This window comes from Sinohyriopsis cumingii, chromosome 6 (assembly GCF_028554795.1).
Source record: "Sinohyriopsis cumingii isolate HCF-2022 chromosome 6, ASM2855479v2, whole genome shotgun sequence".
In the NCBI taxonomy this organism is placed as follows: Eukaryota; Metazoa; Mollusca; class Bivalvia; order Unionida; family Unionidae; genus Sinohyriopsis; species Sinohyriopsis cumingii.
This window is the reverse complement of record NC_142966.1, coordinates 132248966-132321054: the sequence shown is the minus strand read 5'-3', so window position 1 is coordinate 132321054 and position 72089 is coordinate 132248966. Positions and strand designations below refer to the sequence as shown.

Below are 72089 nucleotides of genomic sequence, written 5' to 3'. Positions count from 1 at the left end.
GGCTGTTCCATTTAAACATACATAGTACCCAGGGAAGGCAGTTTAAAACAAAATATATGTACATTGATTTCACAGATTTCATATTAAAATGATAAGAAAATTCTACACTGCATCAATGGGTGAGTATCCCACTTTGAAAGTGCCTTCCTGGGTCCCATGTATGTTTTAATGGAATAGCAATTAATCTGGCTGCCATCATTTAAGTTTAGTCAGCAATCAGAAGCAATCTGTAATATGCTTTTTACATTTCCCTTACTTTTTTTACCAAGCTGAAATAATAAGCAACATTAACCATTAATCAATAACACAATCGTGTAAAATACAATTGGAGCAGATGCCTTTGCTAAACAAGAAAGGTAAACAATAATGAAAAATGGGGCTCTATTAATTGCTCTTGCAACAGAGCAACATTATAAATGAGTAAACCAATACAGCTTTGTTAAGAGTGAAATTATGGGAACAACAGAAAGTGTGGTCAGAAATGTACATCCTTTTGTATATTGAATTAGCAATACAAATAACATGTTTACTAATAATTGGTGATTCTTGAAAATTTGTGCTGTTGAAGACTGATAAATTCTGCCTTTGCTCTGACAGACATAGCAGAGGTCGCATTCTCTGTGTAAATCTGCAATCTGTAGCAGGTACATGGATTTCATTGGAGCATAACCTTGTTCCTCTCAATAATGAGAATGACATTCAGTACTGGATCTGAAAGATAAACCTGCAATATTTAATGACAAATAATGCACTTAGCAGCTAGGAGGAATCATTAATCCATAAGCAACTTTACTGTATCACTTGCAATATTTCCAAGACAGAAGAATATATTTTCAAAGAATCCGTGAACTTGAAAGTTTTAGCACATGTTTATCCGCTAGGGTCCATATTTGGAGGGTCTTTTATACATAGGGGTAATTTTACAATTAATACTAAGGACAGCATAAGTATATCACAAACAGTTTCACCTCCTACAAAGAAAAGGAGAGTTAAATACGATAGTAACACAGATCTCTAATTACCCATGAATAATCTAAAGCAAGATGTTACTCTTCCTTACAGCTTGTACTAAGTATAACTACAGTAGAGCTGAGTAGCCAGTATCATTTCATTATTTACAATATAACTTTTCAAAATTGAAACTGATGAAAATGAAAGTTTTTTGTAATAAATATTAATTATTTATTGTCAATTTTATATAACATCCATATATTAAATGTGATAATACCTGATTACTATGTGACGTTTTATGTTGTTATTTTTCTTTGCTCACGCGTATAGCCTGTGTACTTCGGATGCAATGGTTACACCATAGCCCTCATTAACATACTTGTATTAATGAGCCACATGTAAACATTTGCACATGAACTATATTTCACTAGTGAAGAGTTCTTTTTACTTTAAAGGAAAATATTGGGTGAGAAAAATAATCTACGTTGGGGTTTGGACCGAGACAAGGAAATCCCAGTCGCGGGGTTACATTATATGTCTCCCCAATGTAACCCCTTGACTGGGATTTACTTGTCTCGGTTAAAACTATAACATAGATTTGATATGTATTCCCCAGAAATGAGGAATGGACGGGTCAAAATAATGTGAACGAAGTAAGAATGATTTTATTTAGCAAACAGAAAATCAATTTCTTTTTTTCTGAATTTTTATGAAGGAATGAATCAATTTAAAAGATTTTTTTCTTCAAATCATTCCAGAACAGATGAAATGTTACTATTAGGAATTGTTATGTTAATAGATTTTAGTGTGGATCTCATCAAGAAAAGGAAAAACATTTTTTCTGCAGTATAATTGCAGCAACTTTTTTTCTTCAATTTTGGAAACATTTTGTTGACATTTGTAACAGTTATAGAGCTTAGTGAACTGCATCAACGTGTGTTGAAAAATCAATTTTATGCTGCCAAATAATAATATAAAGATCATGAAATAAATATATCACTCTTTAAATGACTAGCACACAATTCATACAGTGACAATAGTATTAATATTTGTATGTAAGAGCATGGAAGCATGGCAGTTTCACTTACATTTAGCTATGCAACTCGATCAACAGTTTGTTATTCATAGTTATATCTACCGTATTTACCGTATTTTGAGACACCATAAATCAATTCTGAATGTACATTTTTGTACACTGTATATTCTGGGACACATAGTTTCTTTTCCAGTCTTAAGTTGTAGTCTTAAGTTGTGGGCACATTTTAAATCATTTGAAAATTATATGTCGGAAAATGCACTCCAACTTAAATTTTTATTTTAAAAAATATAAAACTGTGTACTTTTGTTTAATCCATTGCAGCATCATCTCATCAACCCAACCCTTCTCCTGCACACATATGATCCATTCTTTCAGTGCATGTATATCTTTATAGCATTGTCATACAGTGAAAATGTATTGTTGGAGGCAACATATCTCCTTAAGTGGAAACTGCATGGACCAAAGTCATTTTATTTAAGATCTGCACCAGTCATGCCAATTCTCACACTTTCAACCACCATCTTATTGACAGTCCATCCAGGAATGAGATCAAAGCACACTGGAATTTCATCCATGTTAATGATCATATTGTCTGCAAAATCATCTTCTCTTCTGGCCTTCACAAATTCATCAAATGGTTTTATTTTCTCCAAATCATCTAGGTGACCCTGGATTGTCGATGTCCATGCATGAAGTACTATATTATGTCACTTTAATATATATATATATATATATATATATATATATATATATATATATATATATATATATATATATATATATATAATCAGCACACTTAAATGTTCCAAAGTCGGCTTGCTTTGAAAAAATAACCTTTTTATTGATATCCTTTAAAAAATAATCGGCTTAAAAGTATCCAAAGTCGGCTTCCAAGGTCAGCTTGCTTTGTAATAAAAAATAACCTTTGTCTTTAATATCCTGCTGGCAAAATGACAAATAATGATTTTTATTTGCAAGATACTGTCATATAATTGAACTGGATATAATACAATATTGGTTATTTTGCACATAACACTGCGTCATGTGTGAATGGCACAGACCTTCAAGCAATCATTCTACTTTTTAACTCTCGTTTGTGATTTTGTTGGATCCAGTTTTCAATCAGATAACACATTCAAACCTCTGAGTACAACCAAACACGATTTGTTTCTCTATGTTCATGTCAGTAAACATTGTTTCTTGTATAATCTGATGTAAGTGAAACATGCTATAGTAATAGATGTCTATGCTGCATATATAGAGTTTGTGGATACATTTTCTTTAATGCTCATGATGGAAAAAAAAGAGGAATAAGTGATAACAATACAATGTTAATTTCTTTCATTTTATTATCAAATAAGCATTTTGTTTATCAATTTTAATGCACCTTGGGGGTACAAATTAAACACAAATTTATTTCATTTTTTAAGTCTTGGAACATATGACCTAGGTGTCAAAAAGTTTTACCATAAGTTCTAGTACAGGAAAAAATAGTTATTTTATTGTGTCCAATACATACAGTTATTATTAAAAGTCAGGTAGCACTAATCTATAGTAATATTGATAGACAATGAAGCCTCTGCAATAACAATAATGTATATGTTCAAAATAGATCATCCATTTATTAGAACCACCAAAATTTTATCTCTAAAATGCTGCGAAATGTAGTAGATTGTTCATATGTTAGTTTAATTTTTTGATTATATAATACAGAGACAAAAAGTATCTCATAAATATATACCTTGTAATGAAGCAACATTGAACACTGATAAACTGAACTAATTTTATTCAGCAGGTTAAACTATAAAAATTAATGTTAAAAAAGTAAACTAAAATCAAAGTGCTGTCAACAATGCTCATTACATTGCTATTGAGACAAATGATGCCTCTAACTTGCATAATCTAAATTCAGACCAAAACTTGCTTTAACTGGATTCGTATACATGAAATTGGAGTGTTATCCATACAACTGAATCTGAATGATTGCAGTCAGAGTGTGCAGTATCCAGTGTGTTCAAGAAACAAAAATCGTAACAGCCAAATCAACATTCGTCATTCTGATTAACTTACCCAAAAATCTAATGTAATCTGGTAACGCAGCATTTCCCTTTACCTTTAATGATGTATTCCTTCTGGAATTGCCCACTGCCGTTATTGGATCACTGAACAAATGAAAGAAAAAGAAACATTTTGCATTAGATGTCTAAACACCTTGCATACCATTGGTGGAAAGAAAAAGGAATCAAAACATACCCATCTTACATAATTTATTTTACCAACATAAAGCAGAGGTCATATTTAATTGCATAAAGAGGTACCAAGTCTATTTGTAACTATCAGAAAATCTAGGTGATTAATATTTACATCTGACTTAACATTACGTCAGTACTCAGAATTTAGTCCCTACCTTTCTTAACACATGCCCCCCCCCCCCCCCCCTCCTGCTGGCTCAACAGTGTAATCATATTGTTTGTTTATTGACTGGAAGGTATTTTAGTTACTCTTGTAACAGTGTCGCTTTGGTACATTTGTCTGTAAGTTAGAAGCTGTGCACAGTCAGTGATAAAGCATCTTTTTGAATCAAAACTGTGTTGCTACATGAAGTTTTATCACAATACTTTGTGCTTTGATTTCATCTGGGACTTATTACAATATTGTCTATTTCTAAACTTTCTGGACATAGGACGCAAGAGTTCTTTGTCTCTGTTAGAATTAACACATGATATATTTTCGTGACTGGCAGTTGTAAGATTCTTTGCTAGACGGTAATCTTTTGGGGTACATCATACTAAGTTGTTTTTCAGTTTGGCCAGTGCCTGTGAACTCTCTCTCTCTCTCTCTGTACTTATTAACCTACAATGTAAAATTGCTTCCACTCCGAACTTTAGGCAAAAGTTTGCTGTACTTGTGATACAGAGGCTATCAATATACTAGAACAGCAGTAGTTAAAAGCAACAGCGGTTTATAAACATTCAAACTCATCTGCATACCCGGCATGTAAAGCTGATTATTAAATGATACTAAATCATCACTACGAATACCTCCCCCCACAAATAAAGATTAAAATTAATACTGCACATAATAATACAATACGTGTGCAATAACTGATATTTACATGCGAACAATTCAAAGTGAAATATCTAAGATATAATGGAATTAATGTGTTTAATCCAGAAATGCAGCATGTGATGCCTTTAGTGTTTGTAGGAAAAATTAATCACTGTTGCTCATAGAAGGCTAAACCATTTAGTGTACTGGAGTAATCACAAAAATATTGCAAATTTTTCATGTTAATGTTAAAAATAATACATAATTCAAAATGCTGATCCATAGATTAAGGAAAGGAAAATGTACCATTTTTTTATGACAAATTAAAATGTTCCCACTCTATTACAAAATATATAATATTTCCCTTATACACATTAATGTATAGCATATATGTTATGAGATGTGTCAGACAACTTCAGATAGCTTTTGCTGTCTCATGCAGAATATGGGATAGTCAGTCACACCCATACTTCTAGTATGGATGCTGATATGAGTCATCTATGATATATCAAATGGAAAATATACCTTTGCAGCATCACATTTTTCAGCTTGTCCTTAGCCGCTGACTCATCTACACACCTTTATCAGAGGAATGGTCATGTTAACATCTTTTCGACTATCAGGTGCCAAGGCCCATTTGTAAAAGTCCATATAATTACCAAAATCAGCCGAAATCTACACTAATCTGCAAACAAAGTTAACAAAAAGAAGATAATAGTTATAATGTAGAATGATGTTTCATGCACAAATGAACTATAATGACATGATTGTCAGCTGTTAAAACATTTCATCGATCCAATAACTTTACACTAGAACAATTATGCTGGTAATAATAATATTCTGATAATGATGTTAGGGGTTGTCCATAAAGCAGAGATGCAAACAATTGGTGATTTTTCCCCCCTTTCCCATTAATCATTGCAAAGCATACATTTTTGTATCCGACCCTTGTGTATGTACATTGCTGAGTCACCACCCCCTTTCCAAGAATAGCTGGGACAATTGATTTTAAAAGATGAAGTTATTAGTCAGTCATTAAAAATAAGCAGAGGTTTAAATTAATACCATGTAAAACAAACTTTGAAAATGAAAGTAGGAAAGTATTAACATCAACTATAATAGTGATACATAGGTTGAATTTTACAGAAATCGTAACCAATGCTTTTCTAAGGCAAATGTAAATATTTATCTCTAATAATATTTTTAAACAAGTGACAGCAGCCAATATTTAGCAGACCTTAACTTTAATAGTCAAATATCAGCCAGTGACAAAAATTTTGATATGAACTGTGGAAAATTGGAATATTATCAGCCTTATCATCATTTGGAATGACTGGACCTGAAATTTTTATCATCAGCTTCGATATCATCAAAATCATGAACCATAACAGTTCTTTTCTCTGGTGACAATTTTTGTAAGGTGTGTGCGATCATGTGACATTTCATGTTGGCTTAGGATAAATAATAAATTTAAGACAGGCTTCTGAATCTCACTCTTATAAAAGTAAAGGACAATAGGTGTCAAAAAGGCAATCCATGTGTCTATCCAAATACAATACTGTCCCAGTCTGACAAGGTATGGCTTCACAAATTCGCATGAGAGACCAGGGTCTGGAATGCATAATCTGTCGGAATCATGAGATAAAATAACTGGTCATGTCAGAAAATGAAGAGGAAAATATGTCTTCTGCAAAGTGCACCATGGGCAATAAAACTACAACATATCACACTTCATAATTTTAAGCAGGTATTGGCTCTGCCTGACATGGCATACCAGCCACTTTGCATCTAACTCATCTGCTAGTTATGTTTCTGACTTGACTACTCTTTATAAACATCACAGTTATCAAGGAGTATTGACCCCTACCGCTGCAGAACATACTTAGCAGATACCCTGCCACATACACAGGCTAATGCTTTTGGAATTTTTTTTCAACACCTCCCACCTCCACCCAATGAATACATACTTTATGCACGACCTATTAGAGTCACAGAAAAAATAAAGCGACAAAATGAACTAATCATGTCATTATCACAAAATTTACCAGTACATACATTATTATATAATATACAGGTGACCGCTCTGGTGGCCTAGTGGTTAGAGCGTCTGCCTCGGATGTGGAAGGTCGTGGATTCAAACCCCGAATGAGTCATACCAAAGACTTCAAAAAATTCTACTAACAGCTGCCTCGCTTGGCGCTCAGTATCAAGAGGTTAGTATTAGGAATGGTCGGCCTGGTGTCAGGATAATGTGACTGGGTGGAAGATGATGCTACATGTTTGGGGAATGATGCACCAGTGCTAGACATCACTATAAACTGCCACCGGAGACATCATAGCAATATGACTTAAAAATTGTTAAAGCTATGTTAAAAATCTAAAACACATACTATAATATACAGGCAAATGTACATTTATATGGACAGGTTATTCGTAAAACTTGAACAGTACTGATTGTTACTGTCATCAGATATGGATGAGCACTGACAAAGTTATCATTCAACTTAATGCATCCGCTGAACATACTTCTGATGTTAATGATCAGCTGACTGTAAAATATGAATACGATTACCATCAAGTTGTAAAATGTTTGTTTTAGGAGATTTATGGATGGATTTTGGTACATATAGGATATAGAAAGATTTGGACCAGAACATAGACCCAGCAAAGTCTTTACAACTACTACGGTAAGACGCAATTGAGTGATGTAGCTGTATAATGTATATTTATCATTTAAGCAGACCAAAAAGGGTCTTAAAACTTGTGTAGTTATGTCACAGAATTTATGAGAATCAGTCAATTCAGTTTTTGATTTAAAATGATTCAAAATTCGAATTATTTCTTTCCTTTTGTTTTGATTTTCTGTTCTCTACTATACATGAGTGATATGATATTTCAGGTCATAAAGTCTGCAATCAGCAAATAAGTTAATAAAAACAATGACCCTCAAGATATAATTTAAGTCTGTTTGTTGTCGTTTGTATTAAAATGAATTTATTTTCCACTATAAATCAGATGGCTGTGGGAAACAAACAATAAACAGACGTTATGTACAGTCCTAGTTATGAAACACTGTCATTAATTTAACACATTTACATGATTCCTAACATGATCCGATCATGTTATTACCTATTTTTGCCGGGATACAAATAGTCTTTATCGTGAAACGATTCTCTGAGCCATGGACGTTATTTAAGTATAACCTTTTGAGCCAATCATATTTCAGCGTTGACGTGTGTGCCACATAGTTTACCTATTTTGAAAATAGAGTCGCATGTATACAATGTATGTGCAGTGAAGAAAACAATGTCTAATTGTTGCATGGAACAGGATTCCTAAAATTGAATCGAGTTAATGGTAAGTAAAAACTTACTTTTGCATCTACCACTGTTCTGTAATTCAAGAAGGGATGCACCATAGAGTTGAAAAGACGGTACATGTACGTCTTTTCACTGGTTTTCATATGTGCACGCACTTATCCACAAACAAAAAATTCGTGAAAGTCGCACGTTTCGGAGCCCGTAACATCAGTTTGGTGCAAAGCAGAAAAGTCAATGATGGCTTGATGGATAGAAAAATATTTCAGGAGTAAAACAAGCCATATATTATGGTCCTGTGCCTTTAAAGACGGAAATAGCAGAAGGAAATCGAGGGTCATAGGTGGAACGAAGCATTTGGAAGTTCCTTACCTTCTCTCTTATATATTATGATAGAGAGGGTCCTATGTCAGAACGGGCCATGGGGGTAATCTAAGGTATTTTTGTCACTCTGGATGATTTTTTCCTTTAGATTATTGTTTTTTTTTTTTTTTTTTTTTTTTTCTCAACATCAAACTCGCGTCGAGCACCTGTGTACTCATCAAACATCAGACAATACACTCAATATAATTCATAATCAATGCCAATGCTGGTATAGCAAGTTCGACTGGAGTTTTGTATATGATGATAAACGTAAATGAATGCACTTTACAAAAATGTGTCATTCTTTTTCATTGTAAACTTATAAAAAAATGTAGACATTTTAGAGGATATCGTGCTGTACGATATTTGCGTCCTTACTGGCTACAGCTTTACATATGTAAACAACTGCTAGACGGCGCGTGTCCAAAATTAATCGGGAAATCCCGTTTGCCGCGATAATATAGAGCTCGCGATAATACAGCGTTGGAGTATACTGCCGTGCAGATAAAATAATGCGATCTTATTACTAAACCACGAAAACTGATAACGGTCATAAATGGGTATGAGGCCTATCGTTTAATTTCAATTCTAGTTTAAAAACGTATCTATTAAAAATATAAACGTACAAAGAATTCATAGATAAGGTTATTATTATAATAATAATAATAATAATAATAATAATAATAATAATAATAATAATAAATAAACAAACTAAAACTACTAGCGAAATAACCTTGCAATTCAACCAATCCACGAAAATTGATAACGCCACCAATGGCGGTCTAATTTCAGATAGTACTTTAACAATTGTAATAGTAAACAAAATAAAATGTAATTACCAGCGCTGAAATGAAACGTACAATGAATTATTAGTAACGGTTAAAGTATATACACTACCGGTCTGATAACATAATACTAAATTTCTAGTAGCACATGTCTCAATGTCAATGTTATTTTTTAAAAACCACGATGTCCAATGAAAACCATCGTTTCAACCAAAGTTATTTGCATATTTGCATAAATGAATATTTAATGACTGGCAGGATTTCTCCATTATCCCAAGTGCTATAGAGAAAATGATCGACGCACAATGGATTTTCGACTCGTCTGTACCACAGTAATCGCTATGCATTGTAATTTGCGTATATTTTATAGATGGATCAGAATTAGTTTAATTTCATGTATTTGCCTGGCAAACATTTGGTAATTGCTTTGTTCGTCAGAAACGACATATATTGTGCTTAAACGTTTGTAAAAGTGTTCTTTCCCATTTGATATTGATTGTTGGCTCACTTGCAAGACGTTCATGAACATCGACCGTTTTTCATCAGCAGATAAGGAAGCGCCTGCCCGAAAAGAAATAGTTAAAGTCAAAAGGATCGGCAACTTTACCATTTACAGATGCTCTCACACCCTTATACGAAACGATAATAATGCAAATTTTTTATTTGGTTCAGCAAAGTGCTCATAACCTATTTTAAATGATAATTCACAAATATCAAGTGTTTTGTAGTGTTTTCATTCCCGTTTAAAAGAATTAATATTATATGGCTGTCTAAATTATTTTATGGTGCCCTCCCACCCGATCCCTATACGAGATGGCAGTAATTACAATTATAACGTATTATCATGAACAAACTTCTGCTAATGGCCAAGTTAAGAAATTTTCTTTGCGAATTCATCTCATTGGGTCTAATACTGTCTCATGAACATAACGTCACTATGTGCGAATTCCTGTTTCATGTTAGTTGATAATCAGAGTACAAATATAAAATGGTGTAAACGCCACAATACAGCAGTTTAGATGTATTTTCTTATGGAACGTAACCAAGAAATGTTTAAATATAAATGAAGTATCTTTTGAATTAGATCAAACGTGATATGAAAATACAGGATGACAAGGGTCTTACAATGCCTGCGAGGAAAGTATTCGGTTGTGCGATTAGATTTTTAAAGACACATCTGCTGGACACCTTTAAAGCTCGAGGGACGTGTGTCAGTGATGAAGATATTCACTGGGTCTTGACGGCACCCGGCATTGGTAGTGACACTGCCAAACAGTTTTTACAAAAAGCTGCTGTGAAATATGTAATTACGCTCCTAGCGTCTAGGCGATGGAGAGTGAAAACCGGGCATTGTGTACAGTAATTGTTTCTGCTGCGGAACATGAAAGAGTGGTGTTGTGTGTGTGTGTGTGTGTGTGTGTGTGTGTGTGTGTAGAAGAGCAGGAAATAGTATATTTTAGATTTATATTACTATTTTATCAATTAAATGATGACTGGGAGTGTTTAACGATATTTTTTAGAGTAAACGTCAGAGGGAGGGAGTGATACCGGCACCATCCACCTAGCCACCATAAAGAAAGAAAAACAACTTAATAAATCCCATCGCCCACATCTAAGTAATTTTAAAAGATAGTGAAAAATACTCTCGCTCCCTATATGAGAGCTCACGCAATCATATGTTTGTAACTGATAAACTGATAAGCTTTTAAAAGCAACAAGGTTTTAAAACCATTTGTTCGTATACTACATATTTACAGCAAATGTGAACGTTATTTAAAGTCCGAATGGCATTTGTAACTACAGACAATTTCATATACAAAATGATATGACAGAGACTTAATTTGTTGTACAGGCAACGTATTTTCACCGTAGATATTAACTCCGAAGAAAATGAATGGCTGATTAATTGAGCATATTTTTTAATTCTGCAATGCTATTTATCTACATAATTGTATTGACTGTTAATATAACCATTAGGCAGGACAACACTTTTATTCAAAACCTTGGTTGTGCATCGTTGTTGTATCTCTCGCTAGTTATTTTCCTAAAGGACTATACTGTCTTTACTTCTTTTCAATGCATAAAATAAATTAGCGTGGTCAAACTCTGAAAACTGAGTATTTTTTTTCTGAATACATTATCATTCTAAATATGCATGTTACTTGAGCTCCTGTGTGAACCCACCAAAAAATAGTCATCACCGAATAAACCATTGAGTTTGCTTTGAGGCAAATATTCAGACCCATTTGTTTGTGTCTATCTTAGGTGTAAGTTTAGATCTGTTTCCGAGTATTTTATAGCAGAAGAACTACTTAGGGTCATATAGTAACATCTTGTACCTTCTGGCGAAGAAACCTGCAAAACACACCGACAATAATGCATACTAATGAAACGTATGCCTTACTTTCGTAAATAAAACCTGTTTTCCTCCATCTGTCTATGCGAATTCCGTATATGAAAAATAAATGTTGATGGAGCAAATTTAATCTTGTCTTCGTCTGCTCCCTGAGTTATCCAGGAATGTGCGTGTGTATAGGAAGACTGTTTCATGACTTTGTTCCAATACACTCAGTGACTTTTTTATTGACGGTGAGATGTTTTCTGGTTTGTAATACAAACGATGGATTCCGTTTTGGTTGCAATATTTGTCATCTTTAAATAAAGGATATTTGCTTGAAACGAGTGAATAACGGTTATATTTCATCGAATGGATGAAAAACTCAGTATTTTCACAAGTGGCGAAGCCACGAGTGAAAATACTAGAGTTTTTCACCAACGAGATGAAATGTATCCGTTATTCACTCGTTTCAAGCAAATATTCTTTTTATTTTATGCTCACATACGTTGGCTACCTAAAGTTTGTGACACAGTGAATTAGCAGATTTCTTACGGTAATATACCGTACATGTTATGCTGTGCTATGTGTATCTGCACACAAAATTAGTTCCACATCAGATTGATAAAAATTAACTGATATTTCCAGAATAACAAACTACAAGTTTCAAGGATAACAGACAGGGATTATTAATAAGAAAACAATCACAAGTAATTCATCAATGTAGAATATTTTTTTTTAATAAAACACAAAATCAAAGGGAGGTAAGTATGTTCTGACCAAAAAAGTAGTTCCTCTAGTGAAAAAATATTGTTATTTTTTCACTACACTGAAATATCAATATTATTTTAATTAGAAAATCAAGCAATTCACTGCTTAGCATAAAATAAAACCTTGTATTCATAACCATTTGGGGCGATGTGGAGTCTAATGATAATCAAAATTACATTTGGGTAGGAATATCGCCCTATGGGAGTTTCAAAATTACTGGTGTGTCTATAGCCATCAATGAATTTTAACAGGATGGACAGAAAAACAGATATAAGTATAATAACAGACAAAAAAGCACCGAACTTCACTAACACCTTGTTATCTGTACAATAGAGGACTTTCCCGTTGTTATTTCCTCTAATTAATCTTCGTGCGAAAAGACGTTCAATCCAATTAAATCCAAAAGGGCGTTGTTCCGGTGATCATGCAGAGTTAAATAGTTATATGAAAATGAATAAATGATCAAAGTAATGAATATATATTTCATACGTAAGAAATGTTGTTTTACTTTAGCAAATACATTTCCAAAGAAATAGAGATAGGTGTAGGCAGTAGAAGATATAGTAAATTTTAACCTGCATCTGTGCGATCAAAATGATAGATATACATGAAATCCTACAAGATCAAGATATATGCTTTAACTAATTTTTAAAGAACTAACGTAAATATTTTATGTCATTTCAGTCTAAGAATAAGTTTAAAAGAATTGATCAATCCATCAGCTGATAAACGATATGATTTAACGTACAGAAAATTTGGAGCCAATGCTGCAATCCATATCTTCACTATTATTTCATGTAAATCATGTACATGTAAGGACTGTTTGACCTTGATACCTTCCAATCTTTCATAGAAACACTTTATAAGTCAAGTGAGAATAAACTTCATTTAAAATGCTACTATTTACAGAACACAATGAACTTTACAATAATCCTCCAGAAACAAAAGTAATATAAAAGCTAGAACGAATTTGTCAAAAGGTTGTATTGCCTACTAAATATTCTTGATTAACTCCACACAAATATAGTTTTCTTCACGGGAAAGCATTTTAATTATAGAACGAGTTTCTAGTCTAGAGAAGAGGTAAAATGTCAGGCCACACCATGACATACTTATCTCACTGACGAATTATAAGGCATGGTAGGCCAATATAGAATTGGATATTGGTCTAAGAGAGGCGACCGTTGCATCCATTTGATTATAACTTCACGCCTTAAGATTTTTTCTGACCTTTGGTTTCTTTTAAATAATTATTTTTAGACTGCCACTGAGAATCTAATTAATTAAAGTTGCTATTTCACCGGTCAGTTTTATTATTAAAGGGAACACACAAATAAACAGAACAACAAACACGGGTAGATGCTTTTAAGCAGAAAATTGAAAGAGTGTAAGAATAGTACCATACGAAAAGAAAATCTGTTCGAACAATTTCGAAATATATAACTTTACATATAGACGAGAATTAACACGCGAATAAATAGATGGTTATTACAGTTCGCAAAATGACACTTCATTTCGCAAATGGACACTTTGTATATAGTGGAACCTGGAACGGAAATCCAGTTGCAAGTTATAAATCACGAGAATGAACCGATATTACTTTTGACTTGGGGTTTCAATGAGTTTTTATTATACCGATCAATGAAATCTTATGCGTACGCAGTATTCAATTTCAATACAGCTGACAGGTTACATATCTCCCCTAACATGAACACTACAAAACAATAAAGCAAGTCTTTATTTTATTCATATTTCTGGTTTGTATTTTATCCTTGTGTGCTTCTTGGTTGACATAGACAAGAGTAAAGCAGCATATTTCAATCAAAGTCTTTAAAAATTCATGGGTGACAAAATTAATATACGTCTTGGCTAAGGATATCTTCAGTAAATTAAAACTTATATATCTAGAATACCTGACGATCCATATATGTAAGTATATTTTGTGTATGAGGCAAAAGCTATTAATATTTAGGACCTAAGTTTATGAAATTGCAGAGTGTCATTGCTCTTTAACAATTTGTCGATGACCGACAGAGTAACTGATACGCTTTCCCCTTCATGTAAAACCTCGCATGTTCTAGCATCACTTGCATGACGCTGAGTATGCGCATAACAACGCGAGTATCCTCTATGCTGCTTGTGAGGAATTCTACATCAGCACATTGACACATTTTGTCAAAGCAAGGTTTCAAGTTAAAATTCAATTATTTTCTGTTCTTCTAAATAAAATAATAATTTTATCCTTAGCTGAGTAAAGAAAGGAATGAAGGATCAGTAAATATCGCCCATGCATTATGTTTTAACCCAACTTTTCGAAGAAAGCAACACATTATGTCACAGTACCGCGACATTTTCTGTAATACAATGGAGAGAAAGGATACGATAAAAAAAAAAAAACATTTATACTTAACAATTCATTATTCGCACGTACTTATACGACAATTACTGTGTTGTATCAAGTCAATTAAATTAGTGTCTTTTTCATAAAATAATTATTTTATCCTTAGTTTATGCTTACAATTCAAGTTGACTTAATTGGGCAGATTCATGGTGAAGACGTGCCTCCACACTAAGCTAACACAGCGGGTTCTGACTGGCTGAAAGGCATGATTTATATTAACCTCATCACAAACGCCATTTGCATAGAACCAATAAGATTTCGTAGTAAACCTCCATATAAAGCTCAGTTAATTTATTTTGTGTACAAGGAAAATGTCATATCAAACTTAGACCGTCCATAGTAAAAACGGCATGTAAATTTCGTAAAATATTGTTTCAAAACAAATCAAATGAAATTTCCAATTAAATCTTTCTGTCACGAACACATTAGTTTTAAAACTGATTGGTAGCAACTAAAATATCGCTAGTGCATAGATAACCACACGCAGGCATTAACGTAGCACTTTATATAAGATAAAAATATTTTGTATTTACACTTCCGCCATTTGAATAGTCTTAATTGTGCAATGCATTCTGAACATTTGATGAATTATGGTTGAAAAATATTTAAGTCATGACGATTTGAATGTATATTATATATAGGTGTAGGTGATAATATAGGTGACATTAAACCTGAAAGTCAGCTAGTGCCCGTTTTAAATCACGTGATGTTCACATATTTGCCATTCATAGCATTAGTTGGTGACCCAGTGATATCGATAACAGTAAGGGTGTGATTAACATAGAGAGATATGCTAATTGAGCATGTTTAATTGCTTTTTACAGAATCAGCTGATCTACAGGCTCTAGTGTGGTTATTGGTGGCTGATTTCACTTATATAGACATCCATGATCAAATACAAACCGCTTTTTCATCAGAATAGTTGTCGAAACGATCATATCACTACTTTTAATACCACAATGTATTTACAACAAAATCTTCTCGGGCATAACCCGTACGTCTTTTTCTGAAATGACATACGCAATAAAGCATGAACATTTAAACTTTTATTGGGAATCAATAACAGACGGAAAACAAAATTTTACTCTAGATCTTAAAATTATAAGAATTATTATTCATTTCTTTTGGCAGAATGATTTAATGATTTAGATCGCACTGCACTTTCTTAAAAATGCAAGACCTGTACCCGGTACTTCTTAATACAGTTTTCTTACCAACTTCAGATGATAAACTGTTCAGCCTTCTAATTAGAATGTCTATGCATTCCTCTACCACCAAAGATTTTTAATAATGCGTCTGGTCTTACTTAGGAAGAAATGACATCGTGCCATCTGATCTATACTACGAAACTAATGAAGAACAAGTAGATAATACTATATAATGGTTATTACATTCTCTCAAACACTCAGCCCTGATAAACTTACTAAGAACAAGAACGTGCGTAAAATATTATATAATGATTATTATACGTAGCCAACACCCATACACATAAACGAACGTATAAAGGAAAAGGGATCGAGAAACACGAATGTTTTCAAACAAACACATAATGACACTCTCAAGGGGATTGAAAAGGAAATTGGTGCATATAGAAAAAGTTGAAGGGCAAGGAGAAATTTATTTTTTCTCACATACACACATTCAACTCAATAATAATTATAAACAAATTTATATGAGTGAGTGACAGGGAAGTATGTATATTTATTGATAAAACACATAATTAAACAATCATATTTACAAACAAATTGATAAGAGAGTAAAGTTCTTCTGATGACCATTACGAACATGCACTCTCACTTATAGACCAACATCGACATTTACTAACCAACGCCTAACGAGAGAGAACGTATGCTATGTTATGAAGGCAATTACTGGTTTTTCAATAAATACATATAGTCCACTCTTACAAGCCAATACTCGTTCTTTTAAACTTACAAGATGCACTGAACTGTATAACCGTCTTACCTGTGGTCTCCTTATATAGTGAGAGTACAATACATTTAAATTTTATACCATAGCGATCTACTATCCACAAACCAATTAAGCACTATGAACACAGATTTATCTACTATCCAACACTCATTTATAGCAGCAGAGGGGGCGAACAGACCTTTTGCTGAAACGTAACTTTGAAAACTAGAAACCCCACACGAAAAATAAGGTCACTGACGTTAAACCAAAGCCTATAACTTACCGAGAGTTTCTCTAATTGGGTTACATTATTTTTGTCAAAATTTGTACGTTTTTTTTGTTTACCCGCCTGACGTCTCATTGAGGTCGCGCCCCTCTGCTGCTATAATTAGATCATTATTTATATATCAATAATGGCACCTGGTGCTGAATCTGATACAGCTAGATTAGCTAGAGAAAGATTAGAAGCAATCAAAAAGTTTTTGCCTGCTCGTGATTTTCTTAAACACAAACGTCAAGAATGTCAAGAATCACACGTAGAATTTGCAGAAAGTACAGACAAATTATTCAAACCTATTACAAAAGTTACTGAATGAGTTGCAGAAGCTACTGAAGGTCTTCTTCCGACGTTAAAACTAGCTGTAAAGATACTATGAATTTTTTTTTCAAACACTTCCGGCCAATATAACTACCTCTCAGCCTCCTCCTACTAATGCAGGTGAAGAAATAATTGATGAATTGGCTGATATAAAAAATATATTTTCCCCTGAACTTGAAGTAAGAAAAGAAAATGTTGAATTAAGTAAAAAATTTAAAAAAGGTGTTATTAAAGAACTTAAGGAAGTTAAGGAGGAAGATTTTACACGTGTTGCACATGATAGTTATTTTCGAAAGTCAGAAATTTTAAGAAAGCATGCTGACATAAATAAGGATAGTTTTTTAAATGGTTATATCGTTTGTATTATGACAAGCCCGTGGTCAGAAGTAATGATAAAATATACGATGAGTATATCAAAGAAATAAATAGACTTGGGGAGTTTCGACTTCAACAACAAGAACCACAATCTCCTCAGCAAGAACCTTCCTATCAGCTTCCTCCACCGCAGCAACAAATAGAACGACAACAAAAGCAACCACAATCATTACGAATTACACGGTCACAAAAACAAAAACTACAACATCCTCAACAACAACTACCAGAACTAATTAATGTTAGGAATAAATTTACGTCTAACGGTATTAGTCTCATCACAAATTTGCCACGTGAAAAGGTAGTAGATATTACTGCACGTGGAAATCGTCAACTAGAAAAATATGTAAAAACTGAATATCTTTTTCACTGAAATAATGATGATGATTGGATTAAAGATGTATATTTCATACACAGCAAGAGACCTGCAAAAGATGATGACTCGCATTTTCGTGATGTAGAACTAAAACAGATACAAGAAAAAGAAGAATTTCGTGACTTATATAACCCAGGCGCTACTGGAAGTGTTTTTCTACTCAAGGAAGCTGTCCTGGTAATGTTCTTTCTGATGTAGATAGATTAGAAGTTCTGATCGGAGGAAAACGTGCAGGAAATAATTCGCCGGTAATTATTAATGAAATGCCTGATATTTGTCGAAGATTATTCACTGGCGGTATTATGGATCGCAACATTTATCGTTCCCTTATTGATGAAATTGCTGATGATTATCACAGCCACTAAACAATTAATTAATCAGTATATACAAAATGATTGTACACACGGCTCAACGTGGACCTGTAATGGTCAGGGTAGTAAATTCACGACTGCCAACTTACAAAGCAATTTACGGAGATGGACTTGGTGATACTGAATGGTTTTTTCAGAAGGATGGCTCCAAAAACAATACCGATTGCAAAACAATTAGGGATGAAGGCTATTGAGGTTATTCGTGATAAAATTCCTGGCGCTAGTGGTAATCTTGCCGGTAAAGCGTTCTTGACAGTCAAAGACAGACCAGCTTCATTAATACGAAGAAAACCACAGCAAGTAAAATTATCTAGCACTGAAGTTATGCCCGCAAATGTCAGCAAAATAATAAATCAAGTCGCAAAGTTGTTCCCACAAAGTTATCTAATGAAATTATACCGACAAATACAAGTTTTTTTTTCAGGAAGTGGTCTTCGTGTTAGACGATAACAATTATAATAAAATGTTCAAACCTGTATCCGATCCAGCGTTCGATTTAGACGCACCGGTTCTCAAAGATGAATCGATACGTGATTATCAATTTTATTCTTATGACTCAAGACAACTAAATCAGCGTGGTCGAATCGAATTACAAGTTCAAGATACAAGCAGATATTTCTTACCCGCCGAAGCATTTATTAAGATAGAAGGAGAGCTTGTAACAGATGTTCCTCTTAATATAGCATATGGAGCTGATGTCATAGTTGGTTTTGTTAACAATGGTATTATGGCGTTATTTGATAGCGCTACGTATATGATTGATGGAAGAAATATTGAAACAATTCAAAAAGACGTTGATGTTGCTACAAAAATAATAGGTTTAGCAAGATATTCAGATGATTAAACTAGATCAGCTGGACCGTCAATGATGTTCGCCAAAGATAAAGCTGATCATCCTGAAAGTAACCAGTATGATATAAGACGACCAAGAAATAATACAGGCGCTGCTGATATTGATGTTGAAAACATGATTATTAACACCAGACCAAATTATAACCTAGGATTTGCCACACGTAAATCAATGCTGAAAGATGGTCGTAGAAGAATTTCGTGCGCGATTCCATTATCTCATATCTTTGGATTTTGCAAAACTGTCAGAAAAGTTATCTTTGGAGCGAAACATACAGTTGTACTTGTAAGAATGGGTAACGATAATGATGCTATTTGGCGACCAGCTGCTGTTGCTGAAGGTAAAGTAATTTTATTTAAACTTTCATTATGGATGCCAGTAATGACTCCATCGCTTGCTGAAGAACAAAGATCACTTTCTTTTAAGGATTCAGGTGACAAATTATTGTTATCATAGTTGACTATGACCACAGATTGCATTCAGAGTAATAGTGCCGGGTTATTTACATGGTATATTGCATCACAGCATAGAGATTCTGCGCCAAGACGATTAAATAATCAAGACTGTAGTCATATGCTATTTGACAATTTTAATATTAGTGAGGTTTCTTTACGGATAAATGGGCATCAAGAACCATCTGAAGATATATCTTTAAATTTTGAAAATAGCTACATAGCACGTGCATATCATCGTTTAATGACATTTATGGGACGTGATCAAAATGTAGATACCGGTCTACAAATATCATAGTTAGATTTTTGAAATCTGTATCCGATCTATTACTTTTCATTGGAACATCTTGATTTATCTAGACAATCTATCGTTGATATACATTTTTGAGCTCGTGTAAATCCAGCTGGTGGTGTTAATTACAAAGCAATTGCAGTTATTCTTTCAGACAAATCAATGTTACTTGAAGGTGCTGGTGGAAGAATGCGAGTTATTGACGCTCCAGTAGAAAACATGTAATTAAATCACTTCTCATATTATAAAAATGTCATATAGTCAAGTTGGAGTTACTCTGACTTCCGGTCAGGTGAAAAAATTACAATCAAAACTCGCGAATAAATGCGGAACAAAAATATCACTAAAAAAAGATCAGATTTCTAACGGGAGTCCAAACAAATTATCATTAATTAACTTCACCTTTCTTCGAGCCCTATTAAAGATATGGTTAAAGTTGGTGGTATATTTCCACTCCTTGCAGCTATACCAGCATTAGTACCGCTGTTGTTCCAGCCGTAGTGAAAGCAGGCGCGTTAGGTGCGGGTGGCATTAAAGAAAGCAACAGGAAAGGGATATAAAAAAGGGAAGAGGTCTAAGATTACCAGGAACTCCTTATCGATGCGGAAAAGGTATGGGACTTCCTGAACACTTCGATAATCTTTCCAATGTCTAATTTTGATTTACTTGATGCCACCAAAAAATTACATATAAATTTTTTTAAAGGTGTTTTTATGCGTGACCACTTACCAAAACAACCATACAATTTTGAACAGGAATCATAAATCTTGATAATAATTCAAGACCTGGTACTCATTGGGTGGCATACGCAATTGATCCACGTGGAATTGTTTATTTTGATTCGTACGGGCTTCCTCCACCAGTTGAGTTTTTAAAATACATAAACACAATAAAAACTCCAGTCTGGTATATAACATTACCAACCCAAGTACTGACTGATCCACCGATATGTGGTCGTGAAGTAATTAATGTACTTGACGCTTTATCAAAGTCTTCCAATGCACCTCATAAAGTCGTGCATGATTACACACATTAATCACGTCGTTTTAAATAGATCTTAAAAGTATAATGTTTGATATTTACGGAAGATTTTCTTCTATCAAGGGTAAGAAAAAAGCATCATATTGATTTGTCAAATTACGCGACTAAAGATAAACTCGCTTATATTATGAATCTCTCTGGCGTTGATAAAGATGAAGTTGTTATTTATCAGGATAAATACCGTGTTTTAAAGAAAAGCAATATCAAATGGAATGATATAATTCTTAGAGTTATCGGTCCTACTACGGATAATATTCCAGTATTTACTGATGGCGGAAAAATCAAAGATTCAAATATGTCATTCGCATTTATTAGAAATGAAATTGCAAGAAGCGTTGCTAATCGTTTGCGGAACACCGGTGATACGATGACGGGCGAACTCAGTATGAACGGAAACAAAATAGTTGTTTTAAGAGATCCAACATCTGATGAAGAAATATGTAGACACAGTAGATACTAAATTATCCACGCTACGAGCTGAGTATGACACTGACGTAAGCGCGTTTACAAGACTTCGTAGAAACTTTCAAAAACTTGATGAAATCACAGATGATTTATTTGGCACCCCGTTGACTACCAACGTGAAACTCGTTGATATTAAAACAGCTATGTCAGATATTGAAACAATTAGAAAAAAATAGATGTCGTAAGTGGGATTCCTGATATCGTTAAAACAATTAAAATCCTTAACGGGCAGATTACCAACATAGTATACACAGTATCATCAGGATTCTCAACATGGTCACAGCAAAATAACACCATCAAACATACTGTAGAAGTTACTGGTGTGTACAGGCTGTCTGTGTTCAGCGCTGCAAAATTTAAGATATTTACTACATATGCCTGGTGGCATTCAACCGATATTTGTTTCTGGAGTTGTATATATTATATTAAATAAAGGAGATGAAGAAACAGTTTTACTGGAAGCAGCTGATAAAAAATTAACCAAAACATCTTACTGGTGGTGTCTGGAATTTGTGGCTGAAATACCTTAATTGGTTACTAAATAAAATATAATGAACACTTTAATCAACGTTCAAAAATTTAGGTATAATCATGCACGTGAATGGCAAACAAAATTAAAAGATACCGTCGAACAGTATACAGTAAAAATAAAGAAATATCGCAGACGTGTGGTTATTGTTGATATAATTGTTTATTCAGCGTCTGTTGTTATTGCTGGAACCGGCGTGTTATTATCAAGAATAACAATGATGGTACCAGTAGTTGTAACAATTTGTGTTTCAACTACAACAAAAATTGCCGGTGTTCTCAATATCATTGCCAAAAAATATGTACTTGCACAAATGCAAAATTGCATGATTAGATAATAAAATTGCACACATCAACGATAGCATACTCCAAATTATCCTCGTTATTATCAACGAGCTTAATGATGGAAAAATATCAGATTTTGAATTTACGGAGATGATTAAAATTTACAATGAAGCAATGACAGCGATTGATTTAAAAAATCAGGATTTAAATAACAATGACGTCACAAGAGCTACTACAACAATACGACTCCAACAAAAACAGCAATGATATCAGTAAATTCAAATAATCCAGAATTCAGTATTAACTTTCCAACTGCAGTTTCAGTGAAAGAAATCGTACTAGCACAATTACGAGTATATTACAGTTGGCCTAATATCAGATCAAAATCATTTGGTGGATTGCCAGCAAATAATGCACTTGTATTTGCAAATAGAAATAAAGATTATGGAACCCCCGATTGGTTAGTTGTTTCTGTTCCAACAGGAAGTTATCGGATCGAACAAATTAATGATGAATTTCAGCGGAGAATCAAATCAGTAATTGGAAGAGAGGCGAAAATAGCTATTTCAGTACACGAACCAACGTTATCATCCGCGATAGAGATCAATTCCCCAGATTATGTTGTAGATATTTATCAATCATTAATCAGATCTGTTTTAGGTTGGCCTGAAATCCCGCCAGAGTATCAAGGACTGCCGGAACCTCAAAGAGATGATTTCTCAATTAACGAAAAAATTTATAACGACTCTACAATATCGAGATGGATATCCGTGGCGTGATCATAATGCAGATGATCGTATTAAAACTTCTGACGGTAGATTATTTCCTAAAACAGTTTTCAATAATCTATTTTGATAGAAGTACTTCAGATCATATTGTCTATGAAAAGGATTTCAGATCTTTGGCTGATGAAGTTGAAGCCGAACATACAACTACATTCACGACATTAGTGCAATTATTTAAACATTATATTCTGGAATGCCCTAATAACGATCTAAAAAAGAAGATCATTGAAACGATACAACATTTAAATCAATTTGTATCAGATACTGAATTTACTAATCGAGTTATTATCGAAATAATAATGCTAGTACGTACGATATAGGAAGTAAAAAAATAATAAATAACAGACAATTATATATTAGTCACTATAAAATAGCTAAAGCAGATTTACTAAAATTTATACTTCCCGGATTTGAAACCGACGGACTAAAGAGATCACTTAACGATTTTATCAACGAAAACGTTTCCCAAATCGTCGATTCATGGAAAAAAATATCGCCACCAGCATCTCTTCTCAAATATAACAATAATCCGTATGGTGAAGGTCGTCATATTTCACCTGAATCGGTAATATAACATCAACCATTGCAGTCAATCTTGTATGTGACGTAATTGATGGCAGCTTTCAAATAGATCTTGAACAATCAATTCAGTCTCAGCAAGGATATAATTTATATACTTTTACTCCGCATGTACCTCCTGGATGTTTGATTGTACAAGAACCAATCAATCCTGCTTTTTTTGATATCATAATCCGTTATTATAAAGAATAAATTTCAAACTTACTGACCAGAGCGGACAATTAATTAACCTACGTGGAGAATTTCTGAATTTAAATCTGTATGTCAAATCTTATAATTAATCAAGAAGTATATCATATAATGTATCAGCATGTGAGGGTTTTCATACACGAAAGGGAGGTGTTTGAAAACGCCATCAGAACAATAATGACAGTCTCCAGTAAACATACAACAATTTAGTGTTGACATAGCTATTGATGAATACGGTAACGAATACTTTTTATTGACGCAGGAACAATTAGATTGGCTCCGGCGAGAAAATATTTCTATGATCACGTTTGATAGAGATCAGATTCTGAATTATGCACATTCCTGCATTAAACTCGATCAACTTAAAAAAAAAATGTCTAGTTCTGAGTTTTAAATAATAAAAAAAAATACTGTCTAGTTCTGAGTTAAAAAAAATATGCAAACAGAATACTTTTTTTTACTGATTCTCACTAATCACTCTCATTAGTGACGTTGTTACTAGAATCATTTTCATAAGCGGGAGTGTTTTTTCTTTCAATATCTAATAGAATTTTGTTCAGTTGTCTCACGCGTGTGTTTGTGATCTTTTTTGATTCGTATTCGTCAGATAATTTTGATCTAATATTATCAATTGCGATGGAAAGAGGGACGAATAACTCTACTTCTATATCCTTCACTGTTGATAAAGATTGTAACATTATTTCGTGTATATTCTTCATCGATCGATATTCAAATGATAGTGTATATCCACCCTGAAATTTACGATTTTGTAATGACTGAAAATCAGAAATGATCTTTTCAGGATCAAGTTGAATATTTATGCCGTCTTTTATAATTCTTTCATTGCAGAAATAATAGCATTAATATTTTCAAAATTCATTATATATATATATATATATATATATATATATATATATATATATATATATATATATATATATATATATATATATTGTATTTTTAACAAAAAATGAACCGTAGCATGAGGACCCTTTATTGGCCTTTGTGTCTTTCATAGGATCCTTTATGAGACCTTTCTTATAACCTTTTCGGCACCCCATGACCGTTTCTTTTGGCCGACATTCTTTCTGAATGTCCTTGTGGGGTGCCGTCAGTGTGATTTAGAGTTCACATCACGATACGGTTTATTTTTGAGGGCGTCACTAATTCGTTCACAAACATATCTCCAGCGAATTTTCTAAGCGAAACGAAATGTTAGAATATTTAGAAGGCTGTCTATGTCTTTCCATTTCATGTACAAACACACACACACACACCATATCAAACCCCGGTGAGAGTGCGAAAAGGTGTACATGCAACGCTTGCGGGCTGGCGTCTCCAGTGTTATATAGAACAAATTCTATAATCGGTACCGTCGACAGTATGCCGGTCACGTGATTCGAAACCTGACCCCCAAGATGAGAATCAGCCAACTCTACCTCTGCGCCATGGTTCCAATCTTACAAATATACGTTTCAGAAATTATTATAAAGTTACCTATACTAGGTTGCTACATACAGTACATAAAATTACAGTGTGGATTTATTTCTGTTTAGAAACTCGCTGTGTATATATATTTCTGCCGTGACAAAGTTAGATTTTAAAAAATATATATTTCTGCCTTGACAAAATCAGGTTTATTTCTGCGTAACATATCTGTTGTACTGTACATGTACCGCGTGTTCTTTCTGTCTTGATCAGTTAGAAACCATCAATATCCCTTTACTCATTTGAACTATTATAAAATTATGTTACTTCACTGATATTAATTATGATACAGATGGTTAATTACCATAACAAAATTAATTATGATCCATGCAGAAAGCATATACTACAAAATTGTCTCCCTTCCTTCACGTCATTGACCTTAAGAACTGTTGAATTACTCTTTGTCAAGGAGAGGGGAGTTATCTCCCTTGGGAGTAGTAGGAATGAAAGGCGGTTATGAGCGCATTTCCATACTTTTCATCTTTAAACCCTCCACGATGAATTTTTAGTGTCAAATTGACATAAATCAGTTTAAAATGATAAATTGACAGTTGTATCATTATTAATTAATTACTAAACAATGACACAAAAAAGAAATTAAAGAAATAGTTGGTAAATATAATCGAGGAAACTACCTAATTACTCTACCGGAGATAACTTAGCTTGACAGTTATCTCTAACAATAATGGAAAATGATTTTATGTTTATATTTCTTAGAGAGAGCAGATTTATATATTTTCTCTCTAGCAAATTGTACAGCACGCGCGTTAATATCAAAATTTCTCCCAGCTGAATTTATCGATTGAAATACTATTTCTTCGCCAGTCTCTGTATTTGTAAATTTAACCGCCTTCCTTGAGACTGTTTTTTCATAATTACCAGTCCCACCACATGCAGAATTCTGACTCTGCGTGATAGCTCTCAGATTGAATAAATTATTCTTAAGTTTATGGCCATCAATATGAAAGATCATAAAACCGTCTTCGATCAATCCACGGAAACATTCAAATACGAACCTATGACAAAGATATGTTTTATTTCCAGCAGTAAATATGAGATACACACGATTATTAACATAACCACCTGGTATTTTTCGTCGACAGTGCCTTATTACACCATAAGAGTTGCTTCATAATCCTTGATGATTGGATGCTTTACAAATTCTTGGTTCATTTTTACATAATATCATTTGTTTAAATAATAATTTGTCTCAATTATTACTTTGAGAGTCTAGTTAGATAATCTTCTACGATTTTTATAACCCTGTCACTGTCATTATTTTTTATCATAGTATCTTTTCAGTTCTCTATATTTTTTACCACCACATTGTACAGACAACAACGTGTTTCTTCTAACTCCAACACCGCATTTCAAAAGCGGTTTTGGTCCTAAACTTTCATTACGATCGCTTTGCAAATGATGTCCGCAGAATTGTTTACGAAGGCTTTGTTACAAGGAGTCAAGGAACCTATCATCAGCCACTTGCATTTGTCCTTTGCTTGAGTCATTATATATATATATATATATATATATATATATATATATATATATATATATATATATATATATATATATATATATATATATTTAAATGTTTGTCTTAATTACAATATGTACGAATTTGAGAGATTATCCAAGATCAAGCCTTCTGAAGATAAATTTAATCTTGACAGAATATTTCCTGACTTACCGATTAAAGTTCTGGTTGATCCGAACAATAAAAGTTTGATTAATGAAATTACGTCGCCAAGAAGGAATTTAGCAAAGATGGCGCATCTCACGTGTGCTCAACGCTCAAAATCACCGATGATGTCGATGCTACGATGAACGACAAACGAGCGGCAACTATCATTAATTATCTCGACAATCGAAAATATTTTTTTAAAGTAAAATTTATTGTACTAGCAGAAACGGACAACTGGATTATCTGTGACAAATATGATCCTGTCCTTCATAATGAAATAATTGCCATACTGAGTAAAAATTCCAAACCTGGAATGTTGACTGGTATTGACAATCCGTATTATGAAAGAGCGTATACTGTAACCGCGGTTATTTATGGAATTTATCCGATGAATGAAAATCCAGCGTTGATAATCTAAAGCCGATGAATTTTTCAAGACTGAATTGTGTAGCCGAACGAGTAACAGAACATTTTACCGTTTCGACTCGTGAAACGGTCTAACGGACAAAAGACGAAAAATAATAAACGAGTCGGGAGAAATAGTTAAAGACACAGGAGCGTCTATCAAAGATGTCGCGTAGCTAGAAAAAAAAACTAAAATTCCCAAAAAACGATAACCGGAGAGATTTTGTACGAATCGAAATATAAATCAAAAGGAACTTCTATCGAAATTATTGATCACAATGCGATGCGTGGACTAATGCAGTAACAATATTTCCACGAAATCGAACTGTTAAATTTTTCAAAGGAGATATGTTTGATTTTACTACCGAAGTAAGTAAAAAGATCCTGTATCGGTATGGTTATTTCAGAGTTCTGAAAACGACAATGAATTTATTAGTCCAGATGGAAGTATCTTCATGTAAGAAGAAAGTAAATTTGATCAGTTTGTAAGGCCTAATGGCGTTATTTATCGAACAGATTCCCTTCATGCAAAAATGATAAATCTTGCATTGCGATGTACTAATGATGCTGAGCAATTATTGAGTAATTGTTTTACTGTTCCTTCAGTCGCGGCTCATTTTGCTAGAGAGAAAGAGATTCGTGGAAACCAACTCGGTTTCATTTTCATGATGATATAATATCGAATTGTGTCGAATACGGACACAATTGATTGTGGAATAGTAAATACGATCACAGAGATGTTATCTCAGTTGATATGGTTGCATGTTATCTGGGAAGTTTTCTTGGAATGGGAGAATGTTCTGTACATTTTAATAGATTCGGCCATCCGACACACGAAATGACCAGAGTATCGATAAACCGACCATTACCAGATTTTGATTTGACTGGATTCGTTTGTATCGAGTCATTAGAGTTTGCTTAAGGACTTCATCCAATTTGTTATGTCTGGTTTGGGAAGCATTTTTCAGAAAAAATGTGGGCACCAATAGTATTATTACGATATATGCTCGATGTAAAAATACTGATATTTCTGACAGTAAGTGAAGCAATTAGATCATATCGAAAACATACCGAAGTTTGGTTACCACAACAAAAAATTATTCTGATGATGAAAATCCTGATACAACCGATTATATAAATACAATCCCAAAAGATCTCAGCAGAAAAATAAACGGTAAATTTACGCAGGGAGGATCATATGATCATAAACGACAATGTACAAGACTGATTATAGACGATGCTGAGCTAGATATTATAATTGCTGATACAACGAAGAAAAATACATTTCTAAGTCGAGAAATAGCTTTCTTGCCAAATGGAACTAAATTAGGTACAATTGTGAGCTATATGGACGGTGAGTTACCACAATTTACTCATTTAAGATCTTCAATGCTCGCGTACGTTTCAATAAATATATTATCGATGATAAACAGAGTTTTAATGTTTGCGGTTAGAGTCGCTACGAATTCGTTTTATATTGATATAAACATTTAGGATTGTTGAAAAAAATTAAATATTGATGCGTATGCATCCTGGGGCGAATGGAGAATAAAACAAGAAAATATACTCCATTATTCTGAATCCGCTGATGTTGAAATCAGAGATACTTATTGCAGAAAATATCAGACATTATAGCTATCATCTCCACCGTCAGTGTATGATCCCGTAGCAAGATATATAACTGTTTATCTTAATGAGAGAAAGAAATATTAAATCGTCCACTTATCATGGTTTTTTCGATGGAAAGGAGAAGCATGGACTCCTGATCGAATGGGAGAGAAATACATTCCAAAGATAATTGTTTGGGATGAAATATGTACAGTGTCGTTAGAAACATTAAAAAAAATTCCTTGATTGGTTATTGACAAAAAATACTACTGTAATAATGTGCGGCGATCACGGTCAACCACCGCCCTATGTTGAATTGTCTCCACACGAATATCTGAGGAATTTCGTGGATTATTATGAGGAAATAACCGATGATCATAGAGCACTTGATACAGAATCAAGAGAGTTTAAAAATTAATCAGGCTACAACCGAATAAAAGTCAATGTGAAATAATGCGTGATATAATTTCAGAAACTCATATGAGCAAATTTTGGAATTTATGGAGACCAAATTAGTTGATAGTTGCAAGTAGAAAAATAGTTCGTGATAAACTTCAACAACAATTATTTATGTTACATAAAGACAAATTTCCAGTATAAACAGTGCCGCTGTGTTATCGGCAGGCTAATACCTGAAGGCAGAATATCGACATTGATATACCAGGATCGTCAGAGAAACAAAATCTTGTACTAAATTATATTGTTTTAGTTGATGTCAATGTTGTTGAGAACGCGTTATCTACTGACAAATCACCGTGGACGCTAGGATACGCAATGACGATTCATTCATTTGAAGGGTTATCTATTTCTGATACGCGAATTTGGATTGTCGATGATCGTATCGAATGGTCAAATTTAGTTTATCTCGTAGTGTCTAGAGTTAGAAGAATATCTCAGTTGCGGAGGGTTATTATAGACGTTACAGAAACCACTGGCGCTGTTATTGACAATGATATAATACGAAAAAAATTAGTTAGCAATAAACAGTGTGACAAAAAAAAATACACGCGACTTTGACCTTGATGCTGAATTTATAATGACGCTGAAACAACAGCAAAATAATCATTGTGCGAGCTGTAACACAGTAATGTTGTGGCGATACTCAAGTAATGATCCAAGACAATTTACCGTAGACAGAATTAATAGCAAGTTTGGTCATACACGCGAAAATGTGATGCTGACCTGTCTTGAATGTAACCGACGTCGAGGTGCTAGTTAAGTGAACGCGGTGGTAATTGTGTGTCTTTGGAAATTACTTGTAATTGTTCACGTACAAATCCATGCTGAGGAGCAGTTGAATCTAGTCTGTTGATTGCGGGTCTACCAGTAGATCTTACCACGCTAGATATTGTATGCGTCGTTACACTCCAAATAGGATCAGTCGCTCTTATTTTACCGCCTTCAAGTTCACCGGATTCATATAAATACCTGACAGTAACATTACCTAATACTGGTTGTTTTGAAAAATCATTTCTTTTTATTTGTATATGTATTTTGTAATTGCATTAATAGGTTTCATGGAAGTTGTTTGAGTAATTTCATTATTTAATGCAGCTATCACACCTGGTAATCTAGTAACCAATTCGCGAGATCTCGTATCCTCAATTATTTCCTTCGCATACTGATATCCAAATAACCGTTCAGCCATTGTTCGATTAAATCTTTCAACAATTGCCTGATCACGATGAATTTCAGTATGTCCTCGTTTAATTTTGACATCATGATTTTTCATCAGAGATGATAATGCACCAAGAAATTCCTTGTCAGGATCAACTTGTAATAGTTGTGACCATCGTAAGGGTCCTCGTTGGTAAATTCGCTCTAAAGCAGATACAACTTCAACAGCTGTTTCAGCTGATAGTGGCTCTGCTTCTTTGTACCTACTTGCAACATCGACGACAGTCGACGCGTATTTGTACCTTACTTGATGTCTACCAATTTTGATAGTATCATACGGTAAAAACAAAATATCTGCTTGATGAACTTCATTAGGAGTGCTGACATCAAAGCGTTCATGCTGAATTTGTTTAGGCGGTGGTAGAAAATTTGCCATATTGCTTTGTGGTGCTAACCAATTTGCGGCGGCAGAAAGTTCGACAACTGCTGCATCAGCAAGTTTACTAATTGCTGCTCTACCTCTCCAGTATTCCCTTGGACTATAATAAATTGATTCCAATATTTTAATAATTGGTTGATTAATTACCGGCACCTAATGCTAGTTTACCTTTCATCGTAGATCTTAAAAACCAATTAGCTAATGATTCTCTGACAGATTTATTTTTTTATGGAATTTAACGAATGAATCAACTTCACATCTGCAATATGTCTATCTTGTAGGTTTTTGCTTTTATACGCTACATCATGAGCGTGACATGCTTGATTAATTGCGTTTATTGGATACTCTCCAGGCTTTGGTTGATCTTGGTTATAATAATAATAACAATAATGAGGACTTTGTATAGCGCCTAACCTTTAGAAGCTCTAAGCGCTTTACAACATTAGACAACACCTATAAGATAAAAAACATACAATACTATGATTACAAAACAAACACCATGAAATTAGAAAACATTAAAAAACATGCTGAGAATATTTCAGGTAGGAAACATTATTCAGTCTTTAAGTTTGTTCTTGCAGTCGAAATAGGTGAGTTTTGAGAGCCCTCTTGAATGTGATCACTGTGTCTTTGTGTCTAGGTTCAGTGGGCAATTCATTCCACGTTGCTGGGCCCTGGTATGTAAAAGAACGCTGTCCATATGACTTTGTTTTCATAGTGGGAATAATGAGTATACGATTGTCAGAAGAGAAGCGTAAGTATCTTGCTGGTGTGTACACATGGGTGAGGTCGGATAGGTATGTTGGACTAGAGTCCGACAGTGAAACGTAGCACAGAGAACAAATTTTGTGCTTGATTCTGAATCGAATGGATAGCCAGTGTAGGGTACAGGGCAGCGGGGAGGTGTGGTCTGATCGTGGTACTCTAAGTATGATCCGAGCAGCTGTGTTTTGAACTTTGAGAAGTTTCTTTAGTAGATATTGAGATGAACCAGACAGAATTGAGTTAGAATAGTCCAGTCTTGAAAGTACTAATGAACACACAAGTGTTTTAGTGACATCAACTGAAAGATATTTGCGAACTGAGCTGATGCGTCTCAGCTCAAGATATGCAGCCTTGCATATGTTCATGACATGTTGGTGTAATGTGAGAGTACTGTCCAGAGTAACACCTAGATTTCGTACTGACTGTGTGAATTAATGTTGGTGTTGCTGATATTTATTGTTTGAGGTAAAGGATGTGAATGAGAAAGTCTTTGTGTTGTGACCAGAATGGCCTCAGTTTTATCATCATTCATCTGCAGCTTGTTACATGTCATCCATGATTTCACATCAGAAATGCATCAACTTCAGTTGGGTGGCTAGATTTGTATACTTGGGTGTCATCAGCGTACAATTGGTGAGACACTGGATGATGATCTATGACACTTGAGAGTGAGTGGTGGAAGCCAAAGCCTCTCAGCTTTACGGCGGTCTCTTTTAGCAGTGCGAAGCTGGTCCCTAACACTGCTATACCGTGGAGAACACTTTTGAATTGATACTCTGCACTTGGTAGCTGGAGCATGTTTCTCAAGCAATGAACGCAGGCAGTTATCGAGTTGTTCTCAAGTGGAATATCAAGTCGGGTACCAGGACCACAATAATTATATCCTGTAAGATGTTATTTCTCCTGGGTATTTAGCCCATGGTATTCCTGGAAAATTTTGACATTAATGTAGCAATATCATCAACGTCTTTACGTTGAATTCTAGGTAAAAACGAAAACATTTTTCTGTTACATATTGCACATCTTCCACCGTATGCTATTTTTTTATTTTTTGTTGTAACCGTGACTAAATCAGTGGTTTGAGTTTTAACTCTACAACACAAACAATATAGATTCATGTATATTAATAATATGGATGTAATTGATTTCTCAGCGACACGAAAGCAAGAGCCAGTAAAACATATTTCAGCATTACCGCATTCCATCAGAATGATTATAATAGGCCCGTCTGGGTCTGGTAAAACGCAATTACTGTTTAATTTGATAATGAGATGGCTAAAGTGGGATACGTTATATTTAGTTGCATCATCAGTTGATGATCAAAGATGTTATGATGTACTTAAAGATTTTAATGAAAATGTGAAATTGTTAAATGAAGATTGCTATGATATTATTAATTTTATAACTATTATTGATGAAGCACCGTCCGTAGATGAACTAGATGGATTTATTAATAATTTAGTTGTATATGACGACGTAATGCTGGATAAACAATCAAATCCAGCTAGAATATTTTCACGAGGTAGGCATAAAAATACTGATATAATTTATGTCACTCAACGAAATACACAAATACCTAAAGTAATTAGAGACAACTGTAATATTTTAGTTGTATTTAACGGAGTTGATACACATACTATGAGAAATATTCATCAAACTTGGTGCAGCGGAGATATGGATATAATTAAATTTAAAAATTTCTTTTCAAAAGCACAAGCTACTCCACACGGATTTATAACAATAAATTTACACGACCCTTGAACAAGGTATCGTGTGGGTCTTGATAAAATGTTTAGTTAAAATTATAGCAGCAGAGGGGGCGCGACCTCAATTAGACGTCCGGTGGGTAAACAAATAAACATACAAATTTTGACCCCAAAAAAGTAACCCAATTAGAGAAAGTCTCGGTAAGTTAGAGGCTTTGGTTTAACGTCAGTGATCTTATTTTTCGTATTGGGTTTTTAGTTTTCAAAGTTACGTTTCAGCAAAAGGTCTGTTAGCCCCCTCTGCTGCTTTTATGTACTATTCACCAACCAGTTATCTACTATCTAGCACCCAGTGATTTACTATCCGGCAACTAGTTATACAGTATCAACACTCAATTATCCATTAAGCATTAATCAGTTATCCGCTCCCGTCACCCATTCATCTTCTATTGACTATTATCTACTATCATCATTTAGTAATATTCTATCCACTAACCAACCTATTTTAAGCTAACAGCACCCAGTGATCTTCTGTCCACTAACCAACCTATTATAAACTAACATCACCCAGTGATCTACTATCCACAGAACAGTTATCCAGCAACCAATTTTCAACTATCAACACAAGGTTATCTACTACCTGCCAACCAGTTATATACTGCCCTCACCGGTTATCTGATATCCACCAAGCAATTAGCCACTATCAACATCCAGTTATCTACTACTCACCAACCATGTATCTGCTACCAGCGACCAGTTTTCTGCTATCGATTTTTATTTCATATCCAGCACACAGTTCATCACTAAAAGGATTTCTGACTATCCTCATAAAAATATATATACAAAACTCATAGAGCATTCCTGATTCCATTGGCAGTTTCCAGAAACTAACTCATTTACCGACCCCATATTGTAGGATGTAAAATAATGGTTATAAAATGGAATTTAACCCCGTTTTAACTAGATTCTTCATCTCCCCTTACCACCCTATGACATCTCTTATGAAGTAATATCCTCTACACCCCATTTATAATGTTCATACTCTCCTCTACCTTCGTATTGTTTACATATATGTCATGTCAGGTACACATGGTAGAATCTAAAAGAAGAGGTGTCTGTCTTTCTTTCTGTCCATGTGTGTCTGAAACAGAGAGAGAGAGAGAGAGAAAAGAGAGTCTAAAAATGTTTGAAAACAAAATTCAATACTTTTTTTCAAAATCAACATCGCTTTAATAATCTCCGGTCACTTAAACAATAATAAATGAAGAGGGAGGTTAGGGCTTTCCCTTCTTTCTCATCTACAAATACCGAATATTAAACATGAACATATTTATAAGGTTGGCAACGTTGTAAAGTAAGACAAGATTACCAATTAGTGTATGTGGTTTAGGCATATGAATTTGTTACATGCAATTAAGTAAATTTACAAAACAAAACGTTCACCCTAAGTCAAGCCAGACTTGCTCATTTAGTAACAATGTTGATTCTATTTTGGCAGGAAATATGAAAGGCAGTTAATTTGCTCCACAGAACAACAAAGAACACGTCTTACACGGCTGCTGTTTAAAAAAGAAAAGAATGAGGCATAATTGGATCATTCACTATTACAAAATAAATTAAGCCAATAAAAAAAATAAAGAAATATTTTGCTTTAGGCTAAAACATCATTCAAGATATGCACCAGGTACTGCCATTTTTTAGAGATTCAACTTCTGACGGGTGTAGTTTGTTCAAGAGAGAGAGAGAGAGAGCTGGGGGTTACCATTTTTAGTTTCTTAAGACAAAGTGACTACAGATCATATATTATTATTATTATTATTATTGTAATCATTATTAATTGTTCATTATCCGTACGTGGTGTGCGGGTAATTTGACTCCCGATACAGGTGTCAGAGAAAGAGAGATATGGGGGATTATTGAGATATAGACGGTGAACAGATATATAAGTCACGCAGAAAATATGAGAGATTTTTAGGTTTGTAGATTCAAGATGAGGATCTCGTATTCCTACTTTGTCTAAAAGGCTGATAAACTTACATTTTATGGTATATTTTCTCCATCAAAGTTCGAGAACATATATCCCCAAGATTTACATCCCGATCAAAGTCCAGCTTTGGTGTAAAGTCCCACATTTCTGCTGCATGTTTTGATTCGAATTTCTTTAATTTCATTGCTGGAAAGGGAAGTTTATTTTCTTATTGCTATTTCCTCATTTTTTTTTCTTCAGTTTTTTTAGATGCTCTGTCGACCATTGTCTTTTTCATGACAATGATAATATGTATCTATCTAGGTATCTAATCTTTGTCTAATATCTAATCTTTATCTAATATTTATCTCACATTTCTCTTTTATAAGAGTTCCTTGTCTTTGACATCATTGACATCCTTGAGCGCAGTGTCCTTTCTCTTCACAAAATATAACAAATATCTCGACCTTTAGAGAGAGAGAGATGCGTACCACAAACAAAATCTTTAACATTGTATTATTGAACATACGGCGATACGTATCAGATATCGAAAAAATCTTGATCTGATTTATAGGCAAGTAAATACAATAAAAAAAGAAAATTTTATGCTAAGAACTTTAAATTCGTAACAAAATTACTCAAGAATTTCTGTAATTTCTTTACTCCCGTAAAGTAACTAACTAACGGTTCTGTGAAACAGTACCGTAATATGTACCACCAGAAAAAATACCTCGGGGGAAGAGGGTATCCTATAAAAATCAAGCGCGATTAATCTACAGTATAAAACGATTATACTATTCTGAGGAAAGACGAAGCCAAAAGACAACGAGGTTCTGTGTCGAGTCTTAACTTAAGAGAAGTAACAGCAGTTCGCTCTAGAGGTTTTAATGTTATGCACGAGTGATCCTGACTAATATCGGACTGTGAACTATGCCATATCTTTTTTTTTCTTTTCTCCGCAAATAAGGGGAAAGGGTGATCAACCGAATAATACCAATATTAGTTTTAAAACAAAATGGGTGATCTAAAAAAAAACTATCAATAATTTACCTAAAAAGTCATCTACGCTTCTCCATTGCTCTTCTCAAGTCAGACAAAGATTTTATAGTACACGATTACATTCATCGAATGTTATACGTTTGACTGGACAAGGGGTTAGGGATGGATTGAAAGACAGCTCAAAATCTGACTTTTTACTTCGGCAAAGAAAGCCAGCATTTCATAGGTGTTAAGATTCATTGGACTGCATTGTAGCCTATCGTATGCAAATAATAATAACCTCTGACCCGTCATTGGGTATTATAGCTAAATGGCATGTCGTCCTTCCGGGATATTACTAACTCTCGAGAAAGGTTGGCCATGGGGACCACAAACACTTTCCATATAGACGAAACACATTTTGGTTGTTAAGAATAAAACGATATATATATATATATATATATATATATATATATATATATATATATATATATATATATATATATATATATATATATATATATTCATCCAATCGAAATCATTTGAGCATAATGTAAGGTACTGTCGCTTTATTCTGTTACGCTATGTTCAACGCGATCAAGCTATGCCGTGGTTTCATCTCATTCCATATTATATATAAGGACTGTAATCTGATATTCATAATATAGCAGTCCAGCCATCTAAATACAAAGTTCAGACTAACACTTGGACCGATTTCGAAGATGGGAGTATCAATAACAACTGGTTACATGCAGATATACCCGGATCCTCATTTCGTTTTTTTCTAAAGTAATATTTTTTTGTTGTATTATCATGCCTTGTACAGATAAATTAATATGCATTTCTCTCCTCGCAGAAGGTATCGCGACTGAAGAACATATAATGAACCAAAAACAGATCCATCTATACTGAAAACACGTGGAACGGTACAATTGTGTCTTTACGTTGAGGTGCATTTGATTAGAAATGAAACATGTATGGATATTTTAAGACATTGGTGATTAATGCTTCCGGTACTGGAGAAGATGTAAGTTATATGAAGGTGTTCCTTAAAACAAGTTTCACTGTATCTTATTATACACAAGAAACATAGCTAAAGCTAGGCTGTGAAGCTATAAAGCTATTTTGAACAATATGACCTGATATTCAAAGCTAGGCTGTCAAACTGTAATACTGTTTTGAACAATATGACCTGATATTCCAAACATAGAACTTGCTACATGTGTGCCAAGTAATATTCTGTTTGTGCTCTGTTCCTTTGATTCATATAGAACGGTCTCATAAAGTCCTGTAGTCATCCTTATATAAAGGACAAATGTATTCACCGTATACAAACAATATATGCACGTTCTGCTTTCAAAACAAGGAGGGCATTTTTATGAAGCAGTAATCTCTTGATGGATAATGTGTAATATAGAACATCAAACACAATGAAAGACAATGTAATGATTTATATTACTATCTAATAATTGATATAAGGCCGAATAACAACTATTGCTCGATGCTGGAATGTCATTAGGCATTCTGACAAAAGGTGTTTTATTCTGACTGAGAATCAGTAAGCCAGACACATGGTTCTCTTTACGTGTAAAAAAGGGCAGCTGATAAATAAATGTTTTATTCCGACTGAGAATCAGTGAACCAGACACATTGTTCTCTTTATGTGTAAAAAAGGGCAGATGATAAATAAATGTGGCGACCTCGTGTCCGCCTTTCTACTACAGGATATGCATGAAGGCATTTTGTGTCTACCATCTTGTTTCCAATGGCCCCAGTTGTATCCTGCTCCTTTCAACTATGTCAGGCGACCACAAATAAGGTCGTCAAAATGATTCACGAATGATAAAAGTGATAAGATTTTTCTTCATCAATATACCACAAAACACGGCCCAGTTTGAAACTGATCTGCTCGCTAATTAGGTTTAATAACAATTAAAAATACAAGAGTTTGAAAATGGTTGAAGGAGTTGCGGTGGCTAAAGGGTTAGCGCGCCGGTGTAACACCAGTAATATACCTTCCTGTTGTAGTGTCGCCCATTCCTTTCTCTAGTGATAACCAGCATGACCAGCGGTTCGAATCCTGCTGTATCCAGGCCATGCGACCACCTTTATGTATGTCTAATGGCAAGACACTTTACAAAAACTGGTTCAGCACGATGTAACCTTTCATGTGTTGATGTGCCCCTAAGCATCGCTCATTGGTCTAATCACATTGAACCCTTGTGGTTCTTGACAGAGTTTAAAATGGACGATGCACTTTTGCACATATCCCATGGAAAATGCCGGCCTTTCTTGTCAATGCAACATTTTTCTCATACAACCAGAGAATACTGTTGGCAATTTATCTTTGTGGAACCCTAAAGGTCTGCTGTATCGCAAGCGATGATCATTAATCTGCCCTTACTTTGTTAAATATTTGTACAAGGCGAGACTACCGTTGTTAATCATTTACGACTGCACTTCTTCCTGATCGTAATATATAAGAAGAAGCACCGATGTCTCAGTAAGGTATATGGTATGACTTTAGACAAACGGTGACAAAGTTAAATATTATCATGTTTATGGAGGCTTCCATCACCATTACTATCCTTGCTAACGATGGCGTTATATTTCTAGGATTTACAAATAATCTCACACAAGATTTTACCTTTAGGTTGTAGGGCTACGTACATGTGCTAGATCACAGGTTACAGATAAAAGAAGATAAATATGACGAATAAGTAGTTCAATATTCCAATAACTGGCTATCTGCGAATATGATGGGTCACCTTCGACACACCAGTGATAATGTAGATGGTAGTTACCTACGTATCTTGGTGCTCCAAAATTTAATGTTATCAGTCAAGATGTCCTCTTCAGCTCGGCTATTAGAAGGAGAGGTGATATATATTTGCACCGGCATAGGTATAGAGATCTGTGTCCAACCTTAACATTTTTGGGTAAGTTGCTGCTTATGTTTATGTCTTTATTATTTACATTAATTTCTGAAGGATGATATTTCGTAGGAATGGTTCTAATCATCTGCATATCAACATTTTACCCACATATATATCACATATCTAGAACGGATGGTGTTTATGACTCAACTTGGTTGAACCGAATGGGTGCTAGACTGAGTTCAAAAGCTAAGGCGTTGTTTGAGTTTCGGGGCAAGTTTGTACTAGCTCAATGTCCTTGAGATTCTTCATTTATGCATGAAATATCTGGAGATGATGTATTAAAGTTCCATATTGTTTTCCTTCAACTACGTTTTATGTTCGAATAATTTGTGGGCAATGTCTTAGCAACGGTTAGTCCAGTGGTTATTTAATTTAGATTTATGGTGTTTGTTTGTAGGGCGTGGGTCTCCTCTCTGCTGTTAGTATTTGTTTACTAAGAGTCAGTTTGAACGCACCTGTTTTGTATTTTTGACAGTTTAAAGAAATGTAGACGTTTAATTGTAGCTGAATTTAACAGCATGTCAGTCTTTTGTCCATTTATTGTCATTTTGATTTTGTTTAATGACAAATAGTTCATATTGGAGTGCTTTTTAATATAATGGCTGAAGTAAGTCACATGCCTTATTAACGAAATTGATTTGAAATCGCCTTTGTTTTTATTTGTGTAACTGATTTTAGTTTTTAGACCTTTTCAAAAATAAAGTAGGCCAGTAAAGCATTTTGCCACCTGCACCACCATTACCACCATACCTTCCACTATCATCCAAAAACAAAAAACTATTGACCATCTGCAGCAGAGAATTTTTTTATCTGGTGGTGCATCTTCGATTTTCTAACAAATATCAATACGTCTTACTGGGGGAGTGAGTTTTCTGAATGGTACTGATAACGTAATATGTGCCTAATTACCAAAATGAAATTACACAAATGAACGAACTAAACTGAGCCAATTGTAACCTTAAAGATAGATAAAGGAAACTTAACCTTACTACGGATAATGGATGTAAGCTCTTCCTTTTTCCAATTGAACCTCATGGCCGCAGATGAAGCATGTTTCACGTACTTTCAGGCTTTCCACAGCATTTCACGGATGCATGTGTTTATGTACATCGATAGGTATTTACGTCTGGAGAGAGGTAGGTGGGTAAGTAGGTAGACAATTAGTTAGGAATCTAACCAACTAGCTTGACCGTTATTTGGATGATCAGGTATGTAGGTTTGTAGGTGAATATATGTATGTAAGCAAACACCATGTTCACTACTGACATTTAGTACGTATTTCTAGAGGAAAATGACATCCAAAGAGAATAAGCTTCTGGTTGCGGCAATCGACTTTGGAACAACCTACAGTGGATATGCATTTTCATTTATGGGTGAGGAACTCACTAAAATCAACGCACCCAATATGTCGTCTGGTGGAAATGCGCTGTCTTTGAAGTGTCCTACTTGCGTCCTCTTCGATCCAGATGGGAAATTTCACTCTTTTGGATATGAAGCCGAAAACAAATACTCAGATTTAGCCCTAGATGAACAGCATCAGAAGTGGTACTACTTTGAACGTTTCAAAATGACTCTGCACAATAAACAGGTAGATAAACTTTTCATTCCTTCTAGAACAGGTACACTTTGCCTAAAATAATAATGAAATGTATCCACACATTAATCTAGTAAATGCAAGTGTGTACTTCAGTTTCTTTGATTTCCTATTCAAGATAAAGTTTGCTCTTGAGTAAAACCTTCAGAAACAAGGACCCTGTCTTAAAATGCTATGAAACATTTCCGCTTTGTAAAACGAAGCAAGAATCATTTAGCGATGATTTTCCATGCTTATCTGTGGTTGACGTAGTTAACATATCAACTCAAAGAAATATGTTTCTGCCACGAGTTTCATCGATTGTACCCGAAGCAAACTAAAACCAAATGATTTTAGAAAAAATATGAATGTTCTCATTCCACGTTAATTTGCAAACATGTCAATACATGACCTTGTAATAAATTCCTATTTACCATGCAAAGAGTAAGTAGCCATGATACATCCTATGTTTCCATTATAAGCGTTTTGGACATATGTTATTTTTATTTTAGATCAAACGAGATGTGGAAATAACTGATGACAAGGGGCTTACAATGCCTGCGAAGAGAATATTCGGCGCTGCAATTAAATTTCTAAAATTGCACTTGCTAGATTCTGTTACAAAGCTAGGATCATGTGTGACCGAAAATGATGTTCATTGGGTTCTTACGGTACCCGCTATTTGGAGTGACGCCGCCAAACAGTTCATGCGGGAGATTGCTGCGAGTGAGGTGAGTATGCAATTAGTGTGAAATGGGAAAAGAGATAGATAGATAAATTGGTCGACAAGACAAAGAATGCAAGAAACACCTAATTTCTGAAAGTTATGTTAGTTTTAAGTCGATCTGAATTTTATTTAAAATTAGACAAACAAATGTTGTGACATTTTGTTCATGACGACTATAGCAGACATCTTGAAGTCAGGCCTGAAAACAAACCTGTTCCAGTAAAAGACTCAAACCTTAACTCTGATCTTTTGTTGTTAGAAGCAATAGCTCCTCATAAAGAAACATATCACAAATTTGCTGAAATAATTAATGGGAGGAAAGTACCCAGGCCTAGATTTTATCAAACTTATCATATTCAATTTGAGTTTTACTTGATATGTCATTTAGTCATAAAGACGGTTGTTTTTCTTACTTAAAACCATATGTTATTGGCTGAGAGCTAACCTCAGTCGCACGAACAAGACTAGACATCAATAATTCTTAGCTTAGAACTTAACAGAAGATACGATAACGATGCTTATTCAATAAAATATTCACCAATTCACATGGTTTTGGCAGGATCTACAAATTGTATCGGTAAAAGCTGATTAGATATACCAAAGATTAGAATATATCATTTTTTTACCAGGTTCATGATTTAAAATTAGTTTATTTCTCTGATCCGCGGTCGTGGGATCTGATATGGATTTTTGGGTGGAATACTAGTTACCAAATGTCTGTTTAAGCTATGCTGTCACTAAAATTCTTCTCGTCTGCTTTCCTTCAATGACGTTTTTCATTTTGTTTTAATTATCTCCCGTCATTTTTTGCCGTATATAATAAGCTCTCTTCCTTAGTTTCCATTTCCTTTCCTTCACATTACTTAGCATATCAGTGCTGTGCATTATTCTATTCAAATCTGTTCACTATAATGAGACTCACGATTTATAGTGACATTTAAAAAACTGCGATCTTTCTTGACAACTGGCATTAGTCCAATAAAACATTTCCTCATCACACACTCCGTCACTGTCATTACATCAACTACTTCAGAGGAAGTGAATCACTAATACCTGAGCATTTCGCAAACGTTAGACAATAATGGATCAACTAAACTCTAGTATTTTTAAAAGTTAAAAATGAAGTTACCGGTCAGATCTGAGTATTTCGCAAAGGTTAAAAATAAATAGACAAGAAAGGATTGAGCATTTCGTAACAGTTACAAATTACTTTACAAGCCAGACTTTTGCATTTCGCAAAAGTTAAAAGTTACTGGACCAACCGGACTTGATCATTTCGCAAAGTAATAATTTAATAGACTTGTTATACTAGAGCCTTTCACAAAAATTAAAAATTACGAGACCATCTAGACTATAAAGTCACTTACTATTGCAAACACCAGCCCACTTCTATAGGTATATAATAACATTAAAAAAGTATTTACTAGCATGGTAAGACTGATTATTTTGTATTAAAAAAGAAAGTTATTAGAATAGACGTACATTAAGGCTTAAGGAAAGCATTTGAACGTTAATGAAGATGAAAAACTCACCAATTTTAGAAACATCTTAATTAACGTTTGTGTTTTGTGCCACATATCGCGATTGCTTTATCGTTAGAACAGCAAAGATACTGGTTTGATTAGGTTATGTGATTTACAATGCAAGAAAACAAATAGTTTATTTCATGCAGAAGCAATTGGAGTAAAGCGCTTTACCGACGAGTACTGAGACTCAGTGGGATGTATCTCGCAACGTGCTGGAATGTACACTTGGTCTATTTTACATTCACGAGCTCGCTGAGGCAGAACGAAGAGAGCTCGCAATGTCAATATCCTTATAGAGTTCATATAACTTATTGTGTGGTTGTCTATACTGAGCCAGACTGATATAGGTGTTTAATGTGGACTGACATATCGAAAGGTCTATAGACCAATTGTTGCCAGTGGTGACAATATCATTTCTATATAAATTTACCACGCATGGTCTCTTTCGTCGATTTCTCGTCAAATATGACCATAAAATGGACTAAATGGATCGCGTTAAAGGGAATTTGACATCAAATCATGTGTAACAGTAGTAATGGGAGACTTTTGAGCCTTAAATGGTTTTATATAGGGAAAATGGCGGGTAAATTGTTAGCCTCAAACTTTCTAGCCTCAAATGGGTTTATAAAGCGAAAATGGCGGAAATATGTATAGCATCAAAATGTATGGCCTCAAACGGAAATGAACAGGGACCCTATAGCTTCAAACGGGAACTGAACATGATAATGGTACTTGGGAGGTCAAACGGTAATTGAGCATGGGTGACGTCATAGGGATTATGGCGACTATGTTTTGGGTCCTTAGTTGAATATTATTAGTGAGAAATGGAAAATCGCCAGTATCTATTTATTGGCTCAACTTGCAGGAAAATCTATGGAAAATTCTAGTATTTATGTATAGCCTCATCTTGCAGGAAAGTCCTATGGAAAAGCCCTAGTATCAATTTACAGCCTCAACGTGTAGGAAAACCTAGTACATATTTATAGCCTCAAAAGGTACCAGTGTTACAAGTGACTGACCACACCTGGGCGGTGACTTAGTAACAGTGTTCGAATTGACCTCAATACACGCTAGTCCAGATGAGTATGTTAAATTTTATGTTAAAAGGGCCTTAGATTCGATATGCAAAGTAGTAGATGGCCTCAGAAAGGGTTTATAGAGTCAAAAGGGTTTATAAAGGAGTTTTAGACGGACCAACAAAACATATACATACATAACACAGACACACACTAATTTGTATATTTGATTTAATTTATATTTGACTTAATTTAATTCACTGTTTGTAAGTTTTAATTTTTTTATTTCATTACATGTCAAAATAATATAATTTTGTTTACTAGGAATTTGATATGTTCCAGAAATTAGTTGGATCTGACTGTTTTGTCGAAAACACCTAAAAATAAAACTTTGTATCGTCATGCTGATCAAGTTCCTGACCTTGATTGAGAATCAAATAAACAATTTCTTTTCTTTATATTCCTAATGTGTGATTTATATGGCGGAATCGAGGCTGACTGGGAATACGTGACCTTAGACAAGTAAATGGCTTCTAAACTGTTCTGGAAAGTAATCACGCGACCATCATACGGGTATCTATTTTGCCTCTTATTCAGACTGTATAACCATTTGCCTATACAGAAATTAGTCAGTTCGGCTTTTTTTACCTTGGACGCTGAAAAGTGTTTGTTTGTGACCAGTTTTGAGTCAACAAATTTTTTTAATGGAATTACTAATTTTTTTCCTAAATAATATTTGAGTGCTCATAGAAAATTCTTGGGAAAAGACATTTCTTGAAATTTTATTCGAAAGTTCGTGGATCAACAAAGAACAGTAGACACTACAGCACTATACTGGCTATAGTATACGTCATCGCCTTCCAGTTTGGATTTTTCGTCGGGACTCGAACTTGAATTCGTCAGAAGGACTTCTAAAATTTAATCCGAGTATTATTCTTGGATTTTTCTTCTGGATTTGATTTCTTAAAACGGTAGGCTCTCTTTTCTTCACTTTTACAGTGTTTTCCCAGGGAAATAAATTGTTTTGTTAATTTTTCAAAACTTGTTGTTTTCACTCTTTCTTTGTTACTGTTTATTAAAGCCTAAACACGTAACATAAAAAATTGGGCGCTTGTCCTTGGATATTTGAATTTTGGCTAAAATATTTCAGAACAATTTGTTTTTTGAAATTTGAATTCACCTAGCTTTTGAAATCTTTTAAAAAAACCCAATTTTTTTTACAATTTTGAAATCTTTAGTGAAATCGGCAAGCTTTTTCCAAAATGTCATCAAAAGTAAAGAAATTTTTTAATATTACTCGGGAGTGGTTGGAAATTTGAAAATGGAAATACAACTAAAAAAGTTGGAACTATATATAAGACAGGTTCAGTTTCAGAAAGAAAAGATACAAATGGAAAGAGAGATGGAAGTAAGATGAATGCAGTTTCAGAAAGAGATGGAAGTAAGACGAATGGATTGCAAAAAGAGAGTGAGGAGAGAGAAAGACGAATTCAGTTACAAAAGGAAGAAAAAGAGAAAGAAAGACAAATGCTTTTACAAGAAAAAACAAATGCAATTAGATGAAGAAAGAAAGAGAAGGAATTTCAAATTCGATTAAAAGAATTAGCGCTGGCAAATGGGAAACACTCCTCTACTTTTGATGTTTTAAGAAATATCAATTTAGCACCACCTTTTCTGGATAAGGAAGTAGTCAAATATTTTGCTTGTTTTGAAAGAATAACAGAAAATTTGAAATGGTCAAGAGAGCACTGGACTATATTGCCACAATGTGTACTCAGTGGTAAAGTTAGTGATATTTACGGTTCACTATCAGTTCACCGAAGTGGTGACTATGATACGGTTAAGGAATGCATCTTAAGGGTTTATGAGTTAGTCGCTGAAGCTTTTCTGGAAAAATTCAGAAACTTTAAAAATGAAGCTGAACAAATTCATGTCCAATTTGCTAGAGAAAAAGAGCCAAGAAAGTTGAACAAGATTGTGAAAGTCTCAAAAAAACTTGTATTACTTGAAGATTTCAAGAACTGTGTCCATAGCGTCATTAGGATTTATATTGACGAGCATAGGATCGAAACCTTGGAAAATTTTCCTCGTGCTGCTGATGAGTATTCATTAACTCATAAAGTTCCTTTCGTAAATAAGACTTTCACTCATCAGTCTTCTGGCAGAAAAAGTAACTCAGCCTGATACAAACTCTTCTAAATCTCAAACTGGCACAACTTCTAAACATCAAGCTTCAGATAAGCTTGATCAAAGATCCCTGTCTCTTCCTACGTGTACCTATTGCAAGAAGAAAGGACGCGTTATTTCTGATCGTTACAAATTGAAATACAGACATCAGAATCAAGACAGACCTATTCCAAATGCTCTTATTTTTAAGAGGTCAAGGTCATGGTCATTATTAATACCCCTCTCTCATCCGGGAAATTCCCATCATTTTTCAAAACTGCCATTGTAAAGCCTCTGCTGAAGAAACCAACACTAGACCACAACGATTTAAAGAACTATCGCCCAGTTTCTAATCTCCCATTCATATCAAACATCTTAGAAAAGGTTGTTGTATCCCAGCTTGTATCTCATCTAAGTTCAAACAGTCTTTTTAGCAATGTACAATCTGCATATCGCCCTTGCCACAGTATTGAAACTACTCTTCTAAAAGTAGTTAATGACATTCTCTCTGCGTTGGATAGCGGAAAGATTACAGTCCTCACCCTCCTTGATTTGTCTGCAGCATTTGACACAATAGACCCTGATATATTACTTCACCGTCTCCAGCATGCATTTGGCATTCATGATACAGCCTTACTGTGGTTCAAGTCCTACTTGGTCAACAGGACACAAATTGTATCTGCAAATGGAATACACTCCAGCCCAGTTGATCTATGTTGTGGTGTTCCACAGGGGTCTGTTCTTGGACCTGTTCTCTTCATTCTGTACACTCAGTGGCTTTCAAGTGTCATAAATCATCATCCAGTGTCTCACCACTTGTACGCTGATGACACCCAAGTATACAAATCTAGCCACCCAACTGAAGTTGATGCTACCATCCAAGGTGCAGAGAGGTGCATTGCTGATGTGAAATCATGGATGACATGTGACAAGCCGCAGATGAATGATGATAAAAATGAGGCTATTCACAACATAAAGACTTTCTCATTCACATCCTTTACCTCAAACAATAAATATCAGCAACACCAACATTAAATTCACACAATCAGTACGAAACCTAGGTGTTACTCTGGACAGTACTCTCACGTTGCACCAACATGTCATGAACATATGCAAGGCTGCATATCTTGAGCTAAGACGCATCAGCTCAATTTCCAAATATCTTTCAGTTGATGTCACTAAAACACTTGTGTGCTCATTAGTACTTTCAAGGCTGGACTATTGTAACTCAATTCTGTCTGGTTCATCTCAATATCTGCTCCAGAAACGTCTCAAAGTTCAAAACACAGCTGCTCGGATCATACTTAGAGAACCATGATCAGAGCACACTTCCCCGCTGCTCTGTACCCTACACTGGCTATCCATTCGATCCAGAATCAAACACAAAATTTGTTCTCTGTGCTACGTTTCACTGTCGGACTCTAGTCCAACATACCTATCCGACCTCACCCATGTGTACACACCAGCAAGATACTTACGCTCCTCTTCTGACAGTCGTATACTCATTATTCCCACTATGAAAACAAAGTCATATGGACAGCGTTCTTTTGCATACCAGGGCCCAGCAACGTGGAATGAATTGCCCACTGAACTTAGACACAAAGACACAGTGATCACATTCAAGAGGGCTCTCAAAACTCACTTATTTCGACTGCAAGAACAAACATAAAGACCTAATAATGTTTCCTACCTTAAATATTCTCAGCATCTTTTTTAATGTTTTCTAATTTCATTGTGTTTGTTTCTGTAATCATATCATTATATGTTTTTTATCTTATAGGTGTTTTCTAATGTTATAAAGCGCTTAGAGCTTCTAAAGATTAGGTGCTATACAAAGTCCTCATTATTATTATTATTATTATTATTATTATTATCATCATGTATTGAAAGCAATACATTTGTTGGATCTAAACAAAAACAGTCTGATTTTATTATGGAGAATTATGAACCATTCATATCGAAGGGTTCTATATCCCTTTTGGGTGATTGGGCCAATCCTATCCCTATCAAAATTTTGATGAACACAGGAGCTTCTCAGAGTCTTTTATTGTAAGGTACTTTGCCTTTCTCTGAGAAGTCTTCCTCTAATGAGAGTATTCTTATTCAGGGAGTAGAGTGCGGCTTTGTTAATGTTCCTCTACAAACAAATAAAAAGAAATTCATTAAACAATAGGAATATCAGTTGTGCACTAAATGCAAAATACTATTTTTCCCGATAATAGTTTCAAGTTTGACCTTATGTTCGGACCACGAGGAGGTTTTATTATATATATACACTGAGGACAGTAGATGCGTAAAGATCCAAATTTGTTTATACGTTGTTTAAAAACTAGGTCGTCCAATATTGCTCACTTATTCTTTCATTCACGAAGTCTACTGATTTTGCACTATTTTTATTCCAGTTGTTTCTCTCTAATATTTTAATGAATGTTTCCTGCTCTTTTCTTTCTTATTCGGACCATCAGGATATATTAATTGAATATATCGTTGTTTTATACAAATGAAATGTAAGGCCATTAGCTATTGTACCACACATATATTATTAATCATTAGCCGATCAAAATATTATTTTATGTACTTCTAAATTGTCTAACCTCATATTGTAGTAGTAATTTTGATGTAAAATTGAATTCATGTGGCGCTTCTCTCACTCAAAACTGTAGAAGGAAAATCGTTTGTTGTCTTCATAGCTTGTATCTTGTTTTCATTAAAATGTATGACGTTTTCTTTGTTCTTTATCTTTTTAACTATTTTAACTATTTTTAAAATAATTCTTTTCACGCAGCTCTGACAGTATTGATAATGACCTTACCTGTTTTGTTCAAGTATGAAAATGTTTTCATTAACTTTGTAATCTCTTTATCACATCTTTGAATTTCAGCATTATAACCTCTTTGCATCTGTCACAAATGTTTACAGTGTGATGGAGATTAAAAAAAACTTTTATTCTCTCCATCTCAGTCTCCAAACATTTCATTGTTTTCTGTTCATTTAGGACGACATTGTTGACTGTTAGGTGCAGTTGATCTCTTATCCACTTTTCTCTTATAGTATGCATGGATGGTATGGCACTCGTTTAGCTTATGAAATGTGAACAAGTTTTGTACATGCAAAACCCTTTTTCTGTCCTTATCAATCTGTTTTTAAAGATTTAGGATTGTGTTAGCTGGCTCAGTACCCCTCTGTTCGATAGCTGTTTAAGTGTTTCAACTTGTTGCCATATTTTGATATCTTTCAAATTTTAAATATTTTACATAGTCTTTGTAAAAGTAACTTGTAACCGCATTACTTAACAGGATAAGGTAAATGCGTGACTGTTATTGTTAATGCTTAAACCAGTGATAGTTTTGTTGCATATTGATCCAATAATTGTTTTTTATTTTTGTTTCAAACAATTATATATAAACATAGATCAACAAGACCTATCAGAGTGGCACATGCGGCTTAGCAGCACAGGTTACATAGTATTCCATTGACATGAAAAATTATATCGGTACAGTGTAAAACATTAAACAGGTAGAGACGTTTGTTAAATCGAATAATAGCCATTATATATATTATTAATGTTATTGAAAGGTAGAACATTTAGTTTTAAATAATCAACAAAATGTATCCTTTATAACATACCTCTAATATTCACCGGTTAGCGAATAGTCACAATTTAGCTTTCCAGTCGGTGACATATTTACAGTAGCAATTACGTCCGTTTATTGTGATTGAAACGGCACTTTAAAGTGGGCTTTGATCATCATACAACAGTAATAAATCGAATTGATTTTCACTGTTGAGCTGTATTGAGCTGTACTTCAAACAGTTGTCCTTCAGTTTTCGCTTATATTTTACAGAGGTAACCGTTAATATTATATTTTGTTTGTTTTCCTTACTTTTGCCTTTATTTTTGTTTGGTTTTAGGGGCCAGATATCTTTATTGTCTTCTCTTTATACATTTCCATCAAATCAGCTCCAAATTTTCATCCTCCTTAATAATGATATTTATACACTCTTTATCAGAAGTTTATTTGCAGAACCAATTTTTAGCTAATTTCCAACTGTTACACCTAATTATATCCTATCCATTTCACAAGTATATACGTTGTCTCGTTGATTCTTTTGGTCTCCAAAAAATGTCCACTTTAGCTCTTCTTTTCAGAACATGCCGTCTATATTATTTTCAAATCTTCTGGTTTGTGACTAAGTTGATCAGATAAAAGAACTTTTAGCAGATTTTAAATAGTTCCTATGTAAATTTAAGAATATATGTCTCTGCTGCTATTTTTTATTTTAAAAATTCTGACGGTCTCTTCTATGCTAAAATTATGTGCTTTAAACTTCTCAGTTGTCCAGTAACTGAAAGGATTCACCAAGTTTGTTGATCCGGTTTTTTATCCTAGCTCACTTTAATTCGAGTCATATCTATTAATATGGTGAAGAGTGTTTACTCTATCCTACAATTAATTTTAGCAAAGCATCAACCCATTTCTGGATTTATTTTACTTATAATGCCTCCACATTTTAGTTTCCAAAATTATGTTTAAGCTTTCACTGCACATGCTTTCTTTGTCAGATTTAGTTTAAATGCTATCAATCCTAGCCTTTTCCAGCCAACCTTCAACATTCATGTTGTAAGTCTCAAATCTTTCATGAAACTGTACCATCATGTCCTCTCTCTCTCTCTCTCTCTCTCTCGATATATATATATATATATATATATATATATATATATATATATATATATATATATATATATATATATATATATATATATTGCTTTCTTTCTGGTTAGTTTGCATGTTAATAACGTCTGCCTGCCACTGATTTTCCAAGAGACTAACATGAACAATTAAGTAAAGAAATCATTTTCCCGTTTGCGTTTTCAACGTAAAGACTTTTCAGTTAAGCATTCTGTCAAATCAGCGTCTTTTGTTTTTATTCACTTTAACGTTTTGGTCTCATCATGTTATTCTCACAAATGATTTGGTGTAAATGCCTTTACTTTCATGATCGGGGCCCCGAGTAGCCGAGTGGTCTAAAGCGCTCTCCGTTACGTATCACTGCCATCTCACCTCTGTCTGCGTGGGTTCGAGTCACGGATTCGATTATGTGGGTATGTGAGAAAGCTTGTCAGTAGCTTCTCGTGGGTCGGTGGTTCTTTCCGGGGTTTTCCCGGGTTCTTCCTCAACCATTAATACTGGCCGCCATGTATGGCCTATCGTGTGCTGAAAAATGGCGTTAAACCATACAACAACAACAACAACAACAACCTTCATGATCATAGTCAAAATCTCATAAACCCTATGCTTAGGTGGTCGTTCAAAACGAAACATGAACGTTCAGAGAGCAAAGTATGCCTCATAAATTAGTATTGTCTGTTATCAGTAAACCAACAAGAAAACTGTTTACAACCAGTATTTTATTTTTAGCAAATTCCAACGTTTCTTCAGTCCTTTGAACCATACAATTTTTTTATATGAAAGTGAACATCCGTTACTGAGCAATACGTGCCGTTTGAAATAGGTCTCTGTTCTATATCAATTATATCACTGTTTTGTATTGTTTGTTTGTTTGCTTTTTAATCATTGTACATTGACCTTATACAGTGTACGAGATCTTCACGTTGCACTGTAAATGTGCATATTTAAAGCAAACACTTAATATATTGCTTTTTAATGCCGCACTGTTTAACTATCTTACTTTTGGGGTTACTATTTCTTCTATCAGTAGTATCATTATTTACGGTAATGTGTCAATCTGCATCTTTTTTAAAGCATTGCATGGCGTTATTTTTTTTAAATCAACCAACCTTTACTTTTATTTTCATTACGTTTATTATTAAATACACTCGGGTGACCGAGTGGTCTAAAGAGCTCGCCTTTACCGATCGCTGACATCTCAGATCTGTCCACGTGGATTCGTGTCTCTGGCTCGGCCGATGCAGGTGTGTGAGAAAGCTTCCCAGAAGTTTCCCGTGGGTTGGTGGCTCTTCCCTGGGTTTTTCCGGGTTCTTCCTCCACCAGTTACACTTGCCTCCACATATAGCCTATATGGTCCTGAAAATTGCGTTAAGCTAATGAGAACAAAACAGATAGCGTTGACCGTATTTTATACTGTTTCAACATGTAAACAACTATATATTATCTCTGTATATAGTAACTGTTGTTTTCATATTAAGCTCATGACGTGTATATATATATATATATATATATATATATATATATATTATATATATATATATATATATATATATATATATATATATATATGTATGTATGTATGTATGTATGTATGTATGTATGTATAACCGTTGAATTCAATGAAGTGTAGTTCTAATCCATTACAGTTTCATAAACATTATTGTGTTCCCTACTTTACTTCCATTTTCTGGTCTATATTTTGTTTTAATTTTTGTAAAATGATTGAGTTTGACTGGTTAGATAATAAGTTTTTTTTATATCACATAGATGAAAGCTCGTGTAAGTAAAAAGATTATATTATTAAAACCAACACTTGTTTCAGTTGTCGCCATGATTTAGGATTGTGTGGTCGTTTTGTTGATATTGTTTTAAGGCATAAGATACAAATGTTTGTTTTAGTAGGGGTCAATAATTGTCAGTATGAACATCGATAACTTATCACGATACTTGTTCTGACCATAAGCATTCAAGACGGACGTCGTTAACTGAGTGGATTGATTACTAATAGATCAGAAATTCGCTTATTAATTAGACGCGTATTAAGGTAGTGACACCTGTTTCTAAACGTTTTTGAGTTTGTTCTTTCGGTATCATTGGTAAAATACTAAAAGATCAACTTCCAGGAAGGCTGATACTAATAATTCGCACAATGTTAACGTGTGATAAAATGTGAGTTATATGAGATGAACTAACACGAATCGTTTTCAATAAATGCAATTTAGTCAACGAAAGCGGAAATTAATTCATTATTTCAAAAGCGGTTTATGAAAGTCAGGTTACATGATTGCTTGGTGCTCGACATGGACATTATTAATTGAAATGACACTCCATGCAGAATTATTTTCGCTTTGCTGTAAAATGAATGGAAAAGAAACTGTACAGTTCAATAAAATGAAAATATGTGGTACGGTTAGGCAATCAAATAAAATCGACTTGAGTGTGGACGAATATAAACTTACAATTCAATCAATGCATTATGCAAAGTGTATATGCACCAACCTGATAAAAAGAATTCATCAAAATATCTTAATATCTATATTTGCTACATTAAATAATGCTTGGCGAAATTGGTACAAAAAATGATAAAAAGAGACAAATACAAAGCAATAAAATAAAATAGAAAACAATGTTATAAATTTGCACATCTAATACATATATACACGTTTACATCGTACCACTGGATGATGTATATTGTACCTAGCCTCCATTTCACCAGCAGAACTTCAGCATAGAAACGTGAAGCGTGCAGGAGGGAATAAAAATGTGGTCAAGTCCAGGCTGGACAAGGCCGGGTCGGCCTCAGTGATGCATTAACTACTATGCCTCGGCATGATAGGTACCTTTCCCGTGTCGATCAGGCCATAAAAACAAATCACTCAATCAGTCAAAATAATATCTTGAATCCGGCAATCTACGAGTGTAAAAGTTAATAGAGCTTACATTTTGAAAACATGTGCGAGTAATTTGGGCCATATTGAGGGAACTTTTTTAAGTTTAACTTAAATTCCATTTGTACAGTCAAATATCATAAGTCTAGATATGCACGAAAATAATAATGTTGCTGGAATCGTACAAAGTTTTATAAAATTCAAATGTTGTATTTCAGGCAAATATAGACAGTGGTTCATTGACAATTGCTTTGGAACCAGAGGCAGCATCTTTATACTGTCAGCTTTTGCCAAGCGACAAGTTTTCAGGAAGTGGTAGATTGACCGCAAACAAGTACATGATCTTGGACCTAGGAGGTAAAGATTAAGTTCCGAGAGAGAGAGAGAGAGAGAGAGAGAGATGATATTTGACATGCAAAATTAGGTCAAACCGCTTGTATAAGTTGAGATATTTTAAGGTTTAACTGTCTGTTGAACAAAAGATCTCACTCTCAAACTCTCGAAAAGCGTGTACGTGTACATCTTTAGGTATTACTGACGTGTTATTATATCAAACCACATAGATATCAAATATCACAGTGTACAAAATGTGATAAATAAGTTTTCATTATACAAGTTATGGAAAATGTATCTTCATAGATTATGTGGTAAAGTTCATGAAGGATTCTCGTATGCTTACATTTAAAGTGTATTTTCTTAATAATGTTTTATATTTTTTTTAATTTTCTTCACATTCTCTAACTTGATAAAATATTTATGTTTTCTCAATGTAACTTACTCACTGGCTTAGTCAATTTGCTTTCATAATTTTTTCATCATCTACTTAATTGCATATTTACATGTAAAATATATAAACTGGTCAGCGCCCACAATCCGTCTTTCTTATTTCATTTACTGCCTAATCCCTTTCTCAAACATATGCATGTTTACATGCTTGTTAATTCGTTTTAAGGTGGCACAGCCGATATAACTGTGCACGAAAAGCAACCTGATGGATCCATTGCAGAACTTCATGAACCAACTGGAGGAGCTTGGGGAGGGACTAAAGTGGATGAAGCCTTCCATCAGATGCTGATCAAAATTGTTGGCGCCAAAATATTCAAACAATTTTGTGATAAAAACAAAGCGGACCATGTGCAACTACTTCGAGACTTAGAGACCAAGAAACGAGCAATTACCCCAGAATTAGACCAAAAGATTACAGTGCAAATACCCGTTTCTTTAGCCAGTACCTATCAAAAGGAATGTGGAGAAACCATAGAAGAAGCATTGAAAGGGACGCCCTTCAAGAGTCAAATAAGCTGGCTGCCAGGCAGAGTTAGGTTTGATGCAAGCCTTTTCAGGTCTCTTTTTGAGGAATGCACAAGCGGCTTAACACAGTGTGTGAGTGAGCTTTTACAGAAACCTGCTCTTAAGAACGTAGACACCTTCCTAATGGTAGGGGGGTTCTCTGAATCACCCATGATGCAGGCCGCCATCAAGAAAGCTTTTCCGAATGCAACAATTATTATACCAGCAGATGCCGGATTGGTTGTTTTGAAAGGAGCCGTGGTCTATGGACGTGAGCCTATGAAAATTTCGTCAAGAATCGCAAAGTGCACATACGGTATCAATATCTCGCCTGCATTCGACAGCACAATACACCCACAGCAAAAGCTAGTTATAGTAGGTGGAAAGGAAAGATGCAGAGACGTCTTCAAGAAGTATATTCAAAAGGGAGAAATCATAAAGATCGGCGAAAAGAGGTCAGGAAAGCATGTAAGCTTGAAGCCTGATCAAAAAGAGATGTTCCTGAAAATATATGGCTCGGCTGCAAAGGATCCACAGTTTATCACCGACCCAGGCTGCGAGTATATGGGAAAACTGGTTGTCAACCTGCCAGAAAAGCATGACATATTCAAGGTGAAAGTTGACATGATGTTTGGACAAACTGAAATCTTGGTGGAGGCCGAGGAAGAATCTTCGAAACAAAAAATTACATCGTACTTTGACTTTCTGTAAACATTATACTTTCATTATGGTAAATATGATCCAGGAGACTTGTTTTAATGCAAGTCCGTGATGTATTTTTGCACTTTGGTAAAATTTAATTTGAATCCGATGGAACACTTTTTATCTTATTTTGCATGTGCGCTTCGTACGTTAATATGCTTTCAATTTCCGATCAATTTGATTGTAACATATCTTCGTTGACGAAGAAAAACGAGAAATCAATAATGCACCATTGAATATTACTGCCAATAAATGTAACAAGAATATCGGAGGTTGTTATGGTACCTATTCCTGGGTAAAAATGGATATGAGTGTGTCGATAGATAGATAGATAGATAGATAGATAGATAGATAGATATGCACATATAAAGAGCAAAGAATGTTTGCAATTTCGTATGCAAAACTGCGAGATTTGCTTGATACGTTACTTGCATAATATGGATTTATAATTAAGCAAGGTTAAAACGGCACAATACGTTTACAGAATATCAATAATATCACGTGGATGGTTTAAATCTTTTTTCTTTTTCAAAACTTGACACAGCAGTACAGCTCCATAATATGATGATTCAATGTCTGTTTCTCAAATATACAATAAAAATACAGTGTCCCCAGCGACGAATTTTGCGCCAAAACAGCGCAAACGCATCAGTTAATTCGTATATCTTTTGTATGGTCATTCTCGTGTAAAGCATCAAATTAGTACTGCATTAATTATAAATAGCTTTTGATCAACATTTACTTGTTCTACTCTCATTTTTATTTGCCACCAGATACATAAATGCGCTTTGCGAAAGAAGATTGAAAAAGCATGGGTAACCATCAACTAACGTTTTCTTTATAGCTATTTGGCTTTTTGTCAAAATATTTTATTGTCATGAAAGATTTGATATATTTTATTGAGACGGAATTCATCGCTCTCATGTTTCGCGTGATCATCAAGCCACATTGTCTTGTGCAGCTTAAAGTCAGTTAAATGAGATACATCAATTGATGAATATTTACAAGTTTGGATGATGTTACTGTTATTTTTACTTGTCATCCTCAATAGAATATCACCTAAAATATTACCTTTATCTGTGTTGCTGTTTGAGCACTGTATAACGTAACCTTAACTGAACAAGATTTAATTAATTTTGGGGTTATTCTTCTGCTCGAAATGTTAACGTGGAGTATGAAGTTGCCTTCATCTTGACGAGATATTTCTGTAGCGTGTGTGTCCAAGACGAAGTCTTTTACGTCAACAGTGCGAGTCACTGATTGCAGTTTGTTAAAATGATTATACAAATATGATGATAAATTAACATACTTAAGCTGATCTATTGAAGAAACATGGCTGGCAAACAGCACATATACTTTCTCGTTATACCTACATACTAATGTCATTGCAATGTAATCTTTAATTCGTCTTCCTGTATTAAAGGACGTGATTACATATATATAGAATCTTTTGACGACAATGGAAAAATAATACTTTCATTTAAATTCGTAGAAAAACGACTTACTATTAATGGCGGTCCGAACTATACATAAAGGTTACACCTAGATATAAAGCTGATGGCATCTGTTTGTGTGTATGTGACCAGTTTTGACTAAACTTTGATCATAATCAACTTTCATCTCGGGAAAGAATTACCAGGAGCTAATGGCACCTCCAATTAAATTAAAAACTTATCTTCCTTAATGTGCACACCCTCAACCATACTGTAGATTGAATGCCTCCTCAAATCTGTTCACGTTTTCATTTACAGAGCTAAAAACATAATTGCTAAGAAACCACTTAAAATTGACCAGTACATTTGTTACTTTGTTTGTTTGTTTTGTTTGTATTGGGGTTGTTTTATTTTGGATTTTGTGTTTAATTTTACAAACGCTAGCAGTATCGTCCTTCAGTCCCAGGCATGAAGAACTCGCTAATTTGATACATTATTTTCTCCATGCTCCGGTAGAAGGTCTTTTGTACAGTGAATTTTTGAGTACATATTGCCAAATGTGTCTGAGTATGTGTACCAATTGGTATTAAGTAACCAAAAACGATTGCTTTTTGACAGGAATTAAACAGTGGTTAAACTGGTCCTCACTTTCCTTATGTTAGTGATTGGTTTACAGAGCGCAGATTTCCATAAATGGGGCAACCGATTTATGCACCCGTAATTTTAACAAAAATCATTATAATGCTTATATGATGGTTGAAGTTTTTGCACATATCAAATAATTTAAACAAAAAAAATGTTTTTGCTACTTTTGAAACTCTCTCACAGAGTCTTTAAAAACCAAATATCAGTAATATTATTCTAATGATTATATAAGCCAGAATTACCCATCGTCGTGTGCAATTATTGGTTTCATTAGTGTCAAGTAGAAGAAAAGTGGAGCTTTCGTGTACCTCGAGTCCTGCGCAGAGAGTGGTGACACAAGATAATTAGTTGCTTTATAATATCGATTTAGAACAATTTCACATCTAAACTTACACCCGTTTCTTAGCGTCTGTATCGTATGCACGTTGTTCATGTCGTTTCAACAGATGCCATACAGACCATTGTGTTTGCCAATGAGACTTTTCGTAATGGTCTCGCTGGCTTGGGCTCTTTCCTGGTTATTAATGCCTTGTCTGCCTTTCAACAATTACAAATTGATTTCAGTAAAATTAGACTGTGCTTTTGTGAAATGTTATAGTCATTGATAACCCTCTTGTTTATTCTCAAATTCGTCTCGGTTTTCTTGCATAGATTTATTGTTCGTTAATTTGTTATTTCTTTCGTTAATTTTATTCTTACGTCAATTCCTTATTTACCCACTTTCATTCATCGACCTTTGTTGGTCCATCACTTATTAAACTTTTGCATTAATTTAATTATGACATTCACTAGTGAAATCGAAAACTAATCAATTAGATTATTAATGTCAGTCTCAATAATAATTTATTAGATGACAAAAATCGTATGTGGTTAGAATTCAATTGATACAGCTTTCATGGAGAAATGGCTGAAGATCATTTGAATTGTTTTCGAGCGAATGAATATGCCCGATTTATATTTTTTCTTGCTTTAATTATTTAAGACAGTACAATATAACATGTATTAAATTTCCAATTAAAGGGTAAATCCTTTAACAAAATATATTTATTATGAAGAATTAAAATCATGACTGAATGTTCAGAAATATTAATGCATAAGATTACTTCTATATAATTCTCTGGACTTTTTTAGATTCAGATGTTCTGGCGTGACACTTAATATAGATGTATATATATATGAAGGTGACATGGCTTCAGGTGTTGTTTTTTTAAAAATATTTGCTCTTAAACTAAATTACTATTAGCTGATGTAGCGTTTTCCGCTCAAAAAGTGACATTGTTTGGTGTATATTATAAGTCAGTATCCTAAATGACTGAAATAAATAATTTACATTTGCTATTACTTCCACATGTAAGGAGATGATATTGTAACCCCCATTTCAGTTCTAGAACAGGGCGATTTGCTATTATTTCCACATGTAAGGAGATGATATTGTAACCCCCATTTCAGTTCTAGAACAGGGCGACCTTAGATCAGAATGATAATTTAGCTGCCAGAATATAACCTACTTTTACAGTTTGTCTTTAGTGATTAATACCTTGTCTACACAGATACCAATCGTTCTTGGCCATGTTACAGATCTAATTAAAAACACTTTACTTGTTCGTAAGGGTCAATACTTTGATCACTCAGGTACCTATCCTTGTTACCGCTCCGGTGGGCTAGTGGTTAGAATGTCCGCCTCGGATGCGGGAGGTCGCGGGTTAGGACCCCGGCCGAGTTATACCAAATACATAAAAATGGTACCAACAGCTTCATCGCTTGCCTCAAAGCATTAAAATGTTAGTGTTAGGACTGATCAGCCTGGTGTCAGGATAATGTAACTGGATGGGACATGATGCAGCATGTCTGCTGCATGATGCCCCAGCGCTAGACATCACTAAAAACTGCCACGCTGCATACTTCGTAGCGATATGACTGAAATATTGTTAAAGCTACGTTAAAAGTCCTAAACACACACACACACACACACACACACACACACATATAAACTGTGAAGACATGTTGAATTGCTACGAATTGATACTAACTACTAATTTCAAACGTCAGACGTTACCCAGCCTCAACAAAATTGACAATCATGCATACAATTATTCTATCCAATTTCAGATGGCAATGACTTTAGATAGTTTTAGAATTCTGAATAAGAGCGATCCTAAATGCCTGGATGATTTAATATATTTGAAACAGAAGAAGAACAATTTCAGATATTCAGTTATTTTAGATTTCCCAACAACATAAACCTCACTACCGGAAAGAAAACCTCTTTGATATAAAAATGCCATTCTACAAAATGAGCTTCCTTATATTTTTAGATACCAATCAAATTTTTATTCATCTATAACATTATTTGCGTCCTGAAATGGTACAAACTAAATTGTAATATCTTCAAATAATAATACATCAAACCCAAATCTCTTCCTATGATGACAGATAGTATATGAGTTGCAGAGTTTTACTACTCTCCTAGCCGGATCTACCATCAAATGTCATATTGCTAGCTCCTTTCCTTGGACATATGGCATAATCTGTATCTCAGCATGTTTTTAGTCAATTTTGTCATTCTTTGGATCATGATGACCTGTTTTAGTTGCTTGATAAATAACTAAGTTTTGTGCTTGCTTCTCTATGTTCTGCTGTTTGTTAATCGCCCAATTGTATATGTGGCTTATTGTGGGTTGTATACTTACGACTCTTTGGTCTTAAACTATGTAACAGAAAAGAAATAAAATCAGTAATTTAGGTACAATTTAATACACACACACACACACACACACACATATATATATATATATATATATATATATATATATATATATATATATATATATATATATATATATATATATATATATATATATATATATATGTCTACAATATAAAGTAAAACATCAAAAGACACTTAAAGAAGTGTAAATTAAATTCTAAATAATCCTAAATGCCCATTCAAAGGTTCTAACATAGAGAATATTCTGAATTAATTCCAACAGTCTAGAATGTCCTAATGTACAAGAATGATATAATACAGAATGTCTTTAAATAAGTTCTCAATAATCCCAAAGTAGTGGTTTAGACCCAAACGTCAATGAGCATTTTGTAATTCAAAAGAATAATTTAAATAAATAGTTCCTCTCAAATTATACCTGAACACAAATATAAACCGTGATTATATATTCGCAAAGACTGATATTAAACAGGAATGCAAAGCTTGTTGATTGTTGAGTTAGCATGAATATACACGAACTTCACCTGACCTGCGATGCAACAAACTGTTCTTTAATTCCTATATGTGGGTCATTTCAAATGGAAAAATCCATCAAATTGTATACATGTTCCAAATCATAGCACTCTAAGGTCGTAAACAAAGTTTGACATCGAACTCAATTTTTAGATTATAAAGTTTTCTTTTACATATTAACTAAATATACATGTGATACTATTATCATTCAAATTATATAGGAGACATTTTATAAATGGCACACAATGTACACGAAATAAAGCAACATATTACTTTTAACTTTTCGATTAATGTTGTATTACTGCAGCATCGAACTCCATCAAAAAAATCTCAGATTTCAGTATTTCATTTTGTTAATGAAAGTGGTTGCGATCACTAAATACCATCATTGGCAAAGAAGCTGAACAAATTGACATTTCAAAGTGATGCTAAGCCAATATCAAAGCCAAGTATTGCTTCTCGTTTCAGGAATAATCTCTCTGGTTCTAACCTAATTTCATTTTAGAAAAATAGCACACTCGATGATCCAAACCATCCTTATCTTCTTGAATCAATACTCCACCAGTCCCTATATAACTTCCATTAAAATACATGTTAAACAATTTACTAACATTTGAAGCTTAAAGAACAGCTGTACCTTTCAGAATGGACTTTAATTTGTCAAGAGTCCTGACACTTGTAAGATAAAAGGAATTCGGGTTTCTTACTCAACAGATTTGTCAGGGGCGCGGAAATTATTGAGAAAGTTAAACAAAGTGTCAAATATCAAGCCGTATCCAAACTTGCATCAGTTGCTTTGTAATAACAAATACTGGGAATTCTGAGATAGCCTTGACCTAAACTTCTACTGGTTCATCTTGAACGTGTTGCACAATTTGTCATAAAATGTTACGCAAGCACAGCAAACTCAGTTAAAAAAAAAAAAAAAAAACTTAATTATTGGATTTGCATCACTAGTCGTTGAAAGAATTTCACGGAAATTTGCATGTGTTCTTTCCATGTACCGTTGTAGATGATGACATCATTGATGTACGTATCAGAATTATCCAGACCAGATGTAATCATGTGCATTAAACGACGGTATGTTGCTGGAGAACCTTTCATCCCAAATGGCTTTACTTTATATTAATAAGATCCACCTGGAGTTTCAAATAACGGAGCTTCCTTTGCCGTTTCTGTGAGTGCAATTTGTCAGAATCGATTTAAAAGGTCAAATATGGTGACGTAATTTACATTTTTAATTTTTTTCAGTGTAATTATTTATTCTTAACGCTGGAAAAGATTGGTTAAACCAGATCACTATAGTCAGACTGCATGTATTGGTTTACATTATCACTGTGTGGGGCAAGTTCTTAATCCATAAAGGTATGGAATTTGTTTTTATTTTTTATTATAAATTATTTTCACACACACACACACACACACACACACACACACACACTGCAAAATGTTACACGAAAGAAACGGGACATTGCTATCGCAATAGTGCTAGCCATTTTTTCAGAGCACCAGGGGCGCCCGCGGAAATATTTTCAGGGGCGGGGGAGGCACAAACTGGTGGTCAGCAATTAAGTTTTCCCGATTTAGGCCAAAACATGTTTAGAGGTGAAATCAAGGAGAGGGAAAGCCAAGTGCACCCCACCACCTTGCCCCTATGTGCGGGCGTCTAAGCAGAGTACCATCTCCAACCCGCATGTGCCGAAGTATATATTACCAACAGCACAATGCTTGTAAAATGTTGGTTGACTAAACCTTCGAACCTATCTCGATATAAGAATCGCGAATCAAAATATGTTATTTATAAAAATCAACTGCCAAAAAAGGAATTAAATCTCTCTCTCTCTCTCTCTCTCTCTCTCTCTCTGAAACGGCCTCGTAGATAAGACTGCAGTGATTATCTCCCGTGTTCTGTCAACCTGACCGACTTATAAGAATATATCGATAATATAAATGATTGTATGTAAAAATGGTACTACTGAGAAATAATGTTAAGTCTTCACGTGGTCAAATATCGTCAAAGCACTTAGCTTTCGCACATTTCAGATGCAAAACTCTATTTTAAAAGAAGTCCTTGTTTCACTTCAAGTCTATATTGCCCCAGATTAGTTAAGATCCTTTATGGTACCCCTACATGTAAGATACCCTATGGTACCCCTACATGTGAGAACCCTTGAGGCACCCCTACTTCTGAACTGATTTATGGGACACTTTATAACAATGACAGACAAACTTTGAATTATATATTGAATTATATTACTAAGATAGTTCCGCATTATGAACATACGCTGCCACCTATAGAAAATCAATAATCCCACTATTTTTTCCAGGTAAGAAAGTTGTGTACATACCTACCAAGCTACCGATAGAAAATCAATACTCGAACTGTTTTTCCAGGTAAAGTAGTTGTATGTTTACCGTTATTTGGGCTTTACATTAACAAGCCAAACTACATTCGTGGTATCACGTTCACCACAAAATTGAGGTTAACAATCTTACTCGTCGAAACATTTGTTTCGGCATTATTACCTTTTCTTTATGCACTATCTAAATGCACAGTCTAAAACGTTGTTTAGTGGTTAGCATACCAGATCGACGACCGAAAGTGTGTAAGTTCAAATCCTACCATCGGACTAGCTTGCGTCAGCTACTGTGGTGTGTCCGAAGGCAATGACCTTTATTCAAATTATCTTCGCATTAATTAACCAGCTTGTGTTGATGTTCCGTAAAGCACCAAAGCAAACCAAGCTAAAACATAGTCGAAGTACAGCGCCGCAATAACTATTAACTTGGTTTATTCACTAATTCGAAGCTGCTTCAACACGTTCAAATTTCTACGAACTAGACAAGATCTGCATTTCATGAAATTGACAAATGCCGAACCATTAGAAGAAGACAATAAGGGGCCTCACTCCTCAGCACTTACATGTTAAACACGCCGAAATTACCTCTCTTATCATGTGATCCGAACTTGGCTGCAATACTTAGGTTGTTGTCTCAGACACTAATAACATAGATAATAACAATATAAGGAATAAGCAAGGTGATTCCTAATCATTTCATAAAATTTATATAGTTACAGAAAATCTGGTTACTGTTGCACAACCATTTCGCACATTTGTGTTCATGTTGACCCAAGCTAAAGAGAGTAATCTTCGTCAAATCCAATTCAAAGCATCGAAAATTGGCATCATTCAAGTTTTTCGATAGCCTAGCTTAGCTTTATCAGAAGAACATAACACATGGCAAATTCATGTCAGAAGATAAAGGAAACTTTCAATTTTCAAGTATGTATATATATATATATATATATATATATATATATATATATATATATATATATATATATATATATATATATATATCAGGTAATTCGTGTGTGTGTGTGTGTTTGTGTGTGTGCGTGTGTGTGTGTCTGTCTGTGTCTGCGTCTGTGTGTGGTATAATATACATATTCATGAAAAGTTGCAAAACGACCGTATTGAAGACACATGCCAGGTATGTGTTCTGCTGGTTCTTTGTTGAAGCAAATCATAACATACCAAAAAGTTCACTTCACTATAGTTGAAGAAGCGAGTAAACGATGAACAATGTTATGGAGAATTCTTTGTTTTGACTTTTCAATTTGTTTCCAGCATATAAAATATGTGTTCCAACGACAATAATCAATGTGTATTTAAACGTGTGAGCACGATGTACTTTGCTGTTCTTTCAGACGGTAGCTTTAGATACTGATTGCGGATATAAAAGTAGCTTAAGATAATGTTTGCAAGAGATAAAAATAGATCTATATACTAGTTACGAAGAGATGATCTGAATTTATTTCTTGCAGGGAATAATAGCCATAGTTACACAAGATACCTATAAAAATGTGCATATGTATTCCCCTTTACTGACCCATGTACCGTTAATTAATATTTTTCCGATATATTTGTTCGGAATATCCCTCTTAATTAAGCAGACCGGTTGCCCAAATGTATTCTTTATCATAGTTCTCTTCTTCAGTGCACATAGACATTTTTAATACAAATTGTCAAGAAATGTATTTGTTGGTTGTTTTTGTGAAAACATATTAACCGTTGCTGCAATTGCTAGTTCCCTTTACAATTATAGTGGTCTCATCAAACTGAGAAGAAGAAAAAAAAAAAAAAAAAAACCGAACCACCCAAATGTGTCATATTCACGGTGTAGCTTAAAATGAAGTTTAAAAAAAAACAACCATATAACAAACTAATCTATACAGTGTGTGAATTAATGAAATCGTAATTTTGTTTAAATCTGATTCTTTTTAAAAGGAAATATACATACATATTTTCAAGCACTGTATTTTTAAAGTACGCATGCACGCACGTACACGCACAAAGAGTGACAAGCTTATAACAATTGATACTTTGGCAAAATAGTCAAGACGCCCTAACAAACAAACTACAATGTGACAAGAAACAATAAAATACTTTTTAAAAAAGGTCCATTATCTGTGAAACTGGCGAAAGAGTTTTGATGCTCGCTATCAGCTTAATAACACTGATCTGCCTAATGTGACCAAGTTTCATGTCTAATAGGTGCCACATGTAGCAGTACATTAGTTTTTGCTTCTAACGTTATGTCCCAGTTATAACTGCTGCTATAAGAAACAAAGATATATATGAATTTACATTACAGTGTTAGGTTCTGGAAGCGTGTATTAATTAATTAATTTTAATGATAAAATATAAATTTTAATAATTTGGTTTTAAAGAAGAGAGTGAGGCTGAGCAGACTTACACTTGTTGGGTTAATGGTTGTTGTTGTTCTTGTTGTAGGATTTAACGCCATTTTTCAGCACACGATAGGCTATACATGGCAGCCAGTATTAATGGGGGAGGAAGAACCCCGGAAAGAACCACCGACCCACGAGAAGCTACTGGCAAGCTTTCTCACATACCCACTTTGGCAGAATCCGAGACTCGAACCCACGAAGACAGAGGTGAGACGGCAGTGATCCGCAACGAAGAGCGCTTTAGACCACTCGGCCACATTGGGTTAATGGTATCACTTTGCATTGGATGCTTTCATTTAGGCCAAATCCGCCACGGGTTTGGTGGTGGCTTAGTGATTAGCGTGCCGGACTCGCAACCGAAAGGGTGCGGGTTCGATTGCTGACATCAGACCAGACTGTGTCAGCTACCATGGTCAGTCCTTGAGCAAGGCGTTCTACACCATATCCTCCTCACTAAATAACCTATTTGTGTTGACGTGCCGTTAAACACGAAACCAAACCAAACCAGGTGCTTAGCGTGTGCAATATGCATTATTTCTGGTATGGCCCAATCTTATTTTAATTTTTGATAGATAATGGATCCCTCTCTTAGATACGAGGTTATTTCTTTTGATTTGTTTCTCTTTTCGTTTGTTGAGACGTCTTCTTTATTATGGATAGGTTTGGTTTCCAGTTCAAAAATGTAAAATGTCCTGTTCTACGCGCTCGCGTGTGTCTCTGTGTGTATGTGCGTTTGTTGTTGTTGTTGTTGTTGAAGGGTTTAAAAAGATTTTCAGCACAAGATAGGCTATGCATGGCGGCCAGTATCAGTGGTGGAGGAAGAACTCAGAAAATCCCTGGAAAGAACCACCGACCCACGAGAAGCTACTGGCAAGCTTTCTCACGTATCCACATTGGCCAGCCCGAGACTCGAACCCACACAGGCACAGGTGAGACGGCAGTGATCCGTAACGGTGAGTGCTTTAGACCACTCGGCCACTCGGGGTCCCTCTGTGCGTTTGTATTTGCTGTAAATCGATGTCGTTTATGAGATTACACACCAAAATATTCTGGACAAACCTCCTACAGCGAACGTCATGGGTTAGAAAACGGGTACAATCTTTCTTCCACATCTAATTTTAGGCCCAGAGCAATGTAAAAACACGATTTATCAGGAAGTCTCAGTTGACATGCTTGTTGAGTGTTCTTGGAGTGTACCTTTCCTCAGATGCTGGCGATAAGCAAATTGAAAACCATGAGCTCGGTTGTCCGGTGGGAAAACTTGCAGAGATCTGCGCTATCAAAAGACAGGGTTCCAAAAAATAATATGTATCTGTTGATTCCAACATCAAATACTAATAACTTAACTAAACTGTACATCGAAAAGCTGGTACATATAACGGTCCCGTTGATTTTTTGGGGGGTGGGTGGGGGTGGGTGGGGGTGGGGAGGTCTCAATATTATTTCATATATGTGAGTCAACACTCAACAGTAATACCCTGTTCTAAGATCTACTGTTACTACTCCTTTAACCTACTCTTCAGTCGGCATTCACACCTCGGAGCGTGACATGCGTGTTGATGTAAAATTGGCCGTGGATGCTACAGTCTATGCATGTTTTACCCGTTAGTAGTATATTGGGACGATTCACGGGCAATGACAATAAACATAGCTAGACCGCCTGGGACGATTGACGGACAAGATTTAAACGGACGAAAGGTTGGAACTGTATACGGACAAGGGAAAGTTGAACATAGGTAGGGTTTGTATAGGGACAATGGGAATGATGACGTTACGGTACTGGACATTGGAAACAATGTTTCAAGTGGCTGACCTCAATCGGGAGAAACAGTGACAGCGGGAGAAAAAAAAACTAACGCTTGGTGGGGCGGGAACGAATTTCCGCACGGAACTGACCAAAAAACATAAACATCGCCTGTCGGGGCGGGAACCCGTACCGTTCATAAAAAAAAAAAAAAAAAAAAAAAAACAACATTGCCTGGCTGGGCGGGATGAGCATAAATCTACTAGTGCGTTTGTTAAGCGAAGAAGACCAATACATACAAACATACGCGAACGCACACCAACACATACAAACACACATTTACACACACTCACACAAACACTTTTTTAAGATAACATGTTTTGTTAAGTGAAGAAAACAAACACACATACATGCACACACAAACACACATACATGCGCACACATACAAACGTACGCTAATGCACACAAACACATACACTTTTTCGTTAAGGGATAAGTTTTTTGCTAAGAAAAGAAAACAAACACATACATTCACAAATAAACGTACGCGAACGCACACAAACATAAACAAACACACACACACACACATACAAACAATTTTTTGTTAAGAGATAAGTTTTTGTTAAGGGAAAAACACACACATACAAACACGTTTTGGTAAGGAGTAAGTATTTTGCTTAGAGAAGGAAACACACATACACACAAACACACATACAAACGTACGGTAATGCACACAAACACATACAAACACGCACACAAACACATTTTTATTAAGGGATAAGTTTTTTGCTAAGGGAAGAAAACAAACACACATACACACACATACAAGCATACGCTATATTACAAAGCCAGAGAAACGAAGTGTTTATAGGTACACTTCTATTTTTTAACTAACAAACACAAAGACAGACAAATAGTTGGTAATTTGACTAGCATCTCTTTTTTAGATTGTTGGGGTAGCCCTCAAAAGGGCTGTTTTGTTAACGGGGTTATGGCAATCCTTTTATCGTCTAAGATTGTGTCCTCGTCTGGCTGCAGGCTTTCCCACAGGATAGGGTCTGCTTCTTCAGAAGGAGGAGAACTATTTTGTGTCCACATGGCAGTCCACGAAATCTCTGTCTGGCTCCTGTTGTTGTTGCCGCTGTTGCTGTTTCTGAAGTCTATACTTCTCTGTCCATTATTCTTGTTACTTCTTGATTTCGCCTTTAAAGACCTCTTCTATCAGGTCATGGACCACTTTTAACATCCTTACATTCTCTATCTCTTTGGGTTTGGTATCCGGTTTTGCCTGACACGATGTAAATTCACGTGGGCTTCTTTCAGCTTGGCTAGTTTTGAATAAATCTTCATAGGTTGGCGCAATAACAATAGATGGTCTTACTGGAGACCGCCTCGCTTTATAGGTCTCAAGCGCAAAACGCGATAGAAAACGTCCCTACGATTTTTAAGGAGTATGAACGCTATATAGTTCATCTCATGGTGAGGGATAGAGAGAAGTCAACGAGCATGTATAGTCATAAAAAAAATTGAAAACAAACCGCCAACACATTTTTCAAAACATAACATTTTTTTATTCAAACAACCAACAACTATCAATAAAACAATTATATAATATCAAAAAACACATTTTTACTAGGTTGACAACCTTTTGTATTCAACCTAGGCTTCTACTAAGAAAGGTTATTGTACCAATGATGTATACTACATTTCCTATCTAAAGACAAGATGTATCCATAACTGTCATAAAAACATCGATCTACTTTTTCGTCGCTTCTAGAACAGTCGCGATTAAAATAAGTCACTAAATGTTCTAAGGGATATCCAAAACAGGGTTGATGAAGAGAATCACACAATATTGTCCACACACCATGGAATCCGTGCCTTGTAATTTCACGTTATTGAAGCGAGTCGTCTGGGCATTTCTTCTCACAAAGTCGATGATATCATCTTCTAAAGGCGGTAATCCATACGAATCAAAATACTTCATACAAGCACCGTGTGGAAAGTAGACGGCTACCTTGAGGGTTCACGGTAGATGACTGTCGTCCGTGTTGATGACATAAGCTTGATGGTCTTTAGATTTGCGAGGAGGCAGTTCATCTTTAGCGCACGCGACAGGACTCCAATAAGCAGTGTACGAATTGTTGTTCAAAAGGTAATACAGTTTCCAGGTATACATTTTTTTCTTAATTTTTCACAGGTGATAAGTCATCATTTCAATCCTTATATTTTGCCTGAAAATCTCTGAGAAGTAAACGCCTATTAGCTCCGTCTTCGTACTCTGTGCCAGGAGAGATTCGATGCGACGGATCCCTAGAGCACTCAATGGAGAGGAGGAATGATCACGCAAGTCTTTATACACTGATGAAACACTGCTTCTTCCGACATGAGACCCCAAGCGTCCTCCAGACACTCGACCAATTTTTCTTCTGATTCATCATCATATCATCATCATATTGCTGATTGTGACCGGTATGATCATTTTGACATCCATAGTAATCTTTCTTGGTGAACGCAATTGTTGCTGCCACGTGTGTGGCAAAACAGGAGACTAAATCTTGTTCTTATTCTGACCATCTGGACATGACCACCATGTACTCTTCGTCTTTGTCTTTGGGTTCTGCCTCCATCATATCATTCCATTCCATTTCCAAAGATTCTCTACCATTCAAAGTGGGATACGTGTCTTCCAGCTTCAAATAGTCTAGAATGACTTCTCTAAAACTGTTAATTTATATCGTGTTGTCGAATTCTGCATACAAGATGACATTAACCGTCTCGGTTAGAGCTTCTGCAAACTGAAGTTCCACAAGCAGTTGACCAGATTTTATAGGGTGAAAATATCCCTCGTCGCTGCCTTGGTCTGGAGTGAAATCAAAAGCCCACAAAGCGTAACCTCCTGAATAATCGTCGTACGAAATGCCGTACTCGTTGGCATGGGCCATCAAATGTAAAACGGTACTGCTACGATTCAATCTTAGGCGGATATCCACTACGTTCAGCAAATCCTTTACTTGAAACCACATGTCCAAAAGCAAACGATCCATCACTTCTAAACTACGTCCTTTCAGGATTTACTTTTGACGGTCGTTAAAAGCCCGCATTGTGGGAATCGTCATCTGCTGTCAGGGCAGTGTCGTTAAGCTTGTTCTCAACTGGTTTTTTCAGGCTTCCATACTGTGCATTCATTCAGATGAGTGTTCTTGGCATCTTTTCCGTACGTCAAGAGATTTTCCAGGTACGCTCGGTAAGGGTAAGTATCCATGCTGCTGATGACTAGTTTGTTATTCTAGTACAAATCCACTTCGCTGAACTAGGAATGCATGAAATTGTTGACGGCAGCTACTCTGGCATCGGCTCTCAGAGTGGTGTCTTCTGCTTTTATCACTTTGACGTTCAAGTACAAGTAACTGCTATTAAGAGCGATGTAATCTTTGGGTTGTCCTTTGATTTCAGATTCGATGGGGGCTGAGGTTGTTAAAGAGGAGATCGGATGAAATTCTGCCCATCGGGATTCTTGCATCGTCATCATGGTAGGGTGACATGGCAAACAGATCTAGTTCCGACTTTGAAAATTCACAAGATTCTATGTGCATCATTTTTGTTACTCTGTTGTTCAATAATCAAAAACTTCTAATTCTCTGACGGTTCTTCTTTTCTTGGTCTTTCTAGCTCTGTATGTGTGAAGTCCTTTGGAGGGGTGTCTTCGTCGTCTCTTTCTGCCTTGTCCTTGATGTAGCATCAGGGAATCAGGAATGCCTGACTGGCCAGCCTCCAAGGCATTTATAGGGGTTTCTCGTCGGCCCAAACTGTCTTTTCCAGTTTGAAGCAAGACATTTTTGCCTGCTCTCAAGAAAGCTTCTTTGGGATTTTGTTTGTCAATAATGACATTTTGAAGACATTCTGTGCCTTGCGTCAAAGCGGCTTCGTTTGATTTTAGGCGAGGTTTAGGATTTGTGTAGGATCAATAATTTCTACCAAAGCCTCTTCCCAAT

General features: G+C 34.8%; 1 protein-coding gene across 2 annotated transcripts; it reads left to right on the top strand.

The window, feature by feature from the left end:
* The first annotated feature begins 39424 nt into the window (after positions 1-39424).
* Positions 39425-59541, top strand: LOC149797999 (heat shock 70 kDa protein 12B-like). 2 transcript variants are annotated; one of them, XM_089963069.1, is made up of 5 exons: positions 39425-39699; positions 40985-41287; positions 41785-42003; positions 54505-54643; positions 55239-59541. In XM_089963069.1, the coding sequence occupies exons 2-5, from the start codon at positions 40991-40993 to the stop codon at positions 56285-56287; spliced, it is 1704 nt and encodes a 567-aa protein (XP_089819195.1). In that variant the 5' UTR covers positions 39425-39699; positions 40985-40990; the 3' UTR covers positions 56288-59541. The 2 variants fall into 2 exon arrangements, with proteins under 2 accessions (XP_089819195.1, XP_089819196.1); XM_089963070.1 differs by lacking the exon at positions 39425-39699 and adding an exon at positions 39973-40049.
* The last annotated feature ends 12548 nt before the right edge of the window (positions 59542-72089 follow it).

Bases quoted from the DNA above. Each gene is read 5' to 3' on its own strand.
- LOC149797999 (XM_089963069.1), top strand. From the start codon at position 40,991: ATGACATCCAAAGAGAATAAGCTTCTGGTTGCGGCAATCGACTTTGGA. The intron at 41,288-41,784 runs GTAGATAAACTT...TTTTTATTTTAG, and splicing joins TGACTCTGCACAATAAACAG to ATCAAACGAGATGTGGAAAT. The intron at 54,644-55,238 runs GTAAAGATTAAG...ATTCGTTTTAAG, and splicing joins CATGATCTTGGACCTAGGAG to GTGGCACAGCCGATATAACT.